Source organism: Camellia sinensis, chromosome 10 (assembly GCF_055761805.1).
Source record: "Camellia sinensis isolate YWXY chromosome 10, ASM5576180v1, whole genome shotgun sequence".
Lineage (NCBI taxonomy): Eukaryota > Viridiplantae > Streptophyta > Magnoliopsida > Ericales > Theaceae > Camellia > Camellia sinensis.
The window spans coordinates 171,688,518-171,760,606 of NC_138970.1; the positions used below are offsets into that span (position 1 = coordinate 171,688,518).

Here is a 72,089-nt window from a genome sequence, read left to right on the forward strand (position 1 = left end):
TGAAGAATGGTATATAAGCTCACTTTTTAGATTCATTTTATAAATTAAATGATATGTAAGTGATATAATTGGTTGATAATTAAAGAAAATATGAGAGAGTGTGTTACTTTTAATATCCTAATTGATTGTCACATCACTATGTTTGAAAATTGGGTCTAATTTTTAATCTTGTATGGTATTGTTCTATTTCAATTTAGCTTTTCATGAGAAAAGAAAAATTCTAATATACACCCCTTTAAAAAGGGTGTATCACATGCACCCCTAATTATGCCATTTTATTTTTTAGTTAGCACTAATTTTCTTCTTCAATTATGACATTGTTTTAGTTTTTACTCATGAATTTTTTTAGTTATACCTCATGTTGTGTTTAGTTATGACATTTTAAAATTTTTTTTTTCTAGTTATGACTCAAAAAATTAAAATTATGTCATTTTTCATTTTAATTATAAAGGGTGTAGAACATAGTATTTCCCATGAGAAAAAAATTGCTAAAATATAATGTGTTTGGTTTCAGTTTTCTGAATTCAATTTTCTGAAAATTGAGTTTTTTGTTTTTTGCATTTTTTGTATTTTATATTTTTATATTTTTAGTGAATATTTTTAAAATTTTAAGTTATTTTTTTTTTACTTTTTTAGATGCACCTTACTTAGATGTATGTAAATAGTAAAATATTTTTAAAAAAATTAATAAATACACAAAAATACGAAAAATGTACTGAATTTTTATATATTTTTATTTATATTTTTGGTATTTAGTGAATTTTTTAAAGATTTTTTTTACAAGTATTATACTTTTTAAGTGTATTTATGGTAGGTGTGTCTAAAATTTTAAAAAAAAATAGTTAAAATATTTAAAAAATTCATTAAAAATAAAAAAATATGGAAAATAAAAAAGTATGGTTGCGTTTGGTTTAGTTTTGGAATTATGATTTTCTTTTTGGAGTTGTTATTTGAGTGTGGAATTGTGAGTTGAGTTTTGAAAAGAGAAAATTTGTTTAGGTATAAGTTTTGCAACGAGTTTTTAAAGGAATTTTTGAATTTTAAATTTTGAAAAGAAAGGTTTGGGTCTACCTAGTTGTCTGCCCGGACTCCTCCCGGACGTCCGGAACAGTGCAATTTTTTTTTTTTTTTTTTTGCAATTGTAGCCTCTTATTTGAAAAAAAAATATTTGTTTTAGATATTTTTTAAATATAGATATTATTATTTTTTAGATTTTTTATAAAAATAATTTAACAATCCCATCACTAACCATCTTCAACACTATATCATCAAAAGAGTTTTGAATTGAGTTTTGAGTTGTGTGTTTGGTTATGAGTTTTGAGTTGTGTGTTTGGTTATGAGTTTTGAAATTAATTTTTAAATTGAGTTTTTGAGTAATTTTAAATTGTGTGTTTGGTTATGAATTTTGAAAAGTGATTTGAAAACCAAACACAACTTAGAATTTTTTGAAAAGTATTTTCTGGTAACCAAAACCAAATAAGCTGAATATTTTTTCATTATTCATTGCCAAAATGTAGAATTCCAATTTAGCATTTTCAAGCCATTGGGTGGTTATTTTGCAATTTCACCACACAATTGCATGTTTTCAGCCTTTAACACCATATCAGTGCCACAAATTTGATCCTAAAACTTTAAACATGAACCTTATTGATGTATCTATTGCTACAAGTTTTCTTTACGCTGTATTTGGTTGAGAGATTTAAGCAGTGATTTGGAAAAGAAAAAGGGAAATGTATGTGAAACTAAGTGAAATGTACGTATATTTTATTCACATTTTACATACTTTTTCCTTTCCCTTTTGTAATTTCTACCTAAATCTCTTAACCAAACGCAACGTTAAAGCAGAGAGAGGTGCTCATGTTAGTTTCTGAGTCGCTCTACTCTACCAACTGAGCTATATCTCTCATCCATCTTCCAAGGTGAGTGTGAGGCTTGACCAGATGGAACAAATGCCTCGACGAATAAAAACCTTCTATTCTTTTTCATCCTCTGTTGTTTTGAGCAGTGGGGCAAATGGATTTTCCCAACCAAGTTAGAGATGAGACAAGCTACAGATTATCGTTGCACCTCTCTAATTAAAGGTAAAGTCTCTCCTTCAGCTAGAATGTTATTTTGGTTCATTTCCATTGAAAAGAAGTAAGCATTCTTCGCACTCATTAAACAACCAGAAGGTAGAGGGAGAATAGTTAATGAAACACTTACATGGCAACAAGTGAGTAAACTTAATAAGAAGAGAGCAAGGCCACTTCTTGATCCATTAGTATATAGAGTATAAGATAATGGATTGGGCATTAAGTGTGGATTAGACTAGATGCTCTTAAAGTCGAGTGATTATTTTACAATTTTACCACCCAATGACATGAATTTTACAAATTTACTTCTAAAACTAATTTTATTTGTGTCAACTATTGCTACAAGTTTCTTTAGCTCCGAGCGAGATGCTCATGCTAGTTTTCTAATCATCGGGTGGTTATTTTGCAATTTTAAGTTGAGTGTCGGAGGACCATTATGGAACGGCACCCACAGTGCACCCATGGGTTTGTTCTACAAAGCTTTGGATTCGGCTCACTTGAAAAGAAAAAATTTAGATGCCAACATGAAATGTGTACAAAGGATCCCATGCCATGGATGCCTTTTAAATAAGCTATGCTCATTGAGCAGATACGATCCATAGAAATTGATGTGGATTTCTTACATACTTTGGATCTTTCCTTTTTCCAAGAATTTGTTCTAGGCAACTTGCCAAAATCATGCCCAATAAAGTTGTCACCTAGGGTAGAAGGAACTTTGCAAAGTAGTGGCTGTGAGAATATTATTATGTAATTATGGTAATATATTCATTAGGTAGATTGTGCATATTTGATTGATTGTATAGGATTATTTCTTATTATAGATTAGGTTTAGGATTGCTATAAATATTGATTGTAATCTTTGTATTTTAGACAATTTGAATATATGAGTTTATTCAGAAATTCTTACATGGTATCAGAGCCGCCTCTGAGCCCAAACCCTAGACGCAGTCTCTGAATCGTCTTCCTCACTGAGTCGTGATCATAGGCCATCTCCTTTGTCGTGATTATCACTCAGAAAACAGCCCTCTGGTTTCATATCTCTCTAAGTCATAAGTTGTGACTCCCTCTGTCTTCGTTTGGTTCGATCAAAGGTCACGAGTGTCTCGCATGACTCATCTAGTTCCTCATCTACTTCGGAAAGACGACTTCATGCTCTGTCTTCATTGGTTAAAGGAGTGTTACGTTGGCTTTTTCTCTCTAGGTTAAGTGTGACGTGACCCTCCCTTGGATTTCTTTGGTTCGTGATCATCAGACCTCTCTCTGGGTTCTTCCTCTGTTTATGTTTCAGTCGAGGAACCAAGTCGCTGTTATTGCTTCAGTTTCTCTCTCTCTCTCTCTCTCTCTGTGTGTGATTCTATCTAACTGGGAATATTTGTAGGTTGGGTCAAGAATCTAGTTATTATAAAGTGACTCCACTTGGTCATTATACATTTCATTCAAAACCTTGTTAATTTGTGGGTTCGTTGGATAACTTTTTTGCTTATTATAGTTTGATTCATCTAGTCCTGATTTTGGGTTCTTACACTTGAACCTCTTAGCTTTCTGGTTATTATAATGTCTCTAGCTTCGGATGAGTGTGCCTTCTATCATCAGAGGGGCCATTGGAAGTATCACGGTCTCAAGAAGGGAAGTCTGTCTGGCTCGTATTCTCAACAATCTCAGACCCAATTTTGCCCTTCTTCTCCAAGTAATTTTCAGGCTCCCGCCAGTTCTACTACATCTGCTCCAACGCCTGATCTTGACTTGGCTTCCTTGAGTGCTCAGATTAGTCAGCTTCAATATACACTGTCTACCTCCCAGCTATCTCCGTCTGCCTCCATTGTTTTCTCTCTTCATTCAGGTTTGCTTGGGTCTTCTTCAAGTATCTCTTCGTCTGTTTGGATTTTTGACTTTGGTGCCTCTCATTATATGACTCCCCATCTCTTCTTACTTCAAAATTGTACTCTTTCTCATTTTCCTATTACTGTTAATGCTCCTAATGGATGTGGTATGTATGTTATATATGTTGGGTCTGTCTTACCATCTGCTATGTCTGCTGTCTCTATTCCATATGTCCTTTATGTTCCTCAGTTATCTGTCAGTTTATTATCTATCAGTCAGCTTGATACCTCCGGTTTTGATGTTATCTTTTCTTCTTCTATCTGTTTTGTGCAGGATCAGATGTCTAAGTAGCAAATTGAGACTGGCCATAAAGTTGGAGACCTCTATGTGGTAGAGAGCTTGCATTTACCTATAACAACTTCTCTAACGGCTTTTTCCTCTTTCCAGTTAGATTCTCTGTCCAATCCTTTCTGCTTGTGGCATTCTAGATTAGGGTATTTGTCTGCTGATCGCTTACGGTCATTAACGCAGTATGGTATATTGGGTAAAGTTTCTCCTAGTGAACTTACTGAATGTTGGGGGTGTAAATTTGCCAAAATGACAGCCTTACCTTTTCGTAAAAGTACTTCTATATCTGATACACCATTTTCTTTAGTTCATAATGATGTTTGGAGCCCTTCTCCTGTTCTCACCAAAAGGGGTTCTGTATACTATGTGTCATTTATTGATGACTGCATCCATTACACTTAGATTTACCTTATAACTCATAAGTTCGATTTCTATCAGATAAGTTCGATTTCTATCAGATATACCGTACTTTTCAGTCTATGATTACTACTCAGTTTGGGTCTACAATTAAAGTGTTATGGTCTGACTTGGGTGGACAATATTTTAAAAATGAGTTCTGTGAGTATTTGGCCAATTTGGGTACCATTCACTAAACTTCCTGTACAGATACGCCTGCCCAAAATGGTCGAGCTGAGCGTAAACACTGTCATCTCCTTGAGACAGCTAGGTCTCTTCTTTTCTCTGCTTCAGTTCTAGCTCCATTCTGAGGGGAGATAGTTCTTATAGCTACTTTTCTTCTCAACCGCATGCCTTCTCCCCTTCTTTCTGGTCGGTCTCCTTATGAGGCTTTATTTTTCCATATTCCTAACTATTCTCTCCTTCGTGTGTTTCGGTCTGTCTGTTTTGTCCTTCTTCCCCACAAAGATAGGACCAAACTTAGTGCCCGGTCTGTTCTCTGTGTCTTTTTGGGTTATAGTCCTACTCAGGAAGGCTATAGGGGTTACGACCCTATTTCCTGCCATCTTTATGTCTCCCGTCATGTTTTTTTTCTCGAACGTCTACCTTACTTTTTGCTTCCTCTTCTCACCACCCCAGTTTCTAAAGAGGATTTGATTCGTATTGATCTATTTCCTTCTGAGGTCCCATCTGATGAGTACATCTCGACAGTCCCTCCTGAGCTTGTTCCATCTTCTCCTCCTGCTTCACCTCTGGCTGTTTCTCCTTTTTCAATTTCTTCTTCTCCTCCGTTGTTAGTTTATTCTCATTGCACGGCTCCTCATTTACCGGTTGTCTCTACCCATACTACTAATCCTCCAGCTTGTGACGAGTCTGATCTTACTGCACACCGATATTGTCAAGACCCAAACCCGCTTCTATAGGTTTAGCGTCGTAACTAGCCAGTAATCCTTGGATTACCAAAGGCCTTTTAATAGAATAACATATAATTAGGGGCTGCAGAAGCAAATATACAAAATATACATAGTCCATAGAGCTGTGTAGACATACATGAAACAGAAATTTGAAACTTTATAAAGTATACACATAAGATGCCATGTTCATGTAAGTCTTGCAACACCGTGCAAGCGTCATCAAAAGGGACTTAACCAATTATGCATATATCAAAACAAGACAAAATATAAATGTTCTTAACATGACACACAAAATAACTCTTGACATGGTCCACAAAATTCGACTTCTAGATACGGGAACCTCCTCGAGAGGCACAGTGGCTGGCTGACCCTAAAAATTTCCAAGCACCAGCTTAGGCCTGGTCATGTGCTAGCTCACCTACATGCATAATATAAATAGTGAGCGGGAGCCCAGTGAATAATAATAGAGTAAAGGGCTTTAATGAATGATGTACATACCAGATTCAGAAATCAGAATTCAGATTCATATACATATTCTTGTTCAAATCATATACAGAAATCAGAGTTCATGCTTAATCATACGTGGTGCATCCGTTAGCGCTAACAGAACAGATACAGAACAAATGTAGAACATATGGCGGTTATGAATAACCAGTTCCATAAAGGAACCTCCAGATCTAGGTAACAGATGACAGATATGCTGAGCTCCAAGATGGTGCCTCCGGTATGGGTAACAAAGTGCAGACATATTAAGTTCCATAATGGAACCTCCGATACCGGGTAACAGCTAACATATATCACATAATGCTAAGATGCCACGAGTACATTGTTAGAAATTGGACAATCATTCATTGTAAAGAACATAACATTTTAGAAAACATATCGGCCTTGTTTGGTTTGTATTTCAGAAACAATTTTCTGAAATCTTCTCTGAAAACACATTTCTGGGAGTAATCAAACCAAACAGATTTTCCCAAAAAAATTCTCAGAAATGTGTTTGGTTGTCTTTTTTCAGGATCACTTTTCAAAACAAATTCTCAGAAATCCGTTTGGTTGGTTTTTTCAGAAACACAAAATACAAACACCCCAAATTATGTAAACATGTTTTTTTTTTTTTTTTTTTCTTTTTTTTTTGAGAATGAAGCAAAACAGCACAGATTAGAATGAAATTGATGGATACTCACAGCATGGTCAAGAAATTCATGCAATAAAGCTGTATTTTCTAATGCAAAAATCTGGCCTTATGCCAGATCAGTTCACCTTTGGAAGCATAATAAGATCTTGCTGAAGTTTGAGTTTCATTGAGCTAGGGAGGCAGTTGCATGTTCATGTCATTTAATCAGAATTTGGTTCCCACCTTATTGCACAAAATGCTTTGATTGCAATGTACACAAAATTTGGTCAAATTGCTGATGCATTGGATGTGTTTTCTGGTATTAAAAAAAAGGATTTCATTTCATGGAGTTCAATGATTGCGTGCTTTTCACAACTTGGTTACGAGTTAGAAGCATTGAGCCATTTTAAAGAAATGCTATCTCAAGGTGTTTATCATCCAAATGAATTTGTTTTTGGTAGTGCTTTTAGTGCTTGTGGCAATCTCCTGCAACCAGAATGTGGGAGGCAGATCCATGGGATGATTACAAAATTTGGGCTAGGGAGAGACACTTTTGCAGTTTGCTCGCTCAGTGATATGTATGCAAAATGTGGTCTATTGGATTTTGCAAAAACAACTTTCTATCACATAGAGAGGCCTGATTTAGTGTCTTGGAATGCAATCATTGCAGGGTTTGCGTATGGTGGTGATACAGATGAAGCCATGCTGTTTTTTTCTCAGATGAGGCATCTGGCATTGACCCCAGATAATATCACAGTTCGCTCCCTGCTTTGTGCCTGCACAAGTCCAGTTACCCTAAATAAAGGCATGCAGATATAGCCATACCTTATCAAAGTGGGTTTTGATTTAGGTATAGCAGTGTGTAACACTTTACTTTCAATGTATGCAAAGTGTTCAGATCTTTGTGATACATTTAAAATGTTGAACGAGATGACAAGCAATGTAGATTCGTTCTACTACTCCTATCAAATGCTCCTTTCAAATAAACCACCGAACTCTATAATGTGATAAAGGATAACCCAGTTACCAGACTAGAATGAACACAGTACCTGTTACCACACTGACAACATACCAAACCAGTGTCTCAAGGGATGAAGACTAACAGAATCTATTAAAGCACCCAATTAAGGCCTTCTGGAAAAACATGTAAAAATGGATCTAAATATGTAAACACAAATTCAGAACACACAGAAACATCTGTTCCCAGACCAGAAAACAGAAAGTAGCATAATGCAAATTTAACATACACAGAGAAGCATCTGTTCCAGTTACAGATTCAGAACGCACAGAGATGGGACTCTTCCAGTTACAGCATCTAAATATAAAATACAGATTCACCATTGCATCTAAATTTAAAATACATATTCACCAGTTACAGCATCTAAATTTAAAATATAGATTCAGAAAACAGCAACACAGACTTGCCAGCAACACAGCAAATTTAAAATTAATCTAATCACAACTATCTACTGTTTCACTAATTTGCCAGCAACACAGACTCACAGACTTCAACACATGGATACAGAACATCATCCAGATAAAGAAGATACAGATTCAGAATAGCACCACAGTGAATTTGATTGCAGCAGCCGTACCACGTGTTGGCTTCATCTGCATATGGCTTTTGAGTTAGCAATCCCATTTTCAAATATATACAAGAAATACAAGTATAATGTGAAGTTTGAAACATTAACCTACTTTGATTATGTGCTCCATTTTTTCCAATTACCAAAAAGAATCTACCTACTTGTTATCATATACCTATTGTTGTATGCCTCCCACATAGATGCTGCAACCTCATCTCGCCATTGTCCCATCTGCACTAGTTGTTCACGTGACATGTTCATATGGTTGTGTTGTTGCATAGCTGGTACTCCATCTTCATTTCCGTGGACATTTTGAACTCCAACTTCACCCTGAACTTGACTTGCACCTTCACCTCCACCTTCATCTTCATCTTCATCTTCATCTTCGTCTTCAACGTCATCTTAATCTTCGTCACTTAATTCTTCTGCATTGAAAAATTCATCCTGCTCTTGCACCGTCCAGATCCAATTGTGGAGAACACAACATGCCATAACGATTGGCCCTTGTTGTACCATATCATACTGTGGCATGTGTCTCAATAATGGAAACCGCTGCTTCAACACTCCAAAGGTTCTTTCTATGACATTCCTCAAAGAAGAATGTCTATGGTTGAACAACTCCTGTGGACCATGGTAGCGACGCCGCCTATTAAACTCTTGCAAATGGTATTTTTGGCCACGATATGGGGCTACGTACCCGGGCATGTGTGTATACCCGGCGTCAACGAGATAATACTTGTCTACAGGAAAACTCTTTCAATAAGAACATGTCATGCCATATTTGGGTGTGAGAAAAAGGAAAACTCTAAATTAAAAACAAATACACTTACTAGGTGGTGGGTGTGGAAAGTCAGTAGAATTTGTGGTAAGTGCTTCTAGGAAAATTCGCGAATCGTGTGCACTACCTTCCCAACCAATGTATACAAACGTAAACTTCATGTCAAATGAACATGCAGCCATGACATTTTGAGTTGTATGCACTTTTCTACCTCGATATGGCATTTGGTCACCTTCTGGTGCCACAAAAACAACATGTGTGCCATCTATGGCCCCTACACAGTCCTACATGACATAACTTTGAATTAATTTATCTAATTTTCAGTCTGAATAAGCCATATAAAATAATGCAAATGAACTTAAGTTTTTGTTACCTTAAACCATGGCCAGCACCGTCTGTCATTCCGAATTTTATGATGGGTCACATCCATGTTCGGTGGTTGGATTACAAATGGTGCAAGATTTCAAAACGCCCGCATCATAAGTACGAAATGACGATGAATTGTCTCATTTGAGTGCTGAAATCGATCTCCAGCATTTCTTGTTCCTGAACTTTGACCACAGATAAATAAAAACATAGCCAACGACTCTTCAAGTGACAATCGCATGTTCGACTAGTCTACAACATTTCTACGGACAATCTGTTTAACTAATTCCACAAATGTCGGGACTTCCATTCGCAATTGTTCACGAATTGATTTAGGATTTCCACTTAGTAAGAATTTTATGTACTGCTCACCGGTGTATGGACAATTACGTTGCGGTTGTCTCGTAGAAATGTCACGTGTTAGTTGACAAACCATGTGTAAGTCCATCACATCATTGTCATCGTCACTGTACGGGTCGTACATATTGTTCGGTTGCCTTCCATTGGGTCGTGACGATGACATCTAAAGCGGAAAGTGTAAAACAGTCAAGGTATTATCAGTAATGACATGAGTACAGCACTAAAACTTTAATGAGGACATTGCAACAAAGAAAGCATGGCGAAAAGATATTACGACAACATAGTGGTAAGTCTAAAGCCAATAAACTTAGACACAAGATATAGATAGTTAGGTCAATACCCAACATAGTCCAAACCGAATATTACAAAAACAAACAAATTAAAACAAATATAATTTAAGTTTAACAAATGCGAAAAACAAAGAAAAATACACCTAAACAATTCTGCGAGCATCTTCATTTCCAGAAACCTCAAACCAAACAGTGGGATGACCAAGCTTCTCACAAACTGAGGATCCAAAAGTACCTCATTTCCGGTTCCATGGTCATAAACATGGTTCGCCATTCTAGTGATGTGAACATGTTCATGGCCTTCAAAAACAAGCTCGGATCCAGGGCCATTGATTTTAGGATGGTCATACATGCTGCAACGGAGTACGCCTTAGCTGCCCCAGCGTTGGCCTTGGTTTGAAGGTAAAACCGTTCACGTGCTTCACATGAACGTTGCCATGATTGCAGTGCATAGTCCATTTTTGGGTTCTTGCTGGACTGACCCTGGCCACTAGACTTACGCTTACTTCCGGAATTTATAGATTCATCTACTACGCCTTTTCCCGACGTATATGCATGAAAGCATTTATCCATTTCTCGCTCGTCATTAGATGTGGGTGCACCCTGACAAGAAGAACGCGCAAAAGCGCCAGTGGCAAATGACTTGGCAAATATTTCTAACATGAGCTCATAATGTTCAAGGCCTTTGGTTTGGAATTTTTTTGCATTTGGGTGTGCCTACAAGTTGTAAACTTTAATTAATTAAGCATTTAGAAAATTATTTCTCTATGCACATGGTTATGCTAAATGTATGCGCCAAATAATTACCTGAACATAATTTTCCCAAACATCGTCTGGGGCTGTCACTGTTTGAGTGATTGGATCCCAGCCCAAACCCGTGTGGTTTTTCAGAGCAACAAACTCTGTAGTTCGCCTTCAAACGCGCGAACTTACCCTTCAATTTTTTTTGCCCATAATTTTTTCCAACCTTTTTAGTCATCTCATCATCAATTGTTTGCCACTGCCTTGGGAAAAAACTCCTATCTTTCTTTGACCTGGAAGGACCCTCTTTCTTTATTTCGTCCACCAATATTTCTAAAAATATCTTGACAATTTCGGACCCCCACATCTTAAAGTCGTTATTATCGTTAGCCATTCTAGCCTAATACAAGTGCAACAAATTACAGTTTATAGTTATGTGAACAACTTAAGTTCCAGAAAAAGTTTGGCAGTACGTGACATGAAGCATATGCATAATAATAGCCATTACGAATATTACAAATATTTAATATGAGATTCCGCGTGCAAAAGTTTACCGGATAAGGACAATCGTTTTCAGTTGTGGAGGAATTGACTGATGGTTGAGGTGATCTCTTCCTCTTGGCCCTTGGTGTATTGAATAATGACCGTGGAGTACAAAGTTGGTCTGGTTTAAAATCAAAATGAAAAATTCAGAATGAGCAGAATTTATGTGGCATACATGAGCAGAATTATCAAAACAGAATTTTCAGAATAAGCAGAATTTATGTACGCATACATGAGCAGAATTTATATTTCAAATCAAGTACCGCCTTTTTTTTCTAGTCATTCATTTCTGGTCAATGCAAGAAAAATCATTGAAGTTATTCTAAGTGAACATATGTGAAATACAATATTCAAACCTTCATAGTTTAAATTTTAAATCCTGCCAGTATTCTAAATCAATTTTGCCTTATAAAACTGAAGAGAATTGTCATTCCAGCTACATCGACTCCACAGCACTAACTGATAAAAATCCAAAAATTGGGTCAGATTGTGAGAACCATGCCACTCCTGTGAAACACACTATTGGGCTATTTTTTGAGCCCATGCAATAGAGATCACCATCTAGAATTTTTGGCTGGTTCCCTGGTTAAATTTAAAGAACATTGACAATGTTTGTACACTAGTTTGTAGTTTTGACTTTAGTAGAATAAAAAATTAAATTAATTCCACTCTAAAATCCCAACAAAAGTAGAAAAATAAATATAATTGAAAAATGCCAATAGAACAACTCAAAGTTTATTGAAGAAGAAAATAAAAAGGCTGATCCAAACAGGGAAATTAATTTTTGCAAAACGTTCGTTAGATCATTTCAGTACGAATATCCCAAACAGAGTTTTTGATCTGTCATTGATGATATAAATGCTCTCAGAATTTGTATTGACCAGAATTTATGTATGCATTGACTAGAATTTATGTATGCATACATGACTAGAAAAAAGGCGGTACTTGCATTGACCAGAATTTGTGTGGTCATCTATAGCCTTCTCTTGAATGGTTCATTTGCAGCATACTGTTCCTAAAATAAAAGCTGAAATGGAGAAAACATTGCAGTGGCTCATTCCCATTGCCACTAACACAACCAAGTAAAACTACTAGCCTTGACAACATTATGCAAACTCTACCACTATATAAAAATTAAACTACTCCATTAAAACTTTAAAATCTACTCAAAAGATAAACAACTCAAACGTTTTAACACATTCTAAACTGCTACTCGACTCATTTACAAGCCTAATTAGTAGTGTTTTGTAACCTCACATTTGCTATTTTTCAATGTATCAAAACTGCATCTTCTATTTCCAACATCAAATATGTGCAGCATTTTCTATTTTCTCATTGTTTTTATATTCTCAAAGTAAAAGATTTTTTAAAAAGCCAAAACTACAACAAAAGCAACACTCATCAACTGCTATGTTAGACTTGGCTTGCTCACAAACACAAAACACACACCAAGCCTACTAATCTATAGAATGAAAGCTTCACCGGAATCAATTCAGCACAAAATGATACAGAACAAAAAATAAGAGTGCAAATGTATAATAAAGTAAAGAAGATTCCAATGTTTGTGGTGTAAACCAAGTGGTGTAGCAATTGCTATCGATTCCATATCCCAAAAGTCTGGCGTCAAAGTATCTTTACACAAATTGCATTCCAAATTATCAATTCTTGAAGGTATCAATAACGATTAAAGTAACAACGTGAAATACTTTTCCCAGTTCTAAGCATATAAAACTAACAGCGGTCCAAATTCACGAGAGTAATCACCTAGTAAGATAGTATACGATGAATTTGAGCGTAGAATAGTTCTTATCCAAATTATCAATTCTTGAAGGTATCAATAACGATCAATTTGTCTTATGCAAACAAAAGTCATTTTGAGTGTAGAATAGTTCTTATGCAAACAAAAGGAATCACAGAGTTAAAATTGAAAGGCCAATGAATTTTTTGAAAAGTCATTTTGCTTCTCTTTTTCTTCTTCTTATTCTATTAGATTTTCCAAAAACAAACAAAGAAACAACTAACCCTTTAATCTTTATAAATGTTCACCTAAACCCAGAAAATGTCTGCATTGTGAAACCGATGCCTTCTTGGAACATCATCCCCATTAAAAAAATTCTATCTAGATAGACAGAATGATAATATTCTAATTTGTAATAAATATAACACATAATAAGGGAGCAAAAAACAAAGGTGTTGTCAACATGAACTCCATGAGTAATGCATACATCAAGAAGGGATTGTTGAGATTCATATCCATATATATATCTCAACCTATTAACAATTGGTGCGTTTATCGTTAGGGATAAAATATGAAGAAATCTTGAGCTAAATAACTAAACAAGCATTTGACCTAGGGAATTATCAATGTGCCACCTCCTATTAAAGATCATTTATTCGACAAAAGGACTTAATTCAACTTAATCTCATGTTCTCTTCTCTTTTTTTTCTTCTTTTTTTTTTTTTTTTTTTTTGTCTTTTCTAGATTAGTGTAACAAATTGCATCAAGCTTTTGCACGATATGCAAGGATATATTACAGTATATGACCACAAAATCCTACATTTTCGGGCAAAAATTTCCTTCTTATTTGAGAGCTTGAAAATGATATCAGCAGAATTGAGGGACCTTTAAATTATTCTTTCACCTTCATTGTTTACTGCCGTGGAACGAAATTCATGGCTGAAATCAATGTAAATTCATCTTTTCACAAAAAATGGGGAGAAACAGCCATTTTCTTATCAAAATTGCTAATCCTAAAAAGAGAACTATCTGTAATCTGCATATGTTCTATGAGACACCAAATAAATTAGGCTAAGGTTAATTTATCAATTTCGAAAATTATCTGGTGTGTGATTGTATGGACTACGATTTCAGAAATTTACCAAAATCAGTCAATACATTGTTCAGAACTGACAAACCTAAATGAAATTTAAAAAAAAAAAAAAGAGTAGTCATGCATTAGAAATACCTCTTGCTTGCCTGCTTTTGGTGGCCCTCAAATCCCACCGTCCACAACGAAGTTTTGAGCATGGCCTCTCCATTTTTCAGCGAAGGATGAAGTTATGCTTCGTCTTGGTGGGGTTCGACGCTGGTTGGTTTGCATTTTATAGAGCCCAGAAGAAAAAAACGAAGGACATTGATGTTACAAGTCCCAATTGTGTGAAGATTTCATTCAGTTTGACTAAGACCAAAGCTAGGGCACAATTTGGGGAAATCTGTGAGGCAGAGAAGTTGTGATAGACAGTGTCGGTGCATCTAATGCGGAAGATTTCTCAAATCTTGAACAACGTATTGATGGAGGGAAGGCAAGTGGGTCTTCGAAGGCACTTGGGCGAGTGCAGATCTTGACGTACAGGTGCAGATCGTCTTCCTTTACACAGCCGATAGAGAGCCGTTTGACTGCCTTGAATGATTTTCTTTGTATCACAGAGATAGGTCAGAAAAGGCAAGTGGGTCTTCGAAGGCACTTGGGCGAGTGTAGATCTTGACGTACAGGTGCGGATTGTCTTCCTTCACACAGCCGATAGAGAGCTGTTGGACTACCTTGAATGATTTTCTTTGTATCACAGAGATAGGCCAGAGAGGTTCTTTTGAGAGAGAGAAGACAGAAGATGCGTTTTCAGAGAAGTTTTGAGAGAGAGAAGTTCCAAAAGGTGTTCTGAGATGAGTCTTAGAGAATATTTCAGAAACAGGTTTGCCAAACGTGTTTTGGTACTTTTTTCTCTCAAAAATTGTTTCTGAAATACAAACCAAACAAGCCCATCTTATTTCACCATACAGAAAATAACTAAAGTTGAACATAGCTTTACTAAGTTATTACTCACAGATGGCTCCAGGTGCAGACAGACAGATCAGACTAATCAAACGGTTTACGGCGCGTGACCTACATCAACACATAACAAATACACATTTGAAACACACGCTCAGAATATACTTAACTCATTACGTTCTGTTCTTAGTGTGTTTCTACGTTTTACCCTCATTATTATGTCTTAATCATGGCCTAGGAATGCTTAAGGTGCAATGAGGATGCCAAATTATGCTTTTCAATACTTTGACAAATTTGCTGAAAATAGCGTCCTTGCTCAAGCACAACTTCCTTCGCTCGAGCGAAGGTTCAAAAATGTATATGGTCGCTCGAGCGGTCTATAAACTCTGCAAAAGTACTGGTTGTGTGATTTTTCTGCTCGACGCATGCTCGACGATTGCTCGAGCGTGAGACTTAGGTCCTCGCTTGAGTGCAACTCTTGTCACTCGAGCGGTCTGCAAAAACATGAAAATTCTGGGAGCTTGCATTTCATGCTCAAGTGAACTTTTGGTCGCTCGAGCTGAAGTGCAAGATCACAGAGTGGTTGCTCGAGTGCAGGTTTTGTCGCTCGAGCGTAGAGGTCGAATTCTGGAATTTCTAGATTCACCTATAAGCTGCAAAACTTGAATTCAATGCATCGAAACTCATCTTTCTAGGCCAAAAACTTATAGATATATGTATGAACTTGGAAAACATTGGGAATTCAAAATCATTTCACAAAATCAAAGCCTAAAAGCTTGCTAATTGTGCGAATCAACACTCAAGTCTTAGAAAACATAACATGCAAGTATTTCTTGACTTCAAAGCTTTTCAAAACATGATCAATTGAGGTGCAATGGTATGAAACTTGGTGAATTCTCAAAACAAGAGTGGGATGAACACAGCAAGTGAGATTTGTTTGAAATTGAAACTCAAAATGTCATAAAAATGCATGCATGCATGGTTGTTCTTCTTTTCTACACTCTAGAGCTCAATTCATGTATGATTCACCTTAATTCTCTTGTATTCATGTGCTAAATGACTCAATTCCAAAGTTGCAAGGTTAAACTCTTACCTAGGCTACCCAATTGAGCTTCAATTAGTCAAAATCTTGAGTAATTCTCCAAGTCTCCTAGCAATGTCCTTTTCTACCTCAAGTTTGGTCTCAAGTTCCTCAGTTTCTCACTCTCTCTCTCACATTTTGGTCTCAAGAGTGCAAATTAAGTGATGAAGAAGTAAGTTTAAGAGGTGTATTGGCCTTATATAGGCTTACCTAATGGTGGCTAATTAAATGGGCATCAAATTAGTCTAATTTAATCACTCCGAATCGAATTTCAATTGAACCTACCATAAAATTCTAGAAATTTCAAATAACACATAACTGAAGTCAATTTTGTAATTGGATGTCGATAAGGCCTTCGATTTACAGAACAAAACATAAACATGAATAGATCTTTTTGCGAAAAGCAGATATAAATACAAATAATGCAACACATAGGTAATTAATGAAAAATTTCACTTTAATTACTTATTAAGCCTTCTTAATCATGGATTATACGTTAATCATGGGTCGGGATTGTTATAGATATCTTACTCGAGTGCGTCATCCTCCAAACAGGTTGGGTTGGTCTAATACATGTTTTCCTGCTTCTCCTACTTTGTTATTTCCCCTAGTTTTTTTTTTTTTAAAACAAAATTCATATGAATTTTGTGTTAATGACACATGATGTGCTAAATAAGGAAACAAGAAGTCAATTTACAATGTAGGAGTAGATGTGAAAACAATTCTTCTGCCTATTGAAATTCTGTTTCCATTTCCATTTCCATTTCTTATTCCTTGCTCTAGATTCAGGAAATTGTATCAAAATACTTCATGAAACATCCAGTGTTTAGTGTCTGCCCCTCAGACCAAGGCAAGCATCCCTGTATTGATTGAGATGGTTTCTCCAAACATGGTTTCGAGCTCAGTGTCCTCCAACAATTAGCCAGGACATAAGCCGACTCATCTGATGATACCGGTGATGATACATTGGCCTTAGCATAGCCAATATTATTGTTTGTTGCATCTACAGCTACTTGCTTTACAGCCTACCTTGCTGAGTCTAGGAACGTTGATTTTTTCTGCATTGCATTCCCACAAAAGGCCCTATCTTCTAGTCCAGTATACTCTCCTGAAAAAAGTGGTAATTTTCAACTCGCATGAAGCACCCATCAAGGTAAATGCGACTTTCACTGGCAACGTGACAGTGGGGAAGAGGAGTATGTGCGTCACCATATATAACATGAAAGACAGTCATAGCACTATAAAAGGCCATAGTTAGGGTAAGATCCTACTAAACCTGTAAAAGTTACTCCAAAATGATCGTTCCTCATTTGCAAGCTCAATTTGTCTGTTGTTGCAATTATGTTTGGGATATAGATAGTTGGATTGTGTATAGATTGGTTCCCACACATAAGTTGAATTATCTGGTTTCTCGGCCCTTATGCTGATGCATCCAGCAACAGAAAAATCATGTTCAAAATGAAGAGAAGAAGACAAACTACTAGATCTGATTGGATTGCTTTCTTTATTTTTGTGATGAACTGAGACTTCCTTTTTTTTTATTGGCTCCTTGATTTTGAATAGTCGAGAGGTTAAGAGTATTGTAGTGTGGTAAGAAATAAGAACTGAAATTGAAGCAATACGAATACAAGAAAAAGAAAAGAATGGGTCTTTGGAAAAAGAATAATTAAAAATTAAAAAAAAGTAGTCCTTGTACTTTGATCATTGTGTCACTTTAGTCTTAGAAATTTCAATTTGCTTGATTTTGACCTTGAATTTATAATTTTGTCTCAATTTAGTCCAATTGATTTCAATTTTTGGTATTTTTTTTAATGAAAAAATATGTATACAAGTGTCATGTGTCATATTTTTTAAGGCAAAATTATAAACTTATTCTACTTAGTGAGTTAATTTCAATCAATTTAGTGATAATTTTCTTTAAAAAATATTAACAATGTTATTAATTAGACAAACTCTAACTTTTGTAGCAGTGAGAGATATGTGGAAGAGAAAAATTAAAAGCAAGAGTTGTAGGATGAAATGGGTTGGAACGAAAAAACCCATTTTTGTGATCTAGAACTGAAAATGGTTCTGGTATTGTTGTTTACATATTTTGTATAAGCCAATCGCAACTTAACACGTGGCTCGTAAAGGGTAATCTGGAGAATCTATGCAAGTCTCCAGTTAGCAACAAACACGTGGTAGCTTATGTTGATGACAATGGATCTGCGTAGCATTGGAGCAGTTAGAAGGCGCAAGGTGACGTGGCCCAACGGTTACTCATAATTCAAATTTAAATTCAAGAGGGAAGTCCAACTACAAGAATGGCGTAGTGGAAGCAAACTATTCAAGACCATGACTAGTGATCGTGGAAGGGCATTTCGACGATTAGAAGACCACTTCAACGATTATCATTAGAGGGTATAAATAGAAGAGAAGGCCAACAGAAAGGAGACCCAGACTCTGATCCAAAAACCAGTTATTTACTTTATATTTTTCTTTTCAGTTTTTACATTTTCTATTCTTCAATTCCTATACTGCACTTCAATTCAATTCTTAAGAGTAGTTCTAAGTAGTCTGTTGCTATAAAACCCTTCGAGACTGTGGAAGTGCGAAGGTATCATTATAAGTTATTGTTTAGTGAATTATTTTTAGTATCTTTAATTTTCTACGCTAAGCAAAGCCACCAGTAAAAGTCATCTTCATTGAGGTTGAAAGAACTTTAACACAATCGTTTGATAATTGGTTGGAAATTAAAATTTCTGTAAGGACTTACTGATTCTTATTGGCATGCTTAAAATTACATTATCAACCTTCGAAACCCAAAAATGCAAACACATATTTTTTGGCACGTCCAGTGGGACATGAAAAATGGCTAGACGTCGAGCAAAAGGAGAAAATGACCACCTCGAAGAAGGTGTAGAAGGAAATAATATAGAGGAAAATGTTGAGCCACATCCTAAAAATATGCCTTCTTCAAACAATCCTCCACAGTTGGCTGAAGAAACCATCACTTCAGGTTATACAACCCAAGCCCAAAATATTGGGTAAGTCCAAGAAGCTGACCCTTCGACTGTCTCATCCACACCACCAGTTAATCAATGGGGAGGTTTAATAGATATTATGGGACAACAGTTAATGTACACAATAGAGAGGTGGGCAGTATTCTTTTTAGATCGAATGCATACATATCGACCACCTATCATTAGACAAGCTGAAGAAAACATAAATCTGCTTCAGCAGCAATTGGCTCGAAATAGATAGCCTAAACAAAATAATAGGCAAAACAATGGTCAAACCAGTAATCAAACACTTGAAAGACCAGTACCAGTGCCTCAGTCACAGTATAAGCCCCTTCCTAGAATGTCAACAGGCCAGAACATGTTTATACCTACCTGAGAAGCCATAAATATTGGTAGAGTAGGGTCAACACAAGGAAATGGCAGGGCATTTACTAATCCCATGTTCGAAGTTACACCTGGGGGGTTGGATAGGATTCCTTCAATTAGAAAAGAAACAATGCCTATTCCTTCCCCAGCGGTTCCTTTTGCAATACCTCTTGTAGGCTAGACACATAGGGGTCAACCATATCCTCAGGCTTACCAGGTACAACAAGGACAACCACTTCCAAATATGCCTTTGCCTGGACCAAGGGGACCCTAAGCATAAGTGGTTCCTTTAAATCCAGTGTTTGCTCCCCCAATAGTGGGCTCAATTAGCACCAAACATGGTGCCTAGAGACCATATCGCTGATACAGTAAGAGAAATTTGTGGACCCATGGCTCGAGGAGTCCAGACTCCTGTCTACAAAAAACCTTACCCAGAATGGGTAGATAGGCTACACGAGTACCCAAGGGGATATAAAATACCAGATTTTGTCCTTTTTTATGGGAATGGTAACCAATCAACCATTGAATACATTGCCAGATTTACAGGCCAATGTGGTGAGTTACCAATAATGATTATATAAAACTATGACTTTTTTGAAATTCTCTAACTGAGGTAGCTTTTGTTTGGTATACTAACCTTACACCTGGTTCTATTCAAACTTGGTAACAAATGGAGGAAGTCTTTCATGCCCAGTTTTTTCAAACAGAACTTGAGGTTTCTATGGCAGACTTGGCTAGATTGAGCCAAAGACTTGATGCGAATGCTGCTCAATTCATTGCCAGATTCAAAAAAGCACGTAACAAATGTAGGGTCGTTTTACCTGAACTTGAATTTGTTAGATTGGCCCAAATAGGCTAGAATTCAGGCTTCGAAAGAAGTTTGATTCAATAGAGTTTTAAGATCTAGTGGAACTTACTTATAAAATTTCTAGATATGTAACCTTACTTGAAGAAGAACAAGATCGAAGCAATGCATCCTATAGAACCTATTATGGGGACCCTAACTTTGAAACTGATGTAGCAGAGATCATAAAAAAAGAATCTATGATCTGTGAGGCATTGATTCAGAAAGATACTACAATTGACCAACAACTCAAAAGGAAAGACCTTCATAGGAAATACTCTTTTGATATAACAAAAGCAGATGACAAATTTGATCATTTGCTAGCAGCAAATTTCTTAAAGTTGCCTAAGGGAGTTAAGATCCCAAATTTTGAAGAACTTAAAGGAAAATTGTACTGCAAATGGCATAACTCTTGGTCTCACTCAACTAAAAACTGCATTATTTTTCAAGATAGGATCCAAGAACAAATTTGGAAAATGGAGGCTGAAATTTCCAGCCAAGACTGAAAAAGCCATAGGAATTGATACCAACCCATTTCCAAAAATTGTAGAGGCAACAACAAATGTTAGCATACCAGATTTTCAGACTCTCTCTTTGAAGGAATTGGGAGAAGTCAATGTGCAAATGCATGTTGCTAGCCAGGCTACCTTTAAGAAGAACACAAAAGGTTCACCAGCCAATGGACAAAACTTTGTAGGCCAAAGGGATGGCTCCAGTGAAGAAGCATTGGATGATGACTCTCTCAAAGCAACTGTAATGCAGAGAATGTGTCTCAGATGTAGGTTGAGTTATAAATGGCTAAGGGGGCTCCCAATTGATGGGAAACAATACTACAAAGATGTGCAAAAAGACCGAAGGCCAGCCAACAATTATGGCAAGAGGCCATTTCCAACTGATTCTAGGAAACAGCCACCCTTAGCTGGACCTCCAGACACCAGGAATCTGTCATTACAACAAAATGCACCTTCGGTGACCAAAATTGGCGACACAAAAAAATTTAGTTGCCAAAAGTTGTGGAATTGGTAACCAAAAATTTTTTTAGTTGCAAAAGTAAAATATTTAGCTACTAATTTTTTTTTTTAGTTAGGGTATATTGGTTATTGGCGACTAAAAAAAAAAAATTAGTCGCTAAAAATGCCAGAATTAGCGACAAAAAATAATTTTAGTCATCGTATACTGAGTTTTGGCTACTAAAACCATTTTGTCGTCGAATAGAAAATAAAAAATTATTTTTTTACCTTTTTCGGTCGCCAAAAGTTTGTTTTTACGAAAGAAGGTAAATTAGTCGCCGTATATTGAGTTTTGGCTACTAAAACCATTTAGTCACTAAATGGAAAATAAAAAATTATTTTTTACCTTTGGCAACCAAACTTTTGGTCACCAAAAGTTTGTTTCAGCGACAAAAAATAAATTTAGCCGCCAAAGAACTAAAATTTTTTAGAGGGAGACATTTTAAATATTTTGAACGGATTTATAAAATACTTTCAGTGACTAAAAAATTTTAGTCGCCAATACCCATCTATATAAATATCTCACGCTCTCACTAAACCAAACTAGACCAAATCCTAAACAAAACCAGCGCGTCTCTCTCTCTCTCTCTCTTTAGCATCCCTCTTCCTCTCCCTCTTCACTACTCCTCTCCCTTCCATATCTCACTGCCGTTCCTCTTTGCGTTCGCCAGTAACCGAAACACTAATTCACCTCCTTGTTGGTCACCGTGTCCTAAGATCCTCTCTCTTTCTCTTGGCTCTCTTTTTCTGTCTCTCTTTATTTCACCATTCACTCACAAAAACCCGCAGAGCTTCACATACACGCACACACATGGGTTCTTCAAAGTTAGAAGGCATGATTTCTAATGCATAGTGGCTCTGTTTGGTAGGGCTTATTTCCAGCTTATTTCAGCTTTTAGCTTAATTTAAGCTATTTTGATTTGTTTGGTTCAGCTTAACAATACAACTTATAACTTTTTGTAAGTCAAAAATCAACTTATTCTTTGAGTGAGGGAAGAGAAGCTTAATTTATAAGTAAAAAATCAGCCTATGTTCACAGTTATAAGCTACAAGTTGTTAGGCTATAAGTTATAATCACTTTCCCACATCTCTACCAAACGGGGCCAGTACTCTATTGGGTCATTCACTTTTTGCTCTAATTTTAGCTTCCCATTAATGGGTTCCATCAATTTTTTTGGTTTTCTATTTCTCTTCTTCTACTTTGAGATCACTCTGTTTCTTTGGTCATGGTGTTTTGTGTTTTTTTAGGGGAAGGTTGGTGAAATTGAATCCCTTTGTCTATGTAGCCATTGTTGGTTTTTAATCTATGTAGGTACTTCCCTTTTTGCTATCAACTTGAACATATGATTTCACTATCTCACCCGTTAACTGTTTGATAAATTGCATGAACTATCAAAGCTTCAATTTCTTCTTATATTCTTGGAAGTGGTTAATCTAGGGGATGTTGACCCAAAAATCAGGTATTGTAGGTTTCATTTATGGATCCTTGGTTTGAGTCTAATGGACTATATACTCATAAGCAGTTGATGAGATGGTCATGTGATTGTGTGTTTTAAAATTGAAGTATTGTCCTTGCTGTGAGTGGACAATTAACAATTAGCATAGTCATCTTGTTAGCAATCTTTCCATGTATTTCCCCCCCTAAGTTAGCAATCAAACATGGAAACAATTTGAGCCTTTTTTTTTTTACACAAAATATTTCACATAAAAATAATTTTCACATATAATATTTTAGGTTACAACAAATGGGGTGTTAAAACATATAATTATGGTTTTACAGATATCCTACTTTGTTAGGTTTAGAGTTGTGTTACTTGTGTATGAATTATGATTGATTTGCCTTTGATTACTCAGGGTTTGGGTTCATAATGGTACAGTTTATGCATTTATTTATCTTATATCTGGGTGCTTTATTGATTCCACTAGAAAAATAAGTGTTAGACTTATTTATTTTGATAATTTATTTAATTATGTTTTAATTTGTTTGAAAGAAAAAAATAGAATTCAAAATTTATTTAATTATATTTTAATTTATTTGAAAAAGAAAAATAGAATCCAAAATTTATTTTGATGATTTATTTAATTATGTTTTAATTTATTTGAAAGAAAAGAATAGAATCAAAATTTATTTTGTTATATTATTTCTTACCTAAAACTTTTATCCTAAATGTTGTTAGAATGTATTTAATATTTGATTAAACCAGAGGTTCAAACATCACAAAACAAAGGTTCAAACAACCCAGCACAGCAGCAGACCAAAAGGTTCAAGTGGAAGATATTCAAATTAGTAATGATGGAATAGAAGATATTCAAATGAATACAACGGCTATAAATTCAAATGAATGCAACGGCTATAAATTCAAATGAATACAATGGCTATAAACGACTATAAGTTTCATTATATATACCAAAGCCTCTAATGAAAACAAGTTACAAAAAAAAAAAAAAAAAAAAAAAACCAGAAAAGATTCTTTGATCTATAATCACTCACATCTATTCTCTGAAAATTCTCTGAGAAGTGTTCTTCAATTTTTATTTACATCCTCTTTCAAAAATTATACACTGAGACGTATAGCTTTAAGTCCATCTTTCCTGTGTGAGGTTTACAGAAAAACTAGAGCTTCATTTTTATATCTATCTTTGAGAGATAATTCTTATAACTTTCTGTGAAAGCAAAAACATCTTCTTTTCAACCTTGTAAGAGTGTAGTACACTCAGTATTCTTGACTTAGAAAGTTTGTGTAAAATTTGTGGGGGATTGCTCCATCTGTGAAAATGTTGCTAGCACCATGTGAAACTAGAGTATAGTGAAAAATCTCAAGTGAAGCTTGAGGAGTGGACGTAGGCCGAGTTGAAGCCGAACCACTATAAATTTGTTTGCCTCTCTGTCCCTTATCTCTTTATTTTATTTAAATTGCAATAACTGTATTTCACATTTTTACTGTGCTAAAATCAATAATTGACATAGTTGTTAAAACACTTGTTTTAATTGTTTTTATTTCATTAACTATATTTATCTATTGTGCTAGTCATTATTTTTTTATTAGGGTATTATTATTTTTATTTGTAAAAACCTAATTCACCCCCCCTCTTAGGTTGTCTTTTGGGTAACAATTGGTATCAGAGCCTAGACTCTTGTTTTAGATTTAACCATCTGGGAGTTTCGATCCATGGCAACCTTAGCTGAAGGACAAGCCACAAATAGGCCACCATTGTTTGACGGAAACAACTATAGTCAGCGGAAGGATAAGATGACCCTATACCTACAAACCACTGATTATGCCATATGGATTATTGTCACCAAAGGTCCAAAAATTCCTACCAAATTAGTAGACAATATTAGTGTACCTAAAACTGAAGATGAATGTGATGAGAGGGATCATAACTTATTGCAAGCCAATGTTAAAGCCAAATTCACCCTTGTTTGTGGATTATACTCTAAGGAGTATAATAGAATTTCAAGTTGTCATTCGGCAAAACAAATTTGGGAAAAACTTGAGGTAACGTATGAAGGTACAAACCAAGTGAAGGAATCTTGTATTGATATGCTTGTTCATAGTTATGAATTGTTTAAAATGAACTCTGATGAATCTATTTCAAGTATGTTTACTAGATTTACTGAAATTGTAAACTCTTTGAAATCTCTTGGCAAAACTTATACTAACAGTGAGTTGGTGAGAAAAATTCTTAGGTGTTTACCAAAGAATTGGGAAGCAAAGGTCACGGCCATTATAGAAGCCACAAATCTCTCCACACTTGGATTGGATGAGCTTATGAGTTCCCTTATGACTTATGAGATCACCATAAAAGGACATGAGGATGTTGAAAACAAAAATAAAAGTGGAGTTGCATTCAAAGCCTCATCAAATGAAGAAGAACATGAAGACTCCAGTGAGGATGAAAGCTATGCCATGTTTAGTACAAATCTCAAAAAACACTTCAAGAAAAACAATTATGGAGGAAGAAGACCTTTCAAGAAAGAGTACAACAAAGATAACAAGAAAGAACAACTTATTTGCTATGAGTACAAAAATCCTGGACATATGAAGATGGATTGTCCAAAATTGAAAAATCATGGAAAAGACTACAAAAGGAACAAGAAAGCCATGGTAGCAGCATGAGGAGAAAGTGAAGATGAAAGCTCAAGTGATGAAGTTGAAAATGAAGTAGCCAACTTGTGTCTCGTGGCTCTTGAAGATGAAGACTCTACTCAAGATGAGGAAACTACTCTTTATGAAGAACTTGAAAGTGCATTCCATAAACTACAAGATGAATTTAGAAAAGTTTGTGCCAAAAATAATGTGTTGAAGAAATTTGTTGCATCTTTATCTATTAATGTAGAAGAATTAAAGAAAGAAAAAATTATTTTGAAAAATGATTTTGATACTATCTCTAATGAGAAAACTACTTTAAAAAACAATATTGATGATTTAACAAAAACGCTTGAAAATTTTGTAAAAGGTAGAAATAATCTCAACATGCTTCTTGGAAATCAAAGATGTGTTTTTGATAAAGCGGGAATTGGATATGACCCTATTAAAAAATAAAAGAATTTCAATACAATTTTTGAAAAGGCACCTCTCAGGACTCACCCTCATATTACTTGTTATTATTATAGAAAGAAAGACCATTATATATCTTCTTGTTCATTCAAAAAGAATATGAACATGGAAATTAAAAAGATTTGGATTATTAAAGGATCTAACAAAACTAACCAAGAAGGACCTAAGAAACTATGGGTACCAAAAACCAATACTTGATTGTCATCTTGTCGGTTTACTTTAAGTCCAAAGCTAAAGAAGGAAAGTGGTACCTTGATAGTGGACGTTCCAGACACATGACCGGAGATAAATCTTTCTTTACTAAACTATCATCAAAAGATTGAGGTTTTGTTACTTTTGGAGACAACAAGAAAGGAAAAATCATCGGTATTGGTAGCATCGGTATTTCTCCTAACCCTTCTATTGAAAATGTTTTATTTGTTGATGGACTTAAGCATAATCTACTTAGTATTAGTCAATTGTGTGATAAAGGTAATCGAGTTATTTTTGATAAATCACATTGCACAATTGAAAGCACAAATGATCATAAAGCTTTATTCATTAGTAATCGTCATGATAATGTTTATGTTTTTCATCTCAATAATCTCTATGCTAGTGATGTTAAATGTTTATATGTTAATAATGAAAATAGTTGGTTATGGCATAGAAGACTTGGTCATGCTCATATGGATTTAATTGCTAAACTTTTGAGAAAAGATTTGATCATTGGACTTCCAAAAATTAAATTTGAAAAAGATCATCTTTGTAGTGCTTGTCAATAAGGAAAACAAACTAAAACATCCTTTAAATCAAAATCTCATATTTCCACAACTAGACCTTTACAACTATGGCATATGGATTTATTTGGTCCCTCAAGGACATCTAGTCTAGGTGGTAAACATTATTGTCTTGTTATAGTTGATGATTATTCAAGATTTACATGGGTTATGTTTTTAGCACACAAAGATGAAACATTTTCTTCTTTCACAAAACTTTGTCATAGAATTCAAAATCAAAAAGGTTTTTTTATTACTAATATTCGAACCGACCATGGTAGAGAACTTGAAAATGAGAAATTTGAATTGTTTTGTGATGAGCATGGTATTGGACATAATTTTTCAGCACCTAGAACCCGTCAACAAAATGGTGTAGTAGAAATGAAGAATAGAACTTTAGAAGAGATGAGTAGAACAATGCTTTGCGAAAATAATCTTCCTAAATATTTTTAGGCCGAAGCCGTTCACACCGCATGCTATATTTTAAATCGTGCATTAATTAGACCTATTCTCAAAAAGACTCCTCATGAACTTTGGCATGATAGAAAGCCCAACATTAGTCACTGGCATGTTTTTTGTTGTAAATGTTTTGTACATAATAATGGTAAGGATGACTTAGGTAAATTTGATTCAAAATCTGATGAAACAATTTTTCTTGGCTATTCCTTAACTAGCAAAGCTTATCATGTCTTTAATAAAAGAACTCTTATTGTAGAAGAATCTATAAATGTTGCATTTAATGAAACTAACATCTCTGCTCAAAAGCAAATTGTTAGTGATAATATAGATTTGGAACCAAATGTGAAAAATTCAAGTATTTTCAAAGAAAAGAACCAACCATGTAAGTTGAACAAAGAGATTGAACAACCTATTCTCCCACCTCAAGAAGAAGGAGGAAACAATGATGATTTGCTAAGAGAATGGAAGTTTGTTCATAATCACCGTAAGGATTTAATCCTAGGTGACCTTACAAAAGGTATTGAAACTCGCTCTTCACTTAGAAACATTTGTAGTAACTTGGCTTTTCTCTCACAGATTGAGCCTACAAACTTTCAAGAAGCCAAATTCGATGAACATTGGATGATAGCTATGCATGAAGAGCTTAACCAATTTGAGAGAAACAAAGTGTGGGAACTTGTGCCAAAACCTAAAGATCATACCATTATCGGTACCAAATGGATCTTTCGAAACAAGCTTGATGAATCCAGCACAATTATAAGAAACAAGGCTAGACTTGTTACACAAGGATACAATCAAGAAGAGGCATTGATTTCGATGAAACCTTTGCTCCAGTTGCTAGATTAGAAGCCATTCGCATGTTACTTGCATTTGCATGTTTTAGAGATTTCAAATTTTATCAAATGGATGTAAAAAGTGTCTTTCTTAATGGTTTTATAAATAAGGAAGTTTATGTTAAACAACCTCCAGGTTTTGAAGATCATGCTTTTCCAAATTATGTTTTTAAACAATCAAAAGCTTTATATGGTTTGAAATAAGCACCTCGTGCATGGTATGAACGATTAAGTAAATTTTTGATTGAAAATAATTTTTCTAGAGGAATGATTGACACAACACTTTTTGTTAAAACTAAAAATGATGATTTACTTATTGTGCAAATATATGTGAATGATATTATATTTGATGCTACTAATGAAACTTTGTGTAAGGAATTTGCTAAGTGTATGCAAGGTGAGTTTGAGATGAGCATGATTGGGAGCTAAATTATTTCCTTAGACTTCAAATCAAATAATGTAAGGATGAAATTTTTATCAACCAAGCTAAGTACACAAAAGAACTACTCAAAAAGTTTGGTATGTATGACTCAAAAATAGCTGGAACACCTATGAGCACATCCATTAAGCTAGACAATGATGAAAAAGGTAAGTCCATTGATCAAACAAAATATCGAGGTATGATCGGCTCACTTCTTTATTTAACTACAAGTAGACCCGATATTATGTTTAGTGTTTGTATGTGTGCTAGATATCAATCAAATCTTAAGGAATCACAACTCAGTGATATTAAAAGAATTTTTAGATATCTTGTTGGCACTCAAAATTTGGGACTGTTTTATCTTAGAGGTGTTGCATTTGATTTAATTAGTTACTCGGATGCCGACTTTGTCGGATGCAAACTTGATAGAAAAAGCACCAGCGGCACTTGTCACTTTCTTGGTAACTTATTAGTATCTTGGTTTAGCAAAAAACAAAATTATGTTACTTTATCAATGGCCGAAGCTGAATATATAGCTTCCGGAAGTTGTTGTGCCCAAATACTTAACAATTGGAGGACTTTGATTTGCATTATGATCATATCCCTATTAAATGTGATAATACTAGTGCCATCAATTTAAACAAAAATCCGGTTCAACACTCAAGAATAAAACATATTGAAATTTGACATCATTTTTTAAGAGATCATGTTCAAAAAGGGGATATTGTACTTGAATTTGTAAACACCGACAAGCAATTGACGGATATTTTCACAAAACCCCTAAGCGAGGATCGTTTCAATTTTATTTGGGCGAGCTTGGAATGTCGATTTCTACTTAAAAAATTTTGTTATGACTGTGAAACTTGAATTTTTGTTAAAACGATATATGTGTATTGCTACATTGATATGGAAACATTTATATCAGTTGAATGCTCTCAAGTCCTTCATACATTTATTCTCCTTAACAGTTTGCTATTTTCAACTATGTAATTTTTTTGGGCTCTGCATCTTGAGGTAAAATTAACTTTGCATACATTGATTTTTTTTTTAAACCCTCATGGTATTTTTTTTTTTGCATTACCATTCCAGCAACACCAACGTCCCATTAAGTTTAATTTCTGTTGGTATTATTTTATTTTAATCTTTTTATTTTTTTATTTTGCTATTAAGCTTAATTTCTTTTATTTTTATTTTTTTTCTCATTATTATTTTTTGTTTGGACTTAATTTTCTTATTTTTTTCTGCTTTTTAATTTCATTTTTCAGTATTTAAACATAAAAATAAAAACAAATCAAAATACAAATTTTTACATAAAAAAAAAACACCCTTCATTTTTTTACGGCCATACGCCGATCAAAATAAACATATTTACATTAAAAAAAAACACACACACACAAAAAAAAAAAAAACCTTCATTTTTTTTACGGCCATACACCGATCTTACTCGCCTCTTCCACCGCTCTCTTCTTCTTTTTATCACCTTGGGCGACGCTTGACGTCCCTGCCCCCGTGCTTTCGTTGAGAGCAAGCACTCCCCGCCGACTATCAAAAGCCAAGAACGACGTTGCTCTAAATTGGGCCAGGGAGGTGGTCTTCTGTTTAAGCTCTTTATTTTCGGCCTTCAGTGCGCCTATCTCTGCTCGCGCATCCTTGTACATGCGCTGGAGCAGCGAGAGTTGGACGTTGACTTGGTGGAGCTCACTCGTTCTATTCTGCAGTCGATGAGCCAATTTTGTGACTGCAGTCACCATCTCCATACAGGACGTTTGTGTGAAATGATTGGCTTCAATATCTGATTGAGTTGCCATTATTTGCTCAATCGACATCATAGGAAGGTTGGGAAGAGTAGGAGTCGGGCACTCGGCCTAGCAGCGCTTACGGGATCATTCAGGTCCGGAAAGAGAGTAAGGGGACGGGATGAGGCCATGAAGTAGAAGAGAGAGATGTAATCGAAAGGAGGGTCATTTTTGGCAGCCTTTCTGCTCTGCTTAGTCTCTCTGTTCTATCTCTCTTACGTAGAAGACGAAAGGGATGGAAGCGAATGAGGAAGAAGAAGGCAAAGAGAGTGATTAAGAAGAAGGCGGTGGATAAGACAACAAGAGGGAGCGAGAGCCGAGACAGCTGATTGACCCGTCTCACTTATGTCGATCAGCTGACGCAAAAGGAAGGACGCGTGTCCGACGCGATTTTTGAAGGAAAAGAGATGGGCGAATCATATCTATATATATATGTATATCTATGTTTTGATTATCTATTTTTTGATGCCATTTATCCCTATTATTTTCTTCCTCCTCCTCTAGATTCTGACCCATGATTTCCTTTTGATAATGTCACAGGGAGAGAAAATTATATGATGTTATGTATTATGGTATTATTTTGTTATGATGTCATGTACTTATAGTTTGATATCTTAGTCTCATATCATGTCTTTAATTAAAACTTATTTATTATACATGTGCTAATCTATGTATTTAGAAATGAATTCAGGGAGCATGACTTGAGAGAAAGCTTTTCTTACTCTCAAATCAAATCAAAACATCATTGTGTGCCATCATCAAAAAGGGGGAGATTGTTAGACTTATTTATTTTGATGATTTATTTAATTATGTTTTAATTTATTTGAAAGAGAAAAATAGAATCCAAAATTTATTTTGATGATTTATTTAATTATATTTTAATTTATTTGAAAAAGAAAAATAGAATCCAAAATTTATTTTGATGATTTATTTAATTATATTTTAATTTATTTGAAAAAGAAAAATAGAATCCAAAATTTATTTTGATGATTTATTTAATTATATTTTAATTTATTTGAAAAATAAAAATAGAATCCAAAATTTATTTTGATGATTTATTTAATTATGTTTTAAATCCAAAATTTATTTTGATGATTTATTTAATTATGTTTTAATTTATTTGAAAGAGAAAAATAGAATCAAAATTTATTTTGTCACATTATTTCGTACCTAAAACTTTTATCCTAAATGTCGTTATAATGTATTTAATATTTGATTAAACCAGAGGTTCAAACATCCCAAAACAAAGGTTCAAACAGCCCAACACAATGGCAGACCAAAAGGTTCAAACAGCCTAGTACAGTAGCAAGCCAAAAGGTTCAAGTGAAAGATATTCAAATTAGTAATGATAGAGTGAAAGATATTCAAATGAATACAATGGTTATAAACGGCTATAAATTCAAATGAATGCAACGGCTATAAATTCAAATGAATACAATGGCTATAAACGGTTATAAGTTTCATTATATATATCAAAGCTTCTAATGTAAACAAGTTACCAAAAAAAAAAAAAAAACCCATAAAAGATTTTTTGATCTATACTCACTCACATCTATTCTCTGAAATTTTTTCCGAGAAGTGTTCTTCAATTTTTATTTACATCCTCTTTCAGAAATTATACACTGAGACGTATAGCTTTAAGCCCATCTTTCCTGTGTGAGATTTACAGAAAAACTAGAGATTCATTTTTATATCTATCTTTGAGAGATAATTCTTATAACTTTCTGTGAAAGCAAAAACATCTTCTTTTCAACCTTGTAAGAGTGCAGTACACTCAGTGTTCTTGACTTAGAAAGTCTGTGTAAAATCTGTGGAGAATTGCTCCATCTGTGAAAAGGTTGCTAGCACCTTGTGAAACTAGAGTATAGTGGAAAATCTCAAGTGAAGCTTGAGGAGTGGACGTAGGCCGAGTTGAAGTCGAACCACTATAAATTTGTTTGCCTCTCTCTCCCTTATCTCTTTATTTTATTTAAATTGCCATAGCTATATTTCACATTTTTACTGTGCTAAAATCATTAACTGATATAGTTGTTAGAACACTTGTTTTAATTATTTTTATTTCATTAATTATATTTATCTATTATGCTAGTCATTATTTTTTATTAAGGTATTATTATTTTTATTTATAAAAACCTAATTTACCTCCCTCTTAGGTTGTCTTTTGGGTAACAATAAATATCTCATAAATTTGTTTATTTTTTATTGGCAATAGGTTGATTTGTAGTTTTTATTAACTATTCTTCTCTTCATAGTGTTCATTTTTAAAATAGAATTGATCTAATAAAGCTTTATTCTATAAAACATTAGATAAATTCAATCCAATTTATTATGAAAAAGTTAAAATAGAAAACAGGTCGTAGTGATTGCACAAGCCTCCTACTTTTTTTTTCATTTTTTTTTATAGGGTCTAGTTTGATATATCTAAATAGAAGTTCAAGTTATTGGATGATTGCAAAAGCCTCTCTTTGACTCTTATTATCATTTGGGAATTCCTTCACTACATCAGATGCTAAATTTCTGATCTTTTTGTATTATGCATTCATGTTATCTGTACATCCTTTCGTACAAATTTGGGGAATAGTTTTTGTTAGATGGATCATTTGGCAATTGTTCCTTACAATGAAGTTGAAAATGTTTTTACCCCTTGTGAGATGAGTGTAGAGGCGTAATGTCAGATGAGCACAGTTTATGGCCTAATCGCACACTTTATTTTTATGAAGGCATATTTGTGAGCTATTCTTTACTAGAAATTGGGGTCAATGACATGTTAAATGAACTTAAATTTAAATTATATAAGTTTTCTGTGATTGTGTCAGTTTCTTCCAGTAAAAACCCATCTAGTGCTTCCTAGTTCTAGAATCCCCATGGTTCTCACCTATCTTGTCAACAAAGCTATCTATTGTGTCCCATAGATCCTCACTCACCCACACACTTTTTTCTGGTTGGCTACTTGGAATGTGATTGACCACTTTCTTGCCCTCCCTCTCCCTCTTTTCTTCGTGCTTAGCCCTGCTTAGACTTTTCAGTTGGTCTTTTATTCTCCACTGTCACCCCCATAGCATCGAAACTGTGGGTAGATTAAATGGTGCCCAACTTCCTTTTCTGATCGATTATCGATGTATTTATGTTAATTTGTTTTATAAATTTATTTGTTTGTTTCTAATCTTGTGATTATTTGTATTATAATTTTATTTGTTTATCTCTAAAAAAATATTTATTTGGTTCCAGGAAAAGAAAAAAATTTAATGACTTTTTTGATGTGGGTTAATGGGTTTGTTGATACTGATATGTTTAACGAAGTTTTGTTATATTCACATTCTATTTAGAGTGTTAGAGCTGAATTCTTTTGTCTGAATTTAGACAGGTTTCTATTTCTAGATTTATGTTCATCTTTGTGTCACTGGATTCCTTCTTAATCTTTTTCCACATTTCAATTCTTTGCTTAAAACAATTCTGTTTGATGAGAAATTAACAGGTAGATAAGAACGACGAAGAGTTGCCTGATTTTGGCAAATTTTATGAGAAGTCTCACAAGACTAATGACTGGATTGATCCGCGATGCGATGACCTACATGTAAGAATTTAACAATAGAATGAGATGGAGACCTTCTTCTACCATATCCGAAGTTGTATCAAGAGCACATGATAAGGAGATGGAGTCTCTAATATGTTTGTTATTTAAGATTTTATTTAATTTGGATTTTAATTGTTGGTTTAGATAGTATATGTATTTGTTGGATCATACTATGTTTATGGATTCTTATTTTCTTTGATATGTACGGTTAATAGTTAAGTTTTGTATATGGTTAGAAATTGAATGCTACAGGTTGTGGAGAAATATTTTTATTGAATGATTGAGAATTGAATGAATGAATGAATAGATGAATAATTTTGTATATACATAGGTTACAGGTGGCGCAAAAACTATTACAGAACAAATTATAAAAACTAAATGAGACCTTTTGACGACTAAACAAATATCACAGGTTGGCTTTTAGCTACTAAAATTTTAGTTGCCAATTGTCAAAATGTGAAACTTTTGGCTGCTAAATTTTTAGTTGCCAATTCTCAAAAAGTGAAACTTTTGGCTACTAAATAGTTAGTCGCCAAACATACATGCTCAATTGGCTACTAAATAATTTAGTCGCTAAAAGAAAAAAATATATATATATTTAATTATTTTTAAAAAATATATGGTGACTAAAGTTTTAGTTGCCGATAGGTCGCTTTTGGCTACCAAAAAAAATTTAGTCGCCGATTGCCTTTCTTGACGAACTATTCGCGGCCAAACTGGCGACCAAATATATTAGTCACCAAAAGTAATTGGTGACTAAATTAAGGCTTTTGGTGACTAAAATTTTAGTCACCAAAGGTGAAATTTCTGGTAGCGTGTCAAGGGGTAAGAGACCTCTGCATGAGATTAGGCCACATGACTACTACAAGACAATCAACTAGCCTGAAAGAAAGCTTGAATTTGGCTTAAGACAAGGCACCAAAGCTAATGATTGGCCCTCAAAGACAACTTCGAAGACAGTTTCAAAGACAAGAGTAGCAAGCCCAACAGTTGAAGTAGTAGGAACATAGGTTTGGTTTATTATGCAAAACAAAGCAAAAGTGATGCTTACTTGGGAAAGGGTTTTTGGAGGAAAAGAAAAGATGATCAAACCCCCTTTGGTAGCCCCAAATAACTGGGTACTACTGAAAAACCCTAAGACAAGGGAACCAGATATGGTTCCTGTAATCTCTAGGTCTCAGAGATGGAAGATCCAACAAAGATACACCCAGTACCAAAGAGATTTGAAGGAGAAAGGAGAAAGTACCTCCCTGGCGCAACCAAAAGGGCAGGCAAGAGAATGAGATGGTTCGAAACCAGGTTCTAAGATAAGAAGGAGTGCCAACAGAGAACAAATGGCCAAAGTTCATGCTGAACTAAGAACCAAAGAGAGATCCAGTCTAGTAGGCCTTGAAAAGGCCTTGATGAAAAGTGCTGATAAGACAAATGAAGAAATTAAACTAGACCAAGAAAAGGTATTTGCTGAAGAAGAGATGTTCGAAGCTTTTATAGCTAAGCATACCTTCATGGTTGAAAAGCCAACAAAGGTAGACCACCAACAAACTACTTCGAAAGAACCTGCTAGTACTGAGGTACCAGAATGTAATATGGAGAATGCTTCCTAAGCTTCAGAGCAAACCAATATGGAAGGAGAGCAAACATAGACAGTAGTGCAATTTGGCTCATTCCCTTCAATGCCAGTTAATATGGTTTATGTGCTACTTCAGGAGTTTCAAGTTAAGTAGGAGAACCAAGAAGGCCAAGAAGAGGCTCTCATTCCAGTTTCCAATGGGGATTCACAAACCAGCATGGTCCAAGATGAATCCGAGGTGGCTAGGTCCATGGAAACTAATGAAAAGAGTGAAGAGGTAAGCATTAATCTCTCATATCCCTTCAAATATCCGACAGTATCCATGACCCAACATGTTAAGCCCCTGTACATTAAGGCTTATTTTGATGGAATAGAAATGGGCAGAGTACTAGTGGACAACGGGGCAGCAATGAACCTGCTTCCACGATCCTCCTTGAAGAAGTTGGGGAAAAGAAATCCCAAGTTGATCCCAACAAACACTACCATTGCTGGTTTTGCTGGAGATAAACAGATGGCTTGAGACATTCTACCTATCAACCTAAGTATGGGAACCAGAGACTATATAACAACATTTTTTTTTCATAGATAGCAATGCTTAATATAATGTTTTGCTTGGTAGGGATTAGATCCATACAAACAAATGTGTGACTTCTTCTTTGCATTAGAAGATAATGATAGCAATAGGCAATGGGGAAATAGAGGAGATCGATGCAGATCTACAGCTGTTTATTGCCTGTACAGATTTTGCAGAAGCCAAGTTTTCACTGTCACGACCCAAACCCGCCCCTATGGGTTTAGCACCGTAACCGGCTAGTAATCCGTGATTACCGAAGGCCTACTTAACAGTAAAAACAGTAATACAGAGTACAGGGGCTGGCGGAAGCCAAAATAGTAATAAAAGATGTCCAATGAGCTGTGACAGTCTGTATGCAAAAAAGACTTATCATATATATTCACATTCAGAACCAAAACAGTATATACATACATATACAGGCATTCAGGTTAGGGACCAAATCCCTACCATAACAGTACAGTACAAGTCTATACAATATTATAGAACAGAGACAGAAAGGTGAACTGAGACACCCCAAACGAGCCTAAGCTTGAACACACTTGGAACCTCGCAGTGAGGCACGTTGGTTGGCTTGACAAAAAAGGAGTTTAACCCAACGCTCCTAGCTTCGATCCGGTGCTTGGACACCTATATATATATATATAAACAGTGAGCTAAAGCCCAGTGAATAACATATGCGTAAAGAGGTTAAGAATGAATGTCTTTTCAGTATTTAAAACAGTCAGTTATAATAGTATATCAGTCATTCAGTCATAGCAGTCATATGTGGTACATCCCATAGAAAAACAGTACAGTAGGGACCGAACAGTCAGTTGATGGCCATCATATCAGCAAACAGTAGTGGTTCCAAACATGGGAACCGATAGAGATCTCTGTGACAGTAGCTGTACAGTACAGTAACAGTAAATTGCTATGGATGCCACGAATACAGTTCGCAAATAGGACAAACATTCATTCAGTAAGAAATATCATTTCAGAAAGCAGTATAGTTGATCATTTAGAAAATATTCATGATTGAATATATCTTTACAACATTGTTGCTCACAGAGTTCTGGGCTACAGATAGGCTAGTGAGCGTCCTCGAATGCCAACCCTACACAGTTACAGGATGAACACACACTAAATTGCACGTTTGGGAAACAATAACTTAGTCCCTATCTTGACTCGGTGTGGTTCTATAGCATTATCCTCATTAAGATGCCTTAAACTAGGCCTAGGAATGCCTAGGATGTAATGAGGATGCAAAGATGCACTTTAAAACACTTTTCAAATTTTTGCTAACAAAGGGGTCCCGCTCGAGCGGACATGCAGACAAAAGAGCTACGCTCGAGCGTGACTTTACTCGCTCGAGCGGATTACAAAAGTACTGGATACATGAAATTCACACTCGACGGGTGCTCGACCCTCGCTCGAGCGTGAGACACAAGTCCTTGCTCGAGCGTGCATTCCCTCGCTCGAGCAGACTGTAAACACATGCAAAGTACTGGATACACGCATTTCACGCTCGAGCGTTGCTTTAACCGCTAGAGCAGACTGTATGAACTCAAATTGTACGCTAGAGCGTGGAGTTCCCCACTAGAGCGTGGATCCAAAATCTGGAATTTCCAGATTTGTCTCCAAGCATGAAACTCAACATTTAAAGCATCAAATTCGATCCTTTTGGGCTAATTTTCTGAAAAACACTTTAAAACTCATAATATGACATGTTTCAAGATCAATTTGCAAAATCAAAGCCCAAAGGTAGTTCAATTGAACCCATTTCCAAACAAAACTTCAAGACATGATGCACATGCAACATGCATGAATTTAATCAACTTCAAAGCTTCTAATACAAGAACAAATGAGTCAATCCTTCCAAAAACATGATGAAATCATGAACTATAACCCAAATATCGACATGCATGTGAGGATTCTATGAAAACAACCTCAAAATTCAAGAATGTAAACATGCATGCATGATTTAAGCTTCAATTCAACAATTTAAAACCAATTCTAGACTTAGATCACTAATGGCTCATGGACCATGCAAGATACAACTAGAATTCAAGTTCAAGAAGATGATTCTCCTACCTTAGGTCTTCAATTTCAAGTCTAGAAGCTCAAATATGCAATGAATCCTTCAAATCTTCTAAGTCTCAAGCAAATTTTGATGAACTCAAGCTTACTTCCAACTCTCTAGCTCTCTCTCATGTTTTTGGTCTCTAGAGGAAATGAATGGCATATCAAACATGAGGGAAGTAGAAAAAAAGTGGTCTAGGATTGTCCACTAAGTGGCAATTTGGTAATAATGCCAAACTAATGTAATTTAACCTTATTTAATCCAATTTAATCATACCAAAACAAATTTCAACTAAATTTATCATAAAATCACATTAATTCTAATTAACACAAAACACTAATCAGTTCCAGATTCGGCCGCCGATAAGGCCTTCAATTTACAGTTTAAAACATAAAACATGAACAGATCATTAGCAGTCAAACAGATAGACATGCATTCAAACTAATACACTCAATCAATCAGTCAGAATTTCGGTCAATTAGTCACTTAACATGCTTAATCATAGATTAACACTAATCAGTGGTGAGGGTTGTCACAGTCTCCCCTCCTTACAAAGAGTTTGGTCCTCCAAACTCGAATTACCTTCATTTTGGAAGAACACTGGATCCAGAGGGAACAGTTCAGGATATCTCTTGATCATATCGTCTTCCCTTTCCCAAGTGGCATATACGCCACCATGGTTTTGCCAATCAACTTTCACTAACGGAATCTCTTTGTTCCTTAACTTCTTGATCCGTTTGTTTACGATCTGAATAGGCTGTTCTTCATAAGTGTAGTCACCACTTAGCACTACAAGGGTAGGCTCAATAACATGAAAGGAATCCCGAAGATAATCCCTCAACATTGAAATATAGAAGACATTATGCATATGCTCCATTTCAGGAGGAAACACTACTTGATATGCCGCCGGATTGATCTTTTCAATGATTTCGTACGGTCCGACATATCTCGGCGCTAACTTGCCTTTAACCCCAAAACGGGTCTACCCTTTCATCGGTGTCACTTTAACAAAAACATGATCACCTACTTCGTACTCTCTGTCTCGCCTTCGGACATCCGTGTAACTTTTCTGCCGACTCTGTGCGGTTTTCAATCTCAGTTGAATCAGTTTCACTTTTTCAGTAGTTTCATGTACAATCTCCGGCCCAAGCAAGGGCCCATCTCCAACTTCTGCCAAGCAAATTGGAGATCGATATTTCCTGCCATACAAAGCCTCGAAAGGCGCCATACCAATGCTTGAATGAAAACAATTGTTGTAGGCGAATTCAGCCAACAGTAAGTGGCTTTCCCAATTTTCCTGAAAATCAAGGACACACATTCTCAGTAAATCCTCCAGAGTCTGGATGGTTCTTTCTGACTGGCCATCTGTCTGAGGATGGTATGTACTACTCAGTCTCAGTTCAATACCCAATGCTGTCTCTAGGCTTTGCCAGAATCTCAATGTAAACTCCGAGTCCCTATCAGAAACAATGGACACAGGCACTTCATGCAATCTAACAATCTCATCAATATAGAGTATAGCCAATTTGTCCGCATTATAAATTGTTTTGACAGGTAAGAAGTGAGTAGATTTAGTCAGTCTATCAACAATAACCCAAATTGAGTCCATACCTTTACTGGAGCGAGGTAAACCAACAATAAAATCCATAGTGATATGTTCCCATTTCCACTCCGGTATCGGTAAGGGTTGCAGTAAGCCTGCGGGTCGTTGATGTTCGGCTTTAACTTGTTGGCAATGAAGACATTTCGACATAAAGTCAGCAATCTCTTTCTTCATTCCCGGCCACCATAAATTCAGTTTCAAGTCTTGGTACATTTTTGTATTTCCAGGATGGATAGACAATTTTGAATTGTGGCCCTCTTGCAAAATTCTTCTTTTCAGTTCAGAATCACTCGGTACACACAACCTTCCCTGAAATCTCAACACATTGTTCTCAAATTTGAAATCCGACCTCGGTTTAGATTCTCGTTCATCAATGATCTTCTTCAAGAAGTCATCATGTTGCTGTTTCTCTTTAATTTCCTTAATCAGTGTCGGTTGAGCAGAAATAGCGGCTAAGGTTCCACCTTGTTCACGCAAAACAATCTCAACTTCGAGTCTTTCAAGGTCACATAGCAACTCTTTCTATCCAGTGAGTAAACAGGCTAAATTTCTAATTGACTTCCGACTCAGTGCATCGGCAACAGTGTTAGCTTTTCCTGGATGGTACAAAATTTGCAAGTCATAGTCTTTTATCAGTTCTAACCATCTCCGTTGTCTCATGTTCAGTTCTTTCTGTGTGAAGAAGTATTTCAAACTCTTGTGGTCTGTATACACCTCACACATTGCCCCATAAAGGTAGTGACGCCAGATTTTCAATGCAAACACTACTGCAGCAAGTTCCAAATCATGGGTCGGGTAGTTCTTTTCATGCGGTCTCAGTTGTCGGGAAGCATACGCAATAACTTTACCATTCTGCATTAAAACACATCCCAAACCCTTATAAGAAGCATCACTAAATATAGTATAACAATCCGTACCTGAGGGTAGGGTAAGAATCGGTGCAGTCACAAGTCGAGTCTTTAACTCTTGAAAGGCTAATTCTCTCTGATCGGTCCAGTCAAATGATATCCCCTTTTGAGTCAATTGATTCAATGGTAGGGCAATTTTGGAGAAGTCTTTGACAAACCTTCTCTAATACCCGGCTAAGCCTAGAAAACTTCGGACTTCGGTAACATTTGTTGGTCTAAGCCAATTCACTACTGCTTCAATTTTCTACGGATCAACTGAAATTCCATCCTTACTGATTACATGTCCCAAAAACATAACATTGTCAAGCCAAAATTCACATTTTGTCAGTTTAGCATACAGTTTCTGTTCTCTTAGGGTCTGTAGGGCAGTTCTCAAATGATGTTCATGTTCTTCCGTGCTTTTGGAATAAATTAAAATGTCATCTATGAAAACAACTACAAATTCATCAAGGTATGGTTTGAAAATTATGTTCATAAGATCCATAAATGCAGCAGGTGCATTGGTAACTCTGAAAGGCATAACTAAAAATTCATAATGTCCGTACCTCATTCGAAAGGCAGTCTTTTCAATGTCCCATGTCTTGACTTTCAACTGGTGGTATCCAGATCTAAGGTCAATTTTGGAGAACACTTGGGCACCCTGTAACTGGTCAAATAAATCATCAATACGAGACAGTGGGTATTTATTTTTCACTGTTACCTTGTTCAATTCACGATAGTCAATGCAAAGTCTCAATGAGCCGTCTTTCTTTTTCACAAATAAGGCCGGCGTGCCCCACGGTGAAGTACTGGGCCTGATGAACTCCTTATCTAACAGTTCTTGTAGCTGAACTTTTAACTCCTTCTTGTAGCTGAACTTTTAACTCCTTCAATTCAGTTGGTGCCATTCTGTAAGGAGCTTTAGATACTGGCTGTGTACCCAAAATCACATCAATGGTGAATTCAATCTCCTTATCAATCAAATCCCCTGGCAAATCATCTGGAAAAACATCTGGGAATTCTTTGACTATAGGAATACTGTTCACATCAGTTTTAGCATCAGTAGGTACAGTCAATACACAACACAGATACCCTTTACACCCCTTTTTAATCAGTTTAAAAGCTTTCATGGATGAAATCAGGTATGGGGGAGGTACTACTCCAACTCCATTAAACACAAATTCAGGCAGTCCAGGTGGACGGAAAACAACTTGTTTTGTTACACAGTCTATGGTAGCATGATATTTCGTTAACTAGTCCATTCCCAATATCACATCAAAGTGATCAATATTCAAAGGCAGTAAATCAATATATAAATGAACATCCCCAACAATAATTTCACATGCAGGGTACATATAAACACAAGTCATAGATCCTCCAACAAGTGAAGATACAGCTAACAGATAGTTCATAGATTCCAGTGGTTTATTTAATTTTCGTGAAAAAGCATGCGATACATATGAATGTGTAGACCCCGAATCAATCAGAACATATGCATTTTGAGCACAAATTGAGAGTATACCTGACACAAAGGTCTTGGTATTCTGTACATCTACTGGTACGAGTGTAAACACTCTGCCTTGCCTCATAGGCTCTTTTCCGGTAGCTTTCGGATTTGGTTTCGGTACAACAGTTGATGCTGTGGCGCTGGCTGCAGCTTTACTATTGCCCTAAGGAGCAGAAGGGCAATCTTTGACCATGTGGCCCACCTTGCCACACATGTAACAAGCACCTGGAATTTTATAACAAACCCCTTTATGTTTCTTACCACATTCAGAACTGGGCGGTATGAAACCACTTCCCTGACTGGAACTGGATGTTGGCCTTGTATTTTGCTTTTTATTCAATGAACTGTTCCGGCCTTTCTTAAACTTAAAGCCTCGTCTCTTACCACGCCACTCGGTCGCTGGTGTTTCAGTCTGTTTCAGTGCCTCAATGTTCGACTCAGCCATTATTGCTCGGTCAAGAACATCTATATATTTCAGTAGTTTCAGGACATTTATCATGTCAAGTATTTCAACATTAAGGCCACCTTCAAACTTCCCGGCCTTTTTGTAATCAGTATCAACCATGTGTGGTGCATATCTGGCGAGTTTGGTGAATTTAGATTCATACTCTGCTACCGACATGGTGCCTTGTTTCAATTGTTCAAACTCAGTCACTTTGCGGTCCCTGACACACTGAGGGAAGTATTTCTCAAAGAAGGCTCCCTTAAACTGAGCCCAAGTCATAGCAATATTGGTGTCACGGACAAGCATCCACCACCTTCTGGCCTTTTCTTGTAAGGTGAAGGTAGCCAGGAGCACTTTGTATGCTTCAGAACACGGAAAGACTTCAAACAATTTCTCGGTCTCTAGGACCCATGCTTCGGCCTTTAGCGGTTCGAGGCCTCCTTGGAATGACGGTGGTTTCATTTTACTGAACTTCTACGTTAGAGCAATTATATCATCATTCACATTTGGTTCCGGCTGTACCGGAGGAGGTGGGGGCTGTTGGTTCTGTTGTTGCCTTAAGGCCTCAGTTAGCAGTTCAACTGTTCTTTCTAGCCTTGCATTCTGGCCTCAGATGATTCAGGTTCATCAGCATGTCTTGCGTTATCCATTTCACTATAGATAATTATAGCAATTATAAACATTGGTAGTTGCATACTTAACATATTAACACATTAGCACATATATTCATGTCATGGCCACACACACTTTCTTATGCTCATGTAATACCCTATCCACTTTTCTAGGACATCCTATAGCTCATTTGGACACGTGTGTGTGGTATAACTCGTGGTTTGATACCGCTCTGTCACGACCCAAACCCGCCCCTATGAGTTTAGCACCGTAACTGGCCAGTAATCCGTGATTACCGAAGGCCTACTTAACAGTAAAAACAATAATACAGAGTACAGGGGCTGGCGGAAGCCAAAACAGTAATAAAAGATGTCCAATGAGCTGTGACAGTCTGTATGCAAAAAAGACTTTTCATACATATTCACATTCAGAACCAAAACAGTATATACATACATATACAGGCATTCAGGTTAGGGACCAAATCCCTACCATAACAATACAGTACAAGTCTATACAGTATTACAGAACAGAGACAGAAGGGTGAACTGAGACACCCTAAACGAGCCTAAGCTTGAACACACTTGAAACCTCGCAGTGAGACACGTTGGTTGGCTTGACAAAAAGGGAGTTTAACCCAACGCTCCTAGCTTCGATCCGGTGCCTGGACACCTACATATATATATAAACAGTGAGTTAAAGCCCAGTGAATAACATATGCGTAAAGAGGTTAAGAATGAATGTCCTTTCAGTATTTAAAACAGTCAGTTATAATAGTATATCAGTCATTCAGTCATAGCAGTCATATGTGGTACATCCCATAGCAAAACAGTACAGTTGGTCTTAACAGACCGAACAGTCAGTTGATGACCATCATATCAGTAAACAGTAGTGGTTCCAAACATGGGAAGCGACAAAGATCTTTGTGACAGTAGCAGTACAGTACAGTAACAGTAAATTGCTATGGATGCCATGAATACAGTTCGCAAATAGGACAAGCATTCATTCAGTAAGAAATATCATTTCAGAAAGCAGTACAGTTGATCATTCAGAAAATATTCATGATTGAATATATCTTTACAACATTGTTACTCACAGAGTTCTGGGCTACAGATAGGCTAGTGAGCGTCCTCGGATGCCAACCCTACACAGTTACAGGATGAACACACACTAAATTGCACGTTTGGGAAACAATAACTTAGTCCCTATCTTGACTCGGTGTGGTTCTATAGCATTATCCTCATTAAGATACCTTAAACTAGACCTAGGAATGCCTAGGATGGAATGGGGATGCAAAAATACACTTTAAAACACTTTTCAAATTTTTGCTAACACAAGGGTCCCGCTCGAGCGTTGTTTTCTCCGCTCGAGCAGATAGGCAGAAAAAAGAGCTACGCTTGAGCATGAGACACAAGTCTTCGCTCGAGCGTGCATTCCTTCACTCGAGCGGACTGTAAAGACATGCAATGTACTGGATACACGCATTTCATGCTCGAGCGTTACTTTACCCGCTCGAGCAGCCTGCATGAACTCAGATTGTATGCTCGAGCATGGAGTTCCCCGCTCGAGCGTGGATCCAAAATCTGGAATTTCCAAATTTGTCTCCAAGCATGAAACTCAACATTTAAAGAATCAAATTCGATCCTTTTGGGCTAATTTTCTGGAAAACACTTTAAAACTCATAATATGACATGTTTCAAGATCAATTTGCAAAATCAAAGCCCAAAGGTAGTTCAATTAAACCCATTTCCAAACAAAACTTCAAGAACATGATGCACGTGCAACATGCATGAATTTAATCAACTTCAAAGCTTCTAATACAAGAACAAATGAGTCAATCCTTCCAAAAACATGATGAAATCATGAACTATAACCCAAATATGGACATATGTAGACACCCCATTTTTGACCATCCTCAAGACTTGGACGTCATCGTTTGAACACTCGATGATCATCCATGTTCATGTTCGTCTTGAGTTCTCGGAGGCTTTGGTCGGGCGCCTTGCCTCAAGACCTCTTGACTTGTTTGTTTTGTGCTTGGTTGTGTACCAAACACTTGTGTTTTTGCTCCTAAGGGCAGGGAATGGCTTGTTGGTCATCCCCACACCTCACCGGCCTTGGCTCGAGGCCACCGGCCTTGTTTTCTTGCTACCGGCCAAATATTTTGGTCGGTCGACAATGTTTTTGGTCGGTCGGCCATTTTTGTTGGTCAATCGGCCATATTTTCCAGTTGATCCCTTTCCATGGCAGATATTTTATGCCAGCTGTCACAGCTGGCATCCATATTTCACCCCCTCTATACACGTGTATGGAGGGATTTGCCTCTTGTTTAGCTTCTCTTGGAAACTTGAGGATTTGAACCTCTATAAAGAGGGAGCCCCTCCTCCCTCCTCCCTCCTCCAGGTTTAGAGAATTAGGGTTAGAGGGTGAGATATAGTTTTTGTATCTATACTCCTTTGTTTGATCATATTTTGTGCCTTAAAGTGAGTTTTTGTCTTACTTTTGCACTAGAACACCTAGCATTACACCATCCTTTGGTTGTTGAGGCTCTAAGGAGTTGTTGTTAGGGTTCTTGGGCTGGTTTTGATCCAAGGAAGGTGCTGGGGTGGTGTTCTAGAAGAGGTTCTTCGAAGGTGAGAACATACATTTTTTATTCCCCATTTTTGCACAAGCTTTTAACCTATCTTGCATATTGTTTTAAGCTTCGACTATAATTGATAAAAGTTCTGATTTTGTGTGCTTTAGAAGTTTGTTTAAGGTCACTTTGAGGTTTGGGGTTTTCTCCCCCCTCCAAGGCCTTGTTAGGCCTTGTTTTAGGCCATACCTTTTGGCCATTGTTTTGGTCTTTGCATGACCTCTCTACCACTGAAATCCAGAGGATTTTCAGCGGTGGAGAGGTGGTTTTGAGGTCCTAAATAGGAGAGAGTCATCCCCTCTCCTTGTTGTCTTTAATGCTTGCATAAATGGCTTATGTTGTAGCATGTTTACCTAGCTTGTTTTAGCTCCATTTTAGCATGTATTAGGCTTTGTTTTGCCATGATACACCTCTGTTTTGAGTTGGTTTGGACATGCCATGTATGCTTCATACACTTGTCTTGTAATCCCATGATTTGGCCTTAACATGCATCATGTTGTAACATGTGTTTTTAGCATGATTTTGGCCCAACTCCATGAAGCTTTTAGGCTTGTTGTAGCATTCTTAAGTTCTATTTTTCATTGATTTGGCCATGCTTGCATTGTTTTGTATAGCTACCATGCAATCTAGCTTGTAGGCTTTGAGTGTTGAATCCTCTAGCATGCTTTATTTGGGCTATTTCAGTGATTTGGCATCATCTGTCATCATATTTCAGTCCATATTCCATGCTTGTATGCTTGCATTTACCATCCTTTCAATGCTTTGAAGAGTTGTTGTTTTGTGCTCCGTGTTTGGACCATTGTATGTGCCTCCATGATTAGGTCTTTGGGAGGCCTTCTCATTGGGTTTTGGGGCTTATTTTGGCATATTACAACTTTGATTTTGTTGGCTTAATTCATACCATGTTTAGTTGTAGTACGTGTAGTGCATTTGCCCTTTTGGGCCTTGTATGCGTCTTGTTTTGTGCTCACCTTTATAACATGTTTTGGCCTCATCCCATACGTGTTCTAGCCTTGTTTTGGTCTGCCTTGGGATTGTTTTGGGTCATCTTGGCCCTTTGAGGCTTGGTTGACATGGCCATAGTGTAAGTCCCTTGGCTAGCTTTGAGCTTTAAGTCCATTAACATGCTATGTTTGCCTTGTTTAGTTGATTTGGCATCATTTCTCAAGTGATTTCAGAGCTTATCACATTGCTACATTCTCATGTTTATCATGCCTTGCTCATGTTTGAGGATTGTGCATTATTGCCTAGCTTGTGGACCAATATGTGTGCATGTGTGCCTTGCCCTTTTGGTGCCTTAGTTTTGGTATTTTGGCCACTGATTTGGGCCTATTTGAGAGCTGCCCATTTTGGTTTAAGGCCATCCTCACATGTTGTTGTATGCTTGCCTTGTATGTTGTCACATACTTGTTACATATTTGGGAAACTGCATGTTGTAGCATGCTAATTTAATTGCGCCTTGTTGTGTACTTAATCGTTTGCATGTTGTTGCATGCTTGCCTTGCATGTTGTTACATACTTGGCCTATTAGCATGTTGTCGCATGTTTAAGTGGTATTGCATTTGGTATGCATCTCTCGTTAAGTTGCCTAACATGTTGTTACATGCTTGCCTATCCTCACATGTTGTCACATGTTCGCCTTGCATGCTTGAACGTCCATGTTGCATCTTGCATGCTTGTCTAGGTTGCATTGCATTTGGCATGCTTGTTACCCTCGTCATGATCATGTTGCATTAGTTTTGCTTGCATGTTTGCACCCCTTGCCTCTTGATCAACCATGATGGAGGTTAGGACCCCCTTTTATGTTTGTGTGCATTTCATTTGATATTAAAATGCACACTCGACACCTTTGGCCGTCATGCATTGAAATGCGTGATTGATGGCCCGAGGGTCGGGAACCGTGCTCCTCTAAGTCTCAAACATGCTGAGGAGGGTGGTGGTGTATAAATTGCTTTGAAAATGCATTGCCATATTCTGTCTGTCCTCTGCTGCAGCAAAACAGGATTCTGCAGGAAGAGATGGTCGGCCAACCATCTTCAATGCCGGCCGGCCATTATTTTTTAGCCGATATTACCAGAAATGGTCGATGACCAATTCCCCATGGCCGGTGGCCTCATCTCTTGGTCGGCGACATCCCATAGTGCTCAAGGAGTGATTCTGAAGCTTTCTTGGGACTTGTGAAGTTTTTAGAAGTACAGATCAGTGTAAGCAGAGGCAGAATGAGTATGGTGATGGATTTTCGAGCAAAGCCGTACAAGCATGCATGCATCCCTCGCCTCAAGGCCATTTTAGCGTTTTAATAACTTAGACTGGTTATTTATTTCGATTTGGTTGTGTAATTAATTAATTGGCTTGTTAGTTGATTAGTTAGTTGATTTGTATTATTTATTCGGTCCCTCCCTTGAGAGGGCGCAATTGTGTAATAAGCGTGCGTGCGTGTGTGTGATGCATGTCTTCTAACCCCTACTTCTTTTTCCCTTTTATTTAAACCGCTTATGATGATTAGATTTAGGGCATATTTGATTTAGCATACCTTATGCTATGCATGTTTGCATTCATTCTTTTGTATCGCATGCACCGGGCTCGGCACATCATACTAACTGCATAGTATTTCAATTCCAACTTGAATACATGTATCAAATTGCCACATATCATATGCCATCTTAGATTAGCCGAGCCTATTCTAATTGCATTTCGTATGTATTGCATTAGCCATCTTAACATAGACTTGGATCATACATTTGATTACTAACATGTTCTTGTTTTGGCTCGGAGTACACTGTGAGTGTTTATGCTTTAGCATCTTATATGTGTGTAAGTGTTAACATGACAGCATGCTTGCCATGAGGCTAATTGCTTTTGTGACATAACTGCTTGAATGCATGTGGGTGAAGGTTGGGTTGCTTGAATTGGAATAATTCGTCGAAACTCGTGTTTTAGCCTACTTCTGAGTAGCAAACTTCAATCCATTTTCAAAACAAACGGATATGCGATGCTTTGTTCCAACTTAGGCAATCCAGTCTATACTTGTATGCTGTACGCATTACATAGTAATTCTAGGCTAACAACCGGAATAAGAGCATATGATGTTTTCAAAACTCAATATCATGGTTAGTAGAGGCCGATCTTTGATCGGGTGAGCGAGGGTGCTCACGAAGTGACTTTCCCCAATCGTACCCAAGTTCCCGAGCCGAGGCAACTTTGGTGATGACAGACATGTGGCCTTAGGCATGAGTCAGGGTTTCCTAAATTCTCCCAAAAATAAAATATTTAGGTGGCGACTCTGTATCTGGCAAAGCAGTCCATGTTTGGCACTTCTTTCTAAAAAATCAGTTTTTCAAAACGATTTGTCAGATTTGGACTCTTTGATAATTCATCGGTCTTGCATTACACTCTGCGAGATTAGATACAGGACCGTGACATTGAGTCCGAACTGTAGTAAGCCCCAATGAACAAAACGGGATTCCTCCTGGGACGTTCGGGGATGTCGACAGTTTTTGGCGACTCCGCTAGGGACTTAGAGAACTTGACTCGAACTCGTGATATCTTGTTTTGACTACACTTATGTGTTTCTTTACATTGCATATGCATTGGTGCGCCTAGGACACCGTGTTTTCTATCTGTCATTCCTGAACGGTTTGCCGGAGGCTCGCTTCGAGAAGCGTGCCATAAGGCTGACCGGTTACGAGCTCTGCCACGATGGGAATACAAACCCCGGTTTTTACGGGGGCACCCTTTTGACCATTCGACCTAGTGCATATTTGGAATCCATAGTGACCATTCCAAACTAGGACAGGTTGCTTACCCGATTGTAGGTTGTTTGAAACCGCTGTATGCGTAGTAAAGCCCTAGCTTCTGACAACAGGACAGGGAAACCCTACCCCTCCATAGGGGTATTTTTGCTCTCACTTGTTTGTTATGTGCTTTAGAGTTGACCTCTACAGGGAATACACATATCAGTCTGCAAGTCTGGGCATCAAGCCTGCGGGCATCAGTGTTTTGAGAATCATTTATATCTACGGGTATCAGATTCAGATTTGGAGTAGTAATTTTGGGGAACCGTGATCAGTGGTCGAATACAGTTATTCAACTATACTTATGTCTGTTCTAGTAAAATTAGGCTGAGATCATGCCTATTTTCTCTTTCAGTTTAGAGATTCAGTTTGGAGCAGCCAGTGTTCTCCTTTGTTGAGGCAAGAACAGTCAAGGCTTACCGATTCACCTGCTCCGTCAGTCACCGGTTACATCATCTCCGTTCAGTTCAGTAGACTCATGATGACACAAAATTCAAAAGAAATTGTGGTTATGGCAGCCGCATTGGACCAAGGAATCATCTTGCAGGATGAGACCAATGTTGAAATACCACATCCGCCTATGTCGCCTGTCGCGCACCCGATCTAGACACCCTAGTTGTTTCAAACTCATGAGCCCACTACGTTTGAGTTGATGGAAATGATTGGCGACCTCCAAAGGTCTGTGGCTGACCTCGCCTATGGAATGTCGGCTTTGCCACCAACCACATCATATGCCGGGAACTTCATGCCGTAGGAGCCCCCGTTACTGGGGCGAATTGTAATTAAGCTCAGCCAACCTGAAGCTGTCTCAAACTCCGGCAATGACGTATCAACGACAACGGGGCTTCGCACTGAAGCAACAACCCAAACCTCCCACCAAGCTGAGGCAAGTGGAAAGAACAAGATAAAGGTGGACGCTGATCACTACGAAACAACTTCAGCAAGCTGTTGAGGCTCTAAAAGCCGGGGGGTTGAATAAGCAACAAGTACTTGCGGTTGTGGCTAAGACCGTGAATTACATTTTTCACGTTCAGACCGAGAGCAGTACAAGCCAAAGGGAAAATTGGGATAAGGACCGTCATATCCGAACAGTTCCTTCCCACCCTAATCCTGCACCTGGAAAAGACCCGAGAGCCAAGACAGCACCTGCTGATCCTTTCGCTAGTGCGTCCAGCAAAGGTCCACAGACTTTGAAGTATCTGCCCCGAGGGCGCAGGGTCTTTCATGCCCTCTACATGCCTTTGTACAAGGCTCTACGAATCCTTACTGAAAAAGGTCATCTCAAAACTCTTGAGCCTCGGCCTCTCCTGAGTAATCTCCCTCCCTCACATGATGCTACTCAGTACTGTACATACCATCAACAGGCTGGTCACACCACCGACAATTGCTTTCGTCTTCGTCACGAAGTGCAAGACTTGATCGATGATGAGGTCATCCTCCCACCTAGCTCAACAAATTCCATCATTACTAAGTTTGTGGACTTCGAAGATAATACAAGTATGTGATCAGGGATTGGCCCACCTGCGGGCGGTGCTCGGTTTACTTCAGATATGGCGTATGGCACGCACTGTTTTGAGCATTTGCGAATGCTAGTTTTATAGTTTCTGACTTGGGTGTTGAGTCAGTTCTGGGGTTTTGTTTTGAGTCTGTCTCGTTGTTTTGAGTCAGTCTTTTTGATTAAGGGTCTATCTTGTTGTATCGAGTCAGTCCTGTTGTACAGGAGTCGGGTGATTCCGGGAGTGTTACCTCGGACATCACTATTTTGTTTTGTGTTTGTCTTTTTGCTTTCTTTTTGAGTCTGTTTTTGCCATGGAGCCAGTTACACCAGAAGATCTGAATGAAACAGCAATGGTTTTCATGTTTTATGCTTATTTCTGCTTCAAGCCAGTTGTGCCAACAGATTTGAATGAAACGGCAGCACATTTTCACCTACTCCTCCTGTGCCTTTAAGTCACTGCATTGACCTAAGTTTTTCAAAATTTTTTGAACTTTGTGAAGAAAACAAAAATGAAGGAATTCCTCGGAATTTGTAAAAATTTGATCAATTGAGAGAAAGAAAGGCATGCTAAGCCCTTGATGAATGAGATCATGTTTGTTAATGTGAGTACTGAGAAGGACCCTGGCTTGATCCAGATTGGTTCTACATTCTCTTCAGCGCGAGCAATTAGTCGCTTTTTAAAAAAAATTTCACAAAATGTTTTGCGCGGTCCTGTGAAGACCCGTATGGAATCGCTCTTGAGATTGTGCAGCTTAGGATCGCTCTCAGCCTCGAGACCGGACCCCCTTTTGCTTTTAAACAATTGAACTTGCATTCAGAATGTTCAACAATCAATCGCAATGTGAGGCTTGTATGGCCAGATCAGAAGCACCCCTCGAACAAGGGGCAAAAGACGTCAGATAATGCACTCAAAGAGTCCAAGCCAAAGATCGGCAAGAATGCCAAATTCCAGAAGGGAAGAAAAAAGAAAGCACTACCGGAGAACAACTGAGTTCCTATCCACAACACTATGGGCAAATTTAGCCCCCATTGGATGGACTCCGACATCATCAGCAAACAACAGCCACTCTTCTGGATTTAGATGGCTTCGAGATCTCAAAACCATTTGACATGGACAAAGCTACACTTTTACCCTTGAGAGGCTCGCTGGGCCAAAAACCCGGAAGGGCGACCCAGGCAAAAGTTAGAGCAAGAAAAAAAGAAGAAAAATAAAGAAAATGAAAAGAAAAGAAAAAAAGAAAAGAAATGAAAAGAATTAAAAAGAAAAGAAGAACAAAGCTCGCAAGGTTGAAAACCTAGAAGGGCGGCCTTGGCAAAAGTTAGAGCGTAAAATGAGAGGTTAATACTTGAGTGTCCCTTAATCGGAACTACGTAAGGCTTGATTCCCATGTTTGGGATACGTAGGCAACTTCATTCTGAAGTCCAGCCACAAATACTTCCAAATCGATTATGTCCATGTAATGGTTTTGATCATCTCTATTTTCTCTGTATCCGAGAGTTCGGTTGTGATCGTCACTCTGAAAGCTGATTACAATGCGCTGCGGTGCTATCCAAACAAGGGGCAACTTTCCATTGCCATACAGTGTGCTGCGGTACTATTCAAACAAGGGGCAACTTGCCGTTGCCGTGCAGTGTCCTTCAGACAAGGGGCAATTTTCCATTGCTTCCGATTCGAGGTTGCGCATCTTGAGAGTAGGTTCCGTGCTGGTCGAGCAGTGGCCATTTGTAAAAAACAACTTTTGAGAATTTTTACTAAGGTTGACTAATTCTCTCAAAAATTATTCCATCTCTTCCAAAACTGGACCATTTCTTGGACCCAAAAAAGGAAAATTTTCAGTGCTCATAACCTAACTTGCATGATTTTAAATCAGAAAATCAAACGAGTATGTTAATCTAACTTTCATATTGGTTAAAAAAATTGTTTTAGTAGAAAACCAAAACAAAAAATGGTCAAAATGATGAATTAGGGGCACAGTTAAGTCAGGTGTTCTGTCTTTTCCCCCATTGTCAACATACTTGCCAGAAAGGGCACTCTACCTGCCAAAGAAGGGCACAGCGAAAGCTAACAGAAAAGGGTCGAAAGCTCTCATATCCTCCAAGCAACGAGGTATCAAGCCAAGTGCGAAGCGCGAATTCAAGTGGATCAAGTTACTCCACTCCCTCACCTGGGGCCTCGACTAAATGTCACCGGAGGAGATAGCCGCGAGCTGGTAATGTTGGGCATGAACCCACAACCTCATGTTTATCCATCAAACCACCCAGGGGAGGGATAAAAAATCAGAGATTGAAGAATAGAGAGATGTGCATTGAGAAAAAGTAAGAAAGGGGCTTTTTCAAAAAAACAGAGATTGAGTGCCAGAGTGATGTGAGAATCACAAATGAGAAAGGATAGGAAACAATACCCGGAGAAACTGGCTCCTCGCGAATTGAGAGGCCTCTCGCCTTTGAAACACGTCCGAGTGTCGTGTCTTTTGTTTTTATTTGTCTCGATTCTTGTCTTGAGTCGTTTCAAGTGTCTATGTTTGTCTTTAGGTTGTATGCCTTTTGTTTTTTATTGTTGAGTCTTTTTTCCCTGTGTTCAGTCGTAGGCTCAATACCCGATTGAGAATTCATTTCTCGATTTTCAAAATGAATCGTCTTGTGCTCAGTGTGCTGTGCCATTCTCTACATTTGTTCTTCCACATTTGGAGCATCTGAGTATGTTTCAACTTCTGCCAATCCCATCTTTGCATCCCGTCTGTTTGGATTGAACTGTTTGTTCAGAATAAGCTGTGTGCCGAATAAACCGAATGCTGTGTTATGGGCTGTGAGTTCAGAATGAGCAATGTTCAGAATGGGCAGTGCGTTCAGAATCAGCAGTGTCCTACATGAGCCGTATAACCAAAATAAATAGAGTACTGTGTTGCAAGTTGTGTGTTCAATACGAACACTCTATATGTTGAACATATTGAGAACTTGTGATTAGTTCCACTTCAAGTGCCTTTTGGTGTTGATTTGCAAAGTCACACCTGTATTACTTCAATTTGCTTATCAAGTTGTTGCTCATTTGCTTATCGAGTTTTTACTCATTTTTCTTATCGAGTTGTCGCTCATTTGCTTATCGAGTTGTTACTCATTTGCTTATCGAGTTGTTATTCATTTGATTGCCAAGTTGTCACAATTTTGCTTATTGAGTTGTTGCTCTCTGCTTATCGAGTTGTAAACTTGTTAAGGTCTCATTATTGCTTATTGAGTTAATTTGTTTTATTTGTTACGTTGGTCTACTTGACCTGGTAGTACATGCATGTTCAATTTCCATCCGATTACATTGTTATGTGATATGGTATGATACGACGCGATGTACAAATGCAACACCTTTTTAGCAAAAAGCTTGTTTCATTACATCATCTTTTCAAGTACATAGTTTTGAGAAAGTAAAAGCTGCCTGAGGCAGTACAAAATGCTCAAACTACTAGCTAAAAGGAAAATAAAGCAAAAAGAAAGAAAAGCAGCAAAAGTCTAGATCAACGTCGACTGGTCTCAGGCATGAGAGTCTGTCCTCGTCCTCGTCCTGGACGAAGGTCCAGGAACATCGTCGTCGGACCCACCATCTGAGCTCGAGCCTGAGTCATCCCCAGTCTCATCCTCAGATGACTCTGCCTCTGCCTTTGCCTCCGTCTCGGACTCATCATCATCTGGAATAGGTGCCCGCGAGCTGCTCCCAACATGAGTGCGCCCCGCTTTGGTGCGGGGGGGGGGTACTGTGGTCCCTCGCCCTGCTCTCCCTCCTCCTCGGGCAAACACAGATGGTTCTGCTGGAGCACCCCCTGCAGCCGGTATTTGGAATGGGGGCTGAAAAGGACAAATGGAAAATACATCAGTTATTCTACGCAAAGTAGAGTATGAATACAGAATGCAGTATATGAGTACAGTGTATGAATGCTGTGAGCAGTATATCAGTGCAGAATGCCGTGTATGAATACTGTAAGCAGCGTATTAGTACAGAATGCAGTAACTGGGTACAGTGAACAGCGTATCAGTACAGAATGCAATGACTGAGTGCAGTGTATGAACGCCGTGAACAATGTTGTGAACAAATCCGTGGGTTACAGTGTATCAAAGCCGTGAAGGCCGTGTATCAAGTGCAGTGTTGATAGTGTGGTGTAACAGATTATGCACAGTTTGAGATCGTGGTTGAAAGAGCTTACTGGGATATTGTAAATAGCCAGCAGGTCGAGGCTCCGCTGTAGCATCCCCATCACGAAAGCAATCAACTCCAAAGATTGACAAACGTACTCGGCGGAAGTCTGCAAGAGTGTTAAAAACATCAGTATTCTGCGGAACATCAAGAGAAATGAAATGAAATGACTGTATAAGATGCAAAATGCAGTAGTGCATACCGGAGGCAAGCCGTAGAATCTGACTAGCTCGTGATCAGGCGGAGGGGGAGCGATGGGGATTTGGTAAGTCTCCCTACCCTGCCCTCGGCATGTCATCATAGTAGGCAGCTCGGGCCACCCAGCTCCCTGCCCTCTCTGGGGTCCACTCCTACCTCGGGCCCGAGGTGCCCGCGATGCTCCTACTCTCGCAGCTGGCGCCACTGGTCTCTCTTTCTCAACTCAGCCGGCACTAGACAGAGGCCGCATGATATAGGTCTGGACGAACTCCACATAGTCGCCCTCGTCTACAAAGCGCTCATAGCTCCAGCCGATGGTGTAACTCATCATCTCCGCTAAGGTATACCTCTTAGTGTCCCTCGCATGGGTAGGAGGAGGTGCTGGAACCGGCTGCTCTGGCACGCCCAAGGTCTATCGCAAGAAGCGCTCCCCAAAGTACCAGGCACGGCAAACCGGGCCCTCTAACAAGACTCTGAATCGGGCAGTCTCCTGAGCACCGTCATACCACTCCCGAACTGCGATGGGCAACGAGGCCCACGGCTGCCAGGTGATCTGCAAATAGCAGTAAATACAATTTGTTATCTGTTATTTAAGGTACATTGCAAAGAAAAGCTGATAAACTGAAATGTTTGACATACCTCGGCTGCGGTAATGGTGTCAAAGTAGCGGCAAAAGAACATGAAGGGCTTCCGCGGCCTTCGCTCGCACCTCACGTTGAAGCGGTGTGAAAATGGGACCATGGGGGGCATCTCCTCATCTGGTACTGGGGCAAGCCTCGGAAAGTAGGCATACACCCACAACTACAGAATGTAACAGAGCAGATATGAGTAGGCATATCAGATAAAACAGTATACAGATAAAAGCGAAAATCAAAAAACAGTGTGCAGTGTATTGTGCAATGTGTGCGGTGTGTTGTGCAGTGTGTGCAATGTACAGTCAGTGTAGAATAGATTGCGTGTACGCAGTGTGCATAGAGTGAAAATAATGTAAAATAGAACTGAAAAGACAAAAAAGGGAACATGTACCTCCCAGGCTCGCCAGTAGCCCCCAAGCAACTGCCTGCTGAGACGGGACGATGAGCTCATATAACCATAGAGAGTGGCGAAGCCGGCGCCACCCCAGTCATAAAGACGGATCCGTGTCACATCCACAAGCGCGCTCAGCAAATAGAGGGCGACGGTGTTCGCCCAGTCGATGAAAAGTGTGGTCCCTAGTAGAAACATGATAAAGCCATGAGCATACTGCTCCTCCTCCTCTTCCTAGGTAGTAGGCGCCTAGATCCGAAAATGATCCTCGAACCATGAGTATCGCACGAATCCTGCCCGAGCGAGAGGTGGCTGAGTGCCGAGTAGGTAGAGCTGAGCGGCGTCCCACTCGGCCATGTCTGTATCAAAGGGGATCGGGTCACCCCCCACTCCGATGCCTGTGAGCATGAAGAAATCGAAGGGAGTCATCGTCATCTCCCCGGTGGCAGAACGGTGGAAAGAGTTGATGGTGTCCCACCACCTCTCCACCAGAGCAGCAAGGAAGGGCCTATTTGCGGTGAGGCGCGAGAGTCCCATGCAAAAAGTCCCAAAGCCGGCTCGATCAACAATGCGACAGATCGCGTCAGGCAGCTCCATGTACCATCCTCTGGCGGCAACATTCCCATACCCCTAGAAGGCATGGGAATCCCCTTGTGGTCAAAACAAATAGTTGCAAAATAGTGTTACAAATACAGTGTTGAATACACTCAGAATTGATGAAAATACATCGTGTGTACGCGTGTTCAGATTCAAACAGATATTAGGTGCGGGTGTGCTCGCAATGAACTACAGCATGTGATGTATCAGTGTGTTTGAGTGGTTCAGTGGAAAATATAGCGTGTATACACGTGTTCAGATTCAAACAGATATCGGGTGCGGGTGTGCTCGCAGTGAACTACAGCATGTGATGTATCAGTGTGTTTGAGTGGTTCAGTGGAAAATACAGCGTGTGTACATGTGTTCAGATTCAAGCAAATATCGGGTGCAGGTGTGCTCGCAGTGAACTACAGCATGTGGTATATCGGTGTATCCGGGCCAAACAGTTAAAGAACAGAATCGACTATTGCAGTTATGTATTCTACTTTGCGAAAAATGAAACAGGGAAGAGTGTACCTCAGAAGCGCCATAGGATAGATGTGACTCTGGCTTGCGCAGCAGAAGCTCCAATGGCACGCGTCGCTCATAGCTCCTGAAGTGACGGAGGCTGTCAGGAGGAAGCACGTATATCGCCGGCTTGTAGGCCACCGGATCGAACGGCCGGATATGAAGAGGCAAGAGCTCGGTCTCAGGGTCCATGTCCAACTCCAGGGGAGCCCCACCGTCTGGAATGTCATCTGTCATCTCAAGAATAGTGTGAAAATGGCCGAAAGTGTGAAAACCGGGCAAGAATGTGAAAAGTCAACCCCGAGCGGATGAAAAATGGGTAGAAAGGTCGGAGTTTGAAAAAGGCACAAAGATCGAGGTAAACTCAGGGGAAACAAACCCCAAGTGGTGAACATCGAGAAAAGTACACCGAAACTGAGATTTGTTCGGTTCAAAATGTACGAAACGAGGAGGATTTCGCGAATCGAATGACGAAAATGTGCTAAAACACTGTAAAAACACGGATCGAAGGAGGGAAAATCACCTAGAGAGAAGGAGGAGAGGTTTTCGAGCTTGTGAGAAGTGAAAATATGGGGTTTGGAACCCCATTTAAAGACCCGTGGCCAAAGGACAAAACTGCCCCGATACAGCAATTTTTGGCCAGTCGGCCACATTGTTAGCCGGTCGGCCAAATATTTGGCTGGTGACCTTATTTCGTGGCCGATGGATGGCCGGTGGTCTTTCCCGGTGGCCGATGAATCTCCTACACCCTTTTTTGGGTCATTTATGTGGTTATGAACCTTCATTACTCGAGACAGTACAGGAAAGTGCATTTTTAAAGCTTAACCGGTCTCCGTGTTGACCTCGAGTCGGGTCTTCTGTGCGTGGCACTCGATACGTACGAGGCGTATCTTTTTTTTTTGTATCCTTTTGTCTCTTGAGAAATTCAAAAATTGCTTTAAATGCGTTGCATTACAACGTTTTGTTATGAGCGCGCGTTGGTTATACATCATTTCACTCGCGTTGCTTTACACATTTTGTGCGTTGTCGCACACGCCATACTTGCATTATTATGCACATTTTTTAGGTCACATCGTCATGCGCACCTTACATGCATTGTCATGCATCTTCCTTATCTCGCATTGTCATGCGCATTTCATTCACATTGTCGTGCATTTCCTTACCTTGCATTGTCATGCATTTTCCTTATCTCGCATCGTCATGCGCACCTCACATGCATTGTCATGCAGTTTCCTTATCTCGCATTGTCATGCGCACGCCATACATGTATTGTCATACATGTTCCTTGTCATGCATTTTCATGTGCCCCTTACATGCATTGTCATGCATCTTTCCTATCTCGCATTGTCATGCGCGTTTCATTCACATCGTCATTTGCACCACATTTGCATTGTTATGCATTTCAAAAACAAAAAAAAAAACGTGCGTTGTCACGCATCTGCGTTCATTTGCATTATCATGCATTTCAAGAGACGTGCGTTGTCACGCATTTGAGTTCATTTGCATTATCATGCATTTCAAAAAAAAGAAACGTGCGTTGTCACGCATTTGAGTTCATTTGCATTGTCATGCATTTCAGTAAATCATGCATTGTCATGCATTTCAATTACACGCATTGTCATACATTCCAATAGTTTATGCATTGTCATGCATTCTCGTTCATGCATTGTCATGCGTGTCTCATTTGCAGTGTCGTGCATCCCAATAGTATGCATTGTCATGCATTTCAATAAATCATGCAGTATCATGCATTCCAATTACACGCATTGTCATGCATCTTTCATCTACATTTCAGTTCATGCATTGTCATGCATTTCAATAACATGCATTGTCATGCGTGTCTCATTTGCATTGTCATAAGTTTCAGTTCATGCATTATCATGCGTGTCTCATTCGCATTGTTATGCGTTTCAATAATTCGCATTGTCATGCATTTCAACAACGTGCATTGTCATGCATCTCTTGTTTGCATTGTCATGCATTTCGAACAACTCGCATTGTCATGCATCTTCCATTTGCATTATCATGCATGTCAATCTCTCGCATTGTTGCATATTTCATGTGCATTGCCTTGCACCCCTCTAACTTGCATTGTTTTGCACGTTCCTTCTCCAAAACACCGGGATGTGTCCCTATGTTTCCCTTTCTTTGGTTCAGAGCATTCGGAACATGTTCCGATATCTAACTTTTCTCCACTCGCGTGCCACGTGTAGACGTATCTAACTTTTCTCCACTCGCGTGCCGCGTGTGGACGTAACTCTAACTTTTCTTCACTCGCGTGCCGCATGTGGACGTATCTAACTTTTCTCCACTCGCGTGCCGCGTGTGGACGTAACTCTAACTTTTCTCCACTCGCGTGTCGTGTGTGAACGTATCTAACTTTTCTCCACTCGCGTGTTGCGTGTGGACGTAACTAACCCTTACTAACCCCTTTCTCCCCTTTTCGCATTGTTACACACATTGCATGCGTTTTTGCATGTGCTTTACTTACATGTGTTTATGCACCTTTCTCCCCTTTTCGCATTGTTACACACATTGCTTGTGTTAGCACGCATGCTTTACTTACATGTGTTTATGCACCCTTCTCCCCTTCTCGCATTGTTACACACATTGCTTGCGTTAGCGCGCATGCTTTACTTACATGCATTTATGCACCCTTCTCCCCTTCTCGCATTGTTACACACATTGCATACGTTTTCGCGTATGCTTTATTTACATGTGTTTATGCACCCTTCTCATATTGTTATACACATTGCATGCGTTTCCGCATGTGCTTTACTTACATGTGTTCATGCATATTTTCAGGAGGTTACGCATTGCTTGCGTTAGCGCGTATGCTTTACTTACATGTGTTCATTCCTGCTATACACATTGCTTGCGTTAGCGTGCATGCTTTATTTACATGTGTTCATTCCTGCTATACACATTGCTTGTGTTAGCACGCATGCTTTACTTACATGTGTACATTTTATTCCTTACCTTACACATTGTACATGTTGTCTCATGTGCTTTACTTACATGTGTACATTTTATTATTTGCTTTACACATTGCATGCGTTTACGCGCATGCTTTACTTACATGTGTATACTTTTCCTCACCTTCACACATTGTACACGTTGTCACGTGTACTTTACTTATATGTGTTTGTGCCTTCATAGCATTGTTATGCTTGTTTCAAATCGCATTGTTATGCACACACTCAGGTTGCATTGTTATGCACCCCTTCCACTCGCATTGTCATGCACACTTCACTTGCGTTGTTACGCACCTCTCACTTGCATTGCTATGCATGTTTCTAACAATATTGTACCTGTTAAGTTTTCTTTCTTTTTCAGGCATGATATTGTATGTACGGTTCATTTGAGGCTGGCACAACCAGTCGAACCGCACAGGTATTGTATTCTCCACGTGAGACGTAACGAGAATTGAATAATTCTCTTACATCCTTTTCTGCATTGTAATGTACTTTGGTTTTTGGTTTGTTTAAAACTGTTGTATTTATTGTATGTATTTGCTTCGTTACAGCTTTCTTTGCATGATCATAAGTTATGTTCGGCTTTGTGCATTGTTCTTGAATCTTGCCCCTGCTTTCGGGCACATATCTTGCTATCTTGCATGCTTGTCTAAGTCTTCGGCCTTGTCCAAAATAGGTCGTCTCTGGGCTTTGACATTCACTCCCGTCATTGTTATGACTTTCGAGTTTTGTCAAAGAGGGCAACTGTAGACACCCCATTTCTGACCGTCCTCAAGACTTGGACGTCATCGTTTGAACACTCGATGATCATCCATGTTCGTGTTTGTCTTGAGTTTTCGGAGGCTTCGGTAGCGCACCTTGCCTCAAGACCTCTCGACTTGTTTGTTTTGTGCTTGGTTGTGTACCAAACACTTGTGTTTTTGCTCCTAAGGGCAGGGAATGGCTTATTGGCCATCTCCACACCTCACCGGCCTTGGCTTGAGGCCACCAGCCTTGTTTTCTTGCTACCGGCCAAATATTTTGGTTGGCTGACAATGTTTTTGGTCGGCCGGCCATTTTTGTTGGTCAATTGGTCATATTTTCCAGCCGACCCCTTTCCATCTGCTTTTGACAGATATTTTATGCCAGCTGTAGCTGGTATCCACATTTCACCCCCTTTACACACGTGTATGGAGGGATTTGCCTCTTGTTTAGCTTCTCTTGGAAGCTTGAGGATTTGAACCTCTATAAAGAGGGAGCCCCTCCTCCCTCCTCCCTTCTCCAGATTCAGAGAATTAGGGTTAGAGGGTAACATATAGTTTTTGTATCTATACTCCTTTGTTTGATCCTATTTTGTGCCTTAAAGTGAGTTTTTGTCTTACTTTTGCACTAGAACACCTAGCATTACACCATCCTTTGGTTGCTGAGGCTCTAAGGAGTTGTTGTTAGGGTTCTTGGGCTGGTTTTGATCCAAGGAAGGTGCTGGGGTGGTGTTCTAGAAGAGGTTCTTCGAAGGTGAGAACATACCTTTTTTATTCCCCATTTTCGCACAAGCTTTTAACCTATCTTGCATATTGTTTTAAGCTTCGACTATAACTGATAAAAGTTCTGATTTTGTGTGCTTTAGAAGTTTGTTTAAGGTCACTTTGAGGTTTGGGGTTTTCTCCCCCCTCCAAGGCCTTGTTAGGCCTTGTTTTAGGCCATACCTTTTGGCCATTGTTTTGGTCTTTGCATGACCTCTCTACCACTGAAATCCAGAGGATTTTCAGCGATGGAGAGGTGGTTTTGAGGTCCTAAATAGGAGAGGGCCATCCCCTCTCCTTGTTGTCTTTAATGCTTGCATAAATGGCTTATGTTGTAGCATGTTTACCTAGCTTGTTTTAGCTCCATTTTAGCATGTATTAGGCCTTGTTTTGCCATGATACACCTCTGTTTTGAGTTGGTTTGGACATGCCATGTATCCTTCATACACTTGTCTTGTAATCCCATGATTTGGCCTTAACATGCATCATGTTGTAACATGTGTTTTTAGCATGATTTTGGCCCAACTCCATGAAGCTTTTAGGCTTGTTGTAGCATGCTTAAGTTCTATTTTTCATTGATTTGGCCATGCTTGCATTGTTTTGTACATCTACCATGCAATCTAGCTTGTAGGCTTTGAGTGTTGAATCCTCTAGCATGCTTTATTTGGGCTATTTCAGTGATTTGGCATCATCTGTCATCATATTTCAGTCCATATTCCATGCTTGTATGCTTGCATTTACCATCCTTTCAATGCTTTGAAGAGTTGTTGTTTTGTGCTCCGTGTTTGGACCATTGTATGTGCCTCCATGATTAGGTCTTTGGGAGGCCTTCTCATTGGGTTTTGGGGCTTATTTTGGCATATTACAACTTTGATTTTGTTGGCTTAATTCATGCCATGTTTGGTTGTAGTAGGTGTAGTGCATTTGCCCTTTTGGGCCTTGTATGCGTCTTGTTTTGTGCTCACCTTTATAACATGTTTTGGCCCCATCCCATACGTGTTCTAGCCTTGTTTTGGTCTGCCTTGGGACTGTTTTGGGTCATCTTGGCCCTTTGAGGCTTGGTTGACATGGCCATAGTGTAAGTCCCTTGGCTAGCTTTGAGCTTTAAGTCCATTAGCATGCTATGTTTGCCTTGTTTAGTTGATTTGGCATCATTTCTCAAGTGATTTCAGAGCTTATCACATTGCTACATTCTCATGTTTATCATGCCCTGCTCATGTTTGAGGATTGTGCATTATTGCCTAGCTTGTGGACCAATATGTGTGCATGTGTGCCTTGCCCTTTTGGTGCCTTAGTTTTGGTATTTTGGCCACTGATTTGGGCCGATTTGAGAGCTGCCCATTTTGGTTTAAGACCATCCTCGCATGTTGTTGCATGCTTGCCTTGTATGTTGTCACATACTTGTTGCATATTTGGGAAACTGCATGTTGTAGCATGCTAATTTAATTGCGCCTCATTGTGTACTTAATCGTTTGCATGTTGTTGCATGCTTGCCTTGCATGTTGTTACATACTTGGCCTATTAGCATGTTGTCGCATGTTTAAGTGGTATTGCATTTGGTATGCATCTCTCGTTAAGTTGCCTAACATGTTACATGCTTGCCTATCCTCACATGTTGTCACATGTTCGCCTTGCATGCTTGAACGTCCATGTTGCATCTTGCATGCTTGTCTAGGTTGCATTGCATTTGGCATGCTTGTTACCCTCGTCATGATCATGTTGCATTAGTTTTGCTTGCATGTTTGCAGCCCTTGCCTCTTGATCAACCATGATGGAGGTTAGGACCCTCTTTTGTGTTTGTGTGCATTTTATTTGATATTAAAATGCACACTCAACACCTTTGGCCATCACGCATTGAAATGCGTGATTAATGGCCCGAGGGTCGGGAACCGTGCTCCTCTAAGTCTCAAACATGTTGAGGAGGGTGGTGGTGCATAAATTGCTTTGAAAATGCATTGCCATATTCTGTGTGTCCTCTGCTGCAGCAAAACAAGATTCTGAAGGAAGAGATGGTCGGCCGACCATCTTCAATGCTGGCCGGCCATTATTTTTTAGCCGATATTACCACAAATGGTCGATGACCAGTTCCCCATGGCCGGTGGCCTCATCTCTTGGTGGGCGACATCCCATAGTGCTCAAGGAGTGATTCTGAAGCTTTCTTGGGACTTTTGAAGTTTTTAGAAGTACAGATCAGTGTAAGCAAAGGCAGCATGAGTATGGCGATGGATTTTCGAGCGAAGCCGTACAAGCATGCATGCATCCCTCGCCTCGAGGCCATTTCAGCGTTTTAATAACTTAGACTGGTTATTTATTTCGATTTGGTTGTGTAATTAATTAATTGGCTTGTTAGTTGATTAGTTAGTTGATTTGTATTATTTATTCGGTCCCTCCCTCGAGAGGGCGCAATTGTGTAATAAGCGTGCGTGTGTGTGATGCATGTCTTCCAACCCCTACTTCTTTCTCCCTTTTATTTAAACCGCTTATGATGATTAGATTTAGGGCATATTTGATTTAGCATACCTTATGCTATACATGTTTGCATTCATTCTTTTGTATCGCATGCACTGGGCTCGGCGCATCATACTAACTACATAGTATTTCAATTCCAACTTGAATACGTGTATCAAATTACTGCATATCATATGCCATCTTAGATTAGCCGAGCCTATTCTAATTGCATTTCGTATGTGTTGCATTAGCCATCTTAACATGGACTTGGATCATACATTTGATTACTAACATGTTCTTGTTTTGGCTCGGAGTACACTGTGAGTGTTTATGCTTTAGCATCTTGCATGTGTGTTAACGTTAACATGACAGCATGCTTGCCATGAGGCTAATTGCTTATGTGACATAACTGCCTGAATGCCTGTGGGTGAAGGTTGGGTAACTTGAATTGGAATAATTCGTCGAAACCCGTGTTTTAGCCTACTTGCAAGTAGCAAACTTCAATCCATTTTCAAAACAAACGGATATGCGATGCTTTGTTCCAACTTAGGCAATCCAGTCTATACTTGTATGCTGTGCGCATCACATAGTAATTCTAGGCTAACAACCGGAATAGGAGCATATGATGTTTTCAAAACTCAATATCATGGTTAGTAGAGGTCGATCTTTGATCGAGCGAGCGGGGGTGCTCACGAAGTGACCTTCCCCAATCGTACCTAAGTTCCCGAGCCGAGGCAACTTTGGTGATGACGGACACGTGGCCTTAGGCACGAGTCAGGGTTTCCTAAATTCCCCCCAAAATAAAATATTTAGGTGGTGACTCTGTATCTGGCAAAGCAGTCCATGTTTGGCACTTCTTTCTAAAAAATTAGTTTTTCAAAACGATTTGCCGGATTTGGACTCTTTGATGATTCATCGGTCTTGCATTGCACTCTGCGAGATTAGATACAGGACCATGACATTGAGTCCGAACTGTAGTAAGCCCCAATGAACAAAACGGGATTCCTCCCGGGACGTTCGGGGACGTGCACAACATGCATGTGAGGATTCTATGAAAACAACCTCAAAATTTAAGAATGCAAACATGCATGCATGATTTAAGCTTCAATTCAATAATTTAAAACCAATTCTAGACTTAGATCACTAATGGCTCATGGACCATACAAGATACAACTAGAATTCAAGTTCAAGAAGATGATTCTCCTACCTTAGGTCTTCAATTTCAAGTCTAGAAGCTCAAATATGCAATGAATCCTTCAAATCTTCTAAGTCTCAAACAAATTTTGATGAACTCAAGCTTACTTCCAACTCTCTAGCTCTCTCTCACATTTTTGGTCTCTAGAGGAAATGAATGGCATATCAAACATGAGGGAAGTAGAAAAAGAATGGTCTAGGATTGTCCACTTAGTGGCAATTTGGTAATAAAGCCAAACTAATGTAATTTAACCTTATTTAATCCAATTTAATCATACCAAAACAAATTTCAACTAAATTTACCATAAAATCACATTAATTCTAATTAACACAAAACTAATCAGTTCTAGATTCGGCCGCCGATAAGGCATTCAATTTGCAGTTTAAAACATAAAACATGAACAGATCATTAGCAGTCAAACAGATAGACATGCATTCAAACTAATACACTCAATCAAGCAGTCAGAATTTCAGTCAACCAGTCACTTAACATGCTTAATCATAGATTAGCACTAATTAGTGGTGAGGGTTGTCACATACACTGAAGAGGTGGTACCACTTAGTGTACTGAGGAAGTCTGATGTAACAGCCGAAGTGACGGCGGATGAAGAAGTGGCACACCTGAAGCATCTAGTGCAGAAGAGTACTGATGAGGAGTTCATCATCAAAGATGCCAATAATGCCTGGTTGTAGGCAAAAGGATTAAGGTCAAGAAGCCAGACCTTTGGCTATAATCAAAATTTCAACATTGGACATAAAATCAATAGTCCAAAAGGTACAGGAAAAAAAGAAAGAAGCCATGGTGATTGGCTGTAGTCAGGAGAAACGAGAGGCCAGACCTTTGGCTCTTGGCAAGTATTGTTCATTGGACATTGAAACTAGAGTCCAGGAAGAATAGGAGAAAGAGGCTCTATGGATAGATTTTGTCTATGAAGAAGAGAGTAAGGATGTTGAACCAGACAGGGTAGGGGCAGAACAAGATGAAAAAATTACTTTGAAGGTAGAAGAAGTCAAAGAGGGAGCACCAGTGAGTGCTTAAGTGCAAGATCCCCTAGCAGAAATCAACTTAGGGGAAGATTCAATACAACAACCCACCTACATTAGTGCTTGGTTGGATCCTATTGACAGAGACCAGTTGTTCGTTGTCCTGAAACAATATAAAGATTGTTTTGCTTGGTCTTATAATGAGTTGCCTAGGTTAGACAGGTCATTAGTGGAACATAGGCTCCCAATGAAACCTAATTTCAAGTCATACAAGCAGAAACCAAAACGGATGAGCCCTGAAATGATTCAAAACGTGAAAGAGGAGATTGTTAGGCTTCTTAAAGCAGGCTTCATCAGAACAGCTAGGTATGTTGAATGGTTGTCCAATATTGTGCTTGTGGTAAAAAAGAATGGCAAGTTGAGAGTATGCATTGATTTTAGAAACCTAAATTTAGCAACTTCAAAAGATGAGTACCCCATATCTATAGTTGATTTATTGGTGGATAGACTAGCAGGACACACGATTTTGTCTATGATAGATGGACATTCTGGTTATAACCAGATCTGCATAACAAAGGAGGATGTTTACAAGACAACTTTCAAGTGTCCTGGAAACATTGGCACTTCGAATGGGTTAAGATGCCATTTGGATTGAAGAATATTGGAGCAACATATTAGAAGGCAATGAATACTATCCTCCATGATCTCATTAGAGGACACTTAGAATGTTACATTGATGATATTGTTGTGAAATCTCAGTCCATGGAGGAGCATTTGGTTCACTTGACAACAGCCTTCGAAAGAATGAGAGAGTTCAAGCTAAAACTCAATCATCTCAAATATGCTTTTAGTGTATAAGCTGAAAACTTATTGGGGTATGTAGTACACTAGAAGGGAATACAAATTGATCAGAACAGAGCCAAAGCCATCATTGAGGCCAAACCTTCATCAAGTAAGAAATAATTGCAAAAATTCCTTGGTCAGGTTAATTTCCTTTGAAGGTTTATTTCTAACACTGCTGGAAAAACTAAAGTGTTTTCTTCTTTGTTGAAGTTAAAAACTGAAGAAGAATTTGTGTGGACAGTAGAGCATCAAGTTGCTTTCGAAAGAATCAAAACCTACTTGGCCAAGCCTCTAGTATTAATGCCACCAAGGAAAAACAGACCTCTGAAGCTATAGATTGTTACAGCAGAAGTCTCATTAGGAGTTTTTTTTTTATCTCAAGACAATGAAGAAGGTAAGGAACAAGCAGTATATTACCTTAGTAGGTTTTTAAATTCTTGCAAATATAAATATAGTTGTAGAAAAGTTGTGTTTAACAATGCATTTTACAGCAGTGAAAGTGAGATATTATCTTTTGCCTACTATTGTCTTGGTAATTGCAACCACAGATTTGGTTAAATACATGTTATCTAGACCCATGTTAAGAGGAAGAACTGGCAAATAGATTTTAGCTTTATCAGAATTCTACTTGGAATATGTTCCCTAAAAGGAAATAAAATGACAGGTTTTTGGCTAATTTCTTGGCTGATCATCCATGTCAAACAGAAAGCCAAGAGATAATGGAACTTGGAACAATTAATGTTGAACCATGGCAAATGTGGTTCAATGGATCACAAGGCAATAGTCTAGTCAGAATTGGTGTTGTAATTAAGTCACCACAGGGGGTAGAAACCACACATAGTTTCATAATTGATGACGCTGTTTGTTCCAACAACCAAGCTGAGTATGAAGCTTTGGTAATGGGATTTAAGATACTTATTGGATTACAAACTCATGCAGTTGATATATTTGGAGATTCCCAATTGATGATCAACCAAGTAAAATGAGTTTTTAAATGTCAAAGTATATTATGTTGCTACATTACATTTACTTTCTCAGTTTCAAATAGCAAATATGATTTATATCCCAAGATTCATGAATCACAAAGCCAATGATATAGCTCAGAAGGCTTCAAATTTTAGAGGAGGGTTTGACACTCAAATAGACATAAGTCAAGCAATATATCAGAAGTTAATACCACCTTTAACTAAAAGGGATATCATGGTAGAAGTCAACAAGAATGATTTAGAGGGATATGATTGGAGACAACCAATCATTCAGTATTTAACTGGTCCTTCTTCGAAGGCTAGTAGAAGGCTTAAATTGTAATCAATGCAATTCATAGTCTATGGGAATGCCTTTTACAAAAGGGGAGCAGATGGGTTGCTATTAGAATGTCTAGGGCCCAAAGAGGCGTTGACTGCCATGGCTAAGGTACATGAAGGCATTTGTGGTGCCCATCAACCTGGTGTGAAGATGAGGTGGTTGCTTCGAAGGCATTCATATTATTGGCCAACCATCCTTAAGGATTGTATAGAGTATGTAAAAGGTTGTCAGGCATGCCAGAAGCGTGGCATGATAAGATATGTTCCAATAACTGATCTACATACAGTAGTGAAGCCTTGGCTATTTAGAGGATGGATAATGGATATGATAGGGAAAATATATCCACCCTCTTCGAAGCAACATTGTTTCATTTTGGTGGCCACAGATTACTTCACTAAGTGGGTTAAAGCTAAGTCTTATAAGGCTGTAGATCAGACTGAAGTTATTGACCTTATCAAAGAGTTGATCCATAGGTTTGGCATACTACAGACCATAATTGTGGATAATGGGACTGTGTTTGATAGAAAGACAGTAAAATCTTTTGTAGTAGAATTTGGAAGTAGTCTTGTTAATTCCACCCCTTATTACGCACAAGCAAATAGCCAAGCTGAATCATCTAACAAATCTTTGAAAAAGGGAATACAAAGAGTTGTGGAAGATAATCCTAGAGATTGGCATAATTTGTTATTAGATGTACTATGGCTTATAGGACTTCTCCAAGGTCAAGTACAGGAATCGCCCCTTATGCCTTAGTATATGGGCATGATGCAGTGTTGCCTGTGGAAATTAATATCAAATCCGTTAGGGTAAAATGAGAAGACCAGTTAACGATTGAGCAATATTATCTGAGCATGTTCTTGGAATTAGAGAATGTGGATAAGGCTAGAATTTTGGCATTAAATAGTATTCTTTCCAAAAGAAAAAGGCAGCCAAAAGCTATAGTAAAAAAGTCAAACACATTAGCTTTGATGAGGGTGATTTGGTATGGAAGACAATACTTCCAATGGGCATCAAAAGCCACAAGTTTGGCAAGTGGTCACCTAATTGAGAGGGACCATACCAAATTCATAGAGTCTTGCCTGGGAGAGCCTACCATTTGAGAAATCTAAATGGTTATGTGTATCCCAAGAAAATCAATGACAGATACTTGAAGCCTTATTATCCAACTGTGTGGAAAACACAAGGAGTGTAAGAAATGCTAAGTGAGAGTAATGAAGGAGCATTGAATACTTAGATGAGGAAAATAATAATATAATGTGCTAAGGATTTTTCATTTCACAAAGATTTAAGTACACGTAGCCAAAAATCAGTACAATTTCTCAGTTGTTCCCTTACAATTGATTCTCTGCTCCTAAGGGATGAGAACAACTATATGGTTGTAGCCATCTCCTACCTTCTAATAGATAGCCCTTGACTAGTAGTTTGTAATCTCTCAGCATTTTGATCCAATGCTAGGTTGACTGTTGCTAGCTCCTCCTCTAGTTGTGTCTTCCTCTATTAGAGTTGGGTTCAAAGTTGAGAGCCATAAGAGTGTTGTCCCTTCAAGTCAAACACTTTAACATGAATTTAGGAAACAAACTCTTTATCCTTCAGTAGTTCCTCTTCTGCAGCTTTGGCCGTATGGCAAATGTTGATATAAAAATCAATGGTGGCTACTGCCTGGGAGAAGTGGCTTGTGAAAGACATACTGGATTGCTCGAAGACTTTGCAGCATTTGAGGAAACCATTTTTGATAATGATCTCAGCAAATCCAAGTAGATACCCAAGTCCACCCGAGGCAAAAAGGTTTCTATAGTAGTGGAAAAGTTCTCAATGATCTCTAAAAGGGAGTCAGTAAGGATCAATGGCTCAGTCTCACTATTTGTTGTTGGTGATGGTAAAAATATATCAAATAAGCTAGCCAGCTGGGCTTCGAAGATGTCCATCTCTTCCTCTGACATTAGCATTTTAGAGGAATCACTAGGTGAAGGAAGAGATGGAAACATGGGGTTATAAGAAGGAGTGGAGGATTCCCCAGTAACATCTATTGTCCTAGTTACTAGTAAGTTGAGAGAAGATGGACTGGAGCTGGATGGTAGGGAAGGAGTTAGTGAGCTGCGAGTATCAGCCTTGGAAAACCAATTGCCACTAGAGGAGAAGTAATAATTGGAGTGCTTCTAGCAGAGCCAAGACTCTAGTGGGAATGGGTTAGAATGAGGCAATGGACATCAGGGGTAGATATGAAGATAAGCCAGGAGATAAGGAAGATGGAATTCTTTGTCTCAAGGAGAAAAAAAAAAAGAATGTATGAGAAGTGTAGAGGAGGGGAGTGGAAGTATTCTCTGAACAGGTTCTACACTCAATGTGTGAGAACCCGCATTTTTATTATTCTTAAAAAAATAAATAAATGAATAAATAAATTAATTGATTTTATCCAGAGTCTAAATATATGTTATTATATAAGTAGGTTATTAAATTAATCTAATTCAATCACTAACAAAGACATTATTAAAAATAATAATTTTGTGGGTATTCCATATTTATTGTTTATAAATTATTAAGGATTCAACATGATAATTATCCTTACTAAATATTTTAGTTAAAAACTTTAGTGTGTTAATTTTAAGAAACCCACACAAATATTAAAAAAAAAAAAATCAGATTTTCAGATTTTCGGTGGCAATGAATGCCACTTGTTTGTCTGCATGTCATTATAGAATGTAGACCCTCATGATATCCCTTGGAATTAGAAGATTTGATTAGACATAATAGAATGATGAGAAGAGAAAGAGAGCGAGAGAGAGAGAGAGAGAGAGAGAGGGCTCAGCAGGGTGATTTCACATATATATATATATATATATATATGTGTGCGTGTGTGTGTGTGTGTGTGTGTGTGAGTGTAAGTGCTTGCTTTCTTCAAATTAGTGAAGAGAAAGGAAAATAAGTTCTGTGGGAAAGATAAGTAGGGAAAAGAAAAAGATTAGAGGATCAAGAAAGTTACATATTTTCCTACTTTTTCATCACTCCATTTCAACCCTACTACTAAGTAAGAAAACCCTCTCAACTTACTTATTTTTTAAAAAAAGTTAAATTTCAAATTGTGTTCATAGCAATAATTATAAATAGAATTTATTTATAGTTGTATATAAATTTTGTGATTTGTATATCAAATATTTGAAAATATTATCAGTCTTAAAATCATGGTGTTATTGTGGAATTAGACTCGCATGTATAGTTTATGCCATTAAAGAGATGATTAAAGATTTTATTTTACTCTTCAATCTGTCAAAAAGTTGTACAAATTTTTAGACAATTTTATACTCAAAATGTTAAGATGATTTCTTCTACAAAGTTGTTAAGAATAATGTCTAGTT

At 38.2% G+C, this 72,089-nt stretch overlaps 1 pseudogene; it reads left to right on the forward strand.

The window, feature by feature from the left end:
* Positions 1-6,935: 6,935 nt before the first annotated feature.
* Positions 6,936-7,484, forward strand: LOC145800866 (pentatricopeptide repeat-containing protein At3g53360, mitochondrial pseudogene; annotated as a pseudogene).
* The last annotated feature ends 64,605 nt before the right edge of the window (positions 7,485-72,089 follow it).